General features: G+C 38.8%; 1 protein-coding gene across 4 annotated transcripts; it reads right to left on the bottom strand.

Annotated features, from left to right (window-relative positions):
* Nucleotides 1–19,653: 19,653 nt before the first annotated feature.
* Nucleotides 19,654–59,684, bottom strand: TC2N (tandem C2 domains, nuclear). 4 transcript variants are annotated; one of them, XM_054692814.1, is made up of 13 exons: nucleotides 59,622–59,684; nucleotides 53,554–53,672; nucleotides 50,407–50,527; nucleotides 48,566–48,799; nucleotides 42,980–43,147; nucleotides 41,707–41,798; nucleotides 40,046–40,121; nucleotides 37,557–37,657; nucleotides 36,465–36,581; nucleotides 32,730–32,921; nucleotides 27,994–28,108; nucleotides 24,165–24,364; nucleotides 19,654–23,881 (listed from the first exon to the last, which is right to left on the bottom strand). In XM_054692814.1, the coding sequence occupies exons 3-13, from the start codon at nucleotides 50,471–50,473 to the stop codon at nucleotides 23,771–23,773; spliced, it is 1,473 nt and encodes a 490-aa protein (XP_054548789.1). In that variant the 5' UTR covers nucleotides 50,474–50,527; nucleotides 53,554–53,672; nucleotides 59,622–59,684; the 3' UTR covers nucleotides 19,654–23,770. The 4 variants fall into 4 exon arrangements, with proteins under 4 accessions (XP_054548789.1, XP_037359932.1, XP_054548791.1 ...); XM_037504035.2 differs by having other exon boundaries at nucleotides 53,554–53,667; XM_054692816.1 differs by lacking the exon at nucleotides 59,622–59,684 and adding an exon at nucleotides 59,330–59,353 and having other exon boundaries at nucleotides 53,554–53,667.
* Between the last annotated feature and the right edge of the window lie 504 nt (nucleotides 59,685–60,188).

Here is a 60,188-nt window from a genome sequence, read left to right as displayed (position 1 = left end):
GAAGTAATGGTCCAAAAAACATTTTTTTCAGATGGATTCTCAGCTGTCGCAACACCATTTACAAAGCAATTCCTTTTTTCTCCACTGTTTTGAAACAAGACCGCTATTTAATTATTGTATATGCTTGAGTTTTCTACTATGTTCCTTTGGATTGTGGATTCACTCGTGCCTGTAGATCATTTTCATTATTGCAGGATTAGTTTTTAAACTTAATACAGTTCGAACCCTTTCATTTGTTTTCTCTTTTCACAGCTGTCCCGGCAATTGTTACTTCTTTGTATACATGATTTTTAGGATCATTTTGTCCAATTCCTCACAAAAAGTAAAAGCAAGAGGTGGTTGGTGCCAGCCAGATTTAAGTCATGGAGACTCGAAGCTGTGATGATGTTGGAGTCTCCTATCTAAGTGTGGCAATGCCTTATTTTTCTCTAAGTTTTCTTTTTTTGTTCTCTCCATGATGCTTTACAATTTTTCACAGAGTTCAAGTCCCATGCCAAGCCTATTCCTTTCATCTTTTTCAAATGCAGTAGGACCATTTCTTCCATCACTTCTTCTGATTGTTACTAGACTATCTGAGCTCTATTTCTGTGCTTTTTGTCTTCGTGACCTTACTACCCAGACTCTTAGCCTTTTGGATGACTCCTGGGGTCAGCAAATACTGGTTTAATCTCCTTTTAATTTTTTTCTAGTTTACATTTATGTATTTATTTCTACTTCACTCTAACTGCACCAGCACATACATAATTAGGGTAGATTCATCTTTCACCCATTACTGACTTCAATGGAAGTGCTTCAAGTGCTTTTTTCTTATGCCTGATGAATTCCTTCGTGTTCTGCAGCTTACAGTTGATTCTAGAGTTACTGATCTGATAATCTTTTGTTTGAATAGGCTCAATTCATGTTCTCTCATGACACCCAGCCCTACTGATTTTAAATCTAGACCCTCAGAGAGGGAAAGGGCTTAATGGAGAGTCAGCAGCTATAGGGGATGGTGGTGGCAGAATTTTTGAGAGTAGCTAGAAATGCAGATAACTGTAAACTGAGAACTGGAATACAAAAAAGGCACCAGGGTGAAGGAATGACAGACTCATAGTAAAAGAAAAACTGAACCAGTTTTGCAGGTTCAGCTGGGGCAGGATTCTTGATTCTTAGGCTTCATATTCAGCCCAAACAAGATGGTTATTGGGAAAACTGGGCAATACAGTTCTAGCAGTTTCTAGATGCCAGTCAGTTTTATCTTCAAAACTTAAAACTAGCTGGGGGGAAAATGACAGGGCATCCACAAAGAAATAATCAGAAAGACAAATGACTTTTCTTTAGCAATAATTAAGGTCAGGAGGCAATGGAAAAATACTTTCAAAGTGTTCAGAAAGGACCTCCCCTGGTGGCGCAGCGGTTGAGTACTTGGCTGCGAAGCCGCCCACAGCCTCTGCAGCACTGGTTCAATCCCCAGCCACGGGTGAGGGTCCCACATGGCGCGCAGACCTCACCTGCCGCCCGCTGCTCCCCTCAGCAGTGTACTTCGTCACGCTGCCTGCTCTGCTCCCCGCTCTGGCTCTGGTGAATTCTCTCACCCTCCCGCGCTTCTGACTGCACCCAGTGCTTATATAAATAAATAAATCTTAAAAAAAAAAGTGTTGAGGAAAAGAATCTATCAATGTATAATTGTGTGCTTAGGAAAACTATCTTCAAAGAATGAGGGTGAAACAAAATCATTTACAGATAAAAACAGGGTGTGTTTACTATCAAGACTTCTATGCTAAGGCAACGTCTAAAGCATGCTCATCTAAAAAGAACTTTTTTTTCCAGAAAGATGACCATAAGTACAAAAGGAATGACGATGTAAGGGGAAATAAAAAAGTAAGTTTCTTAGATGCAGCTAACCGGCTGGTTTCTAAGTAAGAACCAACCAGAAGGACATTTTGACTCACAGAATCAGTGGAAAGGCTAGCAGAAACCAAGAACAAGAACACAGCCAAACAGCACCCCGTGAAATAGCATGTAAGTGCATTATTGCTGTTGCAACCTGCCGTGGACCAGCACAGCGATGGACGATGAGGCCGTCTCAGGGTTGAGAGATTGCGCAGGGTGGTCAGGGATTCGATGAATAAATGACACACAGACACACCTGAAGAGAGTGAAAATCTGAGTGCGTCTTTATTAAGCTAGTGGTCAGTATATATATGTTTTTCTAAAAGCATAGGAACAGTGAACATCAAAGAGATCAGTTTGCTCATAGACTTAGCTTAATTGACAGGGCAGTGATTTATGTCCGAAGTTACATCTGGACCTAGCCTCATTCCTAATTGGACAGGCTATAAATTCTTTCTACTGTTTTATATAATTATTTTCTAGTTGCACTAACTATCATTTTTACTCATAATTAATTGTCATGGGTGAATTTATTTTATAATGCAGTTACTATCAAAGGTACTAAAGTTAAGCACATAATAGAAAGATTATTAAACCAACAATTCTATTATAACACAGTGTTTAGTAATGTTTCATTTGCATTAACCTAATTATTAAATTAGGTATGTTTTTTAATTAGCAATCAATGACCAGAAAAAAGGAAAGATTTTAGAGAGACAGTTGTAGCAGAATAAAGTTTGTGGGCCTTGAGAAAGCGAGATAAGGTTCCAGGTGGTCAGCATTTCTTTTAATCATCTTTGTGGCAGCTTCTGGTGGTCATTATTTCTTGGCAGGCATTCGGCTTCTCTGCATCTTAGGGAGTTTGCTGTTCTCCCCCTGCGCGCATGGTTCCTTGCCCACGCCGGACCTCAGGGACCATGGCAACAGCCATTAGCCCTGAGGGTCACTGCAAGGGGGGGGGTGCAGCAGCAACCCAAACCACAAACATCTACAGCTTGCCGCAAGGTCTTCACCGCAACAGAAACCTAGAGGCTGCCTGGGAAACAATATTGCTGCTTCCCCACTGCGCTGTTCTTCAGATTGAAAGTCTGAGTAGGTGTACCTGACTAGTGGAAGCTAGGGCACATGCGAACAGGAGGATGTCCAAGCTACAAGGAAGACGGAGGCATCAGCTATGTGGCATTTTGGGGTCTAGTCCAAGCCAAGACTTCTATGGCAAGGACTTCCCAAACACAGGATTAGGGGTTACTGGGCAACATGACCCACCAGACAAATGTCTACTCCAGGCAGAAACTTTAGAAAATCAAATGATACTTTAATAATAAGAAATGAACTGACAGGATAAAACAATAACTAAGGCAGAATGTTTTATTTAATATTTCAAAAATAACTAAGATTATAGTGAGCAGAGTCCAAGACATAATTCAAGCAAAATGTCTTTTTGGTAAAAGTGCAACTGAAACTCCTCTGAAAAGAAAGCCCTGGGAGACATGAACAGAGCAGAGAAGATTCAGGGCAAATGTGTTTATGCCAAAGTATGTGCCTCCAAGAAAAGCAGGGGGGAATTATTTGTGGGACAGAACTGACATATTGACCAAGCCATAGTTAATCATTCCATCACCAGTCATTGCTCGGATCAGCTCTCAATCCTCCTTCACATGCTCTTCCAATGAATATAGTGCCCGGGGGGCCCCAACGAGAGCATAGCCCTGAAATGTACCTGGTTATTGGAAGTCAATGTGGTGTCTGTAATGCAGAACAAGGCGGATGGACCAGAGGGCCAGAGATCAGCTGCACACAAACACTGGAAATATAAAGTAAAAAGCTGAAATTAAGCAAGCAGGAGGCTGGGAGAACATGGTTAATAAAGGTTAAGGGTGTTTAAAAAAGATGAGGGGACCTCCCTGCTGGCACAAGGGATTGAGTTTCAGCACTATGAAGCTATTGACAGCCACCGCAGCCCAAGTTCGATATCTGACCAGGGAGCTGACCCACATGGCTTAGCAGACCTCTCCTGTCTCGCCTGCTGCTCCCCTCAGCAGTGTATTTCAGCAGATCTGCCTATTTTGCTCCCCACTTTGTCTCTAGTGAATCTTCTCACCCCCACACCTCTGGCCTACACCCCAGCTCTTGTATGCATATATAAATTTTTTTAAAAATTAAAAAGGTGAGGATTGAGCACAAAACTATAGGTGAGGGAAAGCAGAAAGGACTGTGTGCTGAAGAGTGGGCAGATAGAGTAGGAAACATAAGAAATTAACAGAAGTTGAGAGAAGTTGGAGGTGGGGTTGAGTTTTATCACATACCTAGATAGCAAAAATAATGAACATAAATTATATTTGGTAAGACACTGACATTTGTCTACTGAGAGGGGACAATAACTCTTTATGTCACTTATGCTAATTTTCAGTTTTTTCATAATCACTTTATGCATTCATTCAAAAATATGCATGAAATATATTCAGACTGGAGTAAATACTGACATGTCCTTGCATTCTAGAGTTTATAATCCCATGAGGGAGGAAGACAAAAATCAGTAAATGATTCAGTAAATTACTAAGAGATCATGAGTAGTATGATGCTATGATAGAGATAAGGTGGTAAAGGGGTATGTGCTATTGAGGGACTATCTCTTTGAGATGACGTCCATTCCATCCACATCTTGTTCACATGAAGGAGGCCTTCAGGTGAAGAGTTGTGTACTTAGTGGGTGGGTATGGAGGGCAGAGGGAATAGCAGGTTAACTCCTAATGGTTCTTCCTATCATATGAGTCTTTATAGTAGTGTGGTTATGATAAGGGTATGACAGTACATAGAAGAACATAAATCTGGTCTTGCTGGCATAGGGATGGTTTCCCGGAATGCACAAATTTTTGTCCCTGTTTCCATGAAAATCTTGGAATCCCTCTCTCTTTTAATCACATGGATGATTCTATATAACTGAGTACGGCCACATAATTCTGTTGCCCTAGTATGTATTCATGATCTTTCTGTTTGTTTTAACTTCACTATCATTTCACAGCTGGATAGAAAGAACAACTCATCATATTCCTTTTGCTTCTGAATCCCAGAACCATTAACCAAAAGCACAGAGGATAACCCATTATGTGAAAGAGTATCTTTTCCTGGTTCCTCCTAATCTCTCTAACCTCTTCATATTGGAGAACCTCAAGACTGAGTTCCTGGTACTCCTTTCTGTCACACGTGTTCCCTTGGCAAACCTATCCAGGCTCTTAGCTTTAAAAACCACATGTATTCAGATGACAGCAATGATTACATTTCCAGCCCTGGCCTCATCTCTGCACTTCCAACTAATACATGTTCAGCTGCTCTCTCCCATCTCTATGTACATGGTTCATATTTCAAATTTGACAAATTTTTATCTTGTCTACCCACTTAAAAAAAAGCCATCTCCTCCCGAATTTCCCCTACTTCAACACCTATGGAGTAGTGTAAGTTGAAAGTTGGGGGTCATGCTTAGTTTTTTTCTCTTTCTCCCCTCCATGATGTTGGTTGACTTCTCCAGTGGACTGTGCTTCCAAAATTGAACTTAACTCTCTCACTTAGAATGCCATCACCCTGTCCAAAGTCATCACCTCTCTCACATAGACGGAGACATTAATTTCCTGACTCACAGCTCCCATTCTAAGCCTCTCTCCATGCAGGAACAACAGTCAACCTTCCGAAACCCAAATCAGTAGTTTCCTATTGTACGTTGGATGAAATAAGAATTCCTAAGCAGGGTCAAGAGGTCACTTCTTACGCTCTGGCCCCTACTGTATCCTGTGCTTCTCTAACACTCTCCCCTCCTTCACTGCTTCAGCCACCCAAATTAGCCTTCTTTCAGTTTTTCAAACATATCCGGCTCTTCTCCATATGAGTGATTTTTCCATACTCTGTCTCTGCCTAGAATGTTCTTCCCCTTGGTCTTCACTGACTCCCTTTCTCAGTGTTCAGACCTCAGCTTAAATATCACTTTCTTGGACAGGTCTTTTTGATCATTCTAATAATCCAAAGTACGCAACATCTCCCTTAAATCTGCTTTTTCTTCAGACCACTTATGTACACTTTAGACAAATTTTATACTTTACAATATGGGTTGAAGAGAGGCTTGGCTGGGGAGAGAAAATTTGCAAGCAAAAAGCCAAGACTAATGACAGAATCGAATATATGGTCATTCCCTCCTCTTCCTACTACTTCCACACTACTGGGCTTCGCTGATACTAGACAAAAATGACCCCTGCTGTACTCCCTGTGTGTCACGCTGTCTCCTGAGAGGAATGCACAGCCACTTATTACCAGGCAGTCTGACTCTGGCAGCCAGACAGGTTATTTACTGGAGTTGTCTAAGAATGCAGCTTGCCTGTGAAGTTACAAATAAAAATTCTTTCAGGGGAGAAAAGGACTCCCAAGTTCTCATGCCTGAGAGACATGATCATTTACTTCTTGTCTTTCTCCCCCACTAGGCCAAAAGCTCCATGTAGGCAGGGGTCCTATCTCTTTTGTCTCTTGTATTCCTAGCATCTAGCAAAGGGCTGCGTATGTATCAGGCACTCAGTCAACAAATGTTGAATAAATGAATGGATGGACAGGAGGGAGAGCAGAGAGAAAACAGGTCCAAAAGTAGAAAAATGCTGCCAAAATATAGTGATTGTCTGTGATAGAGTAAAACTAAAACTAGAGACTCTAGTCTTACAGGAGTGGTTCCAAGTTGTTCAATTCTTTCTCAAATCAGGTTTCTGATCAAAACAATTGTACAGAGATTAAAAAGAGTCCCAGTGGAGAAGTAGTCAGGGGTATGGTGGTGATGGTAGGATGATCCAGGTACTGCTGCAGTGGTGCTCACGCCAGGCTGGGTCAAGCCACGCAAGCCCTTAAAGGAAAACTGCCTCCCTATCAGATCCTTCCCACGGCTCACACAGCTCAAGTTCAGAAATGGAGTAAGTTCATGTCATGCAGCAGGTGATGTCAGAGCTCTACCCATCTCCAGGGGGATTCATTAGCAATTCCTGCATACTGGCTCCTCCCTTCTGAGAGTGGTTCTCAGGCTGCCAAAGACCACTTAGCCTGATAACCTAAAGTTCCTAGGAATTCACACCTCCCCAGGGGCAACCCTTAAACCAGTGGTTCTCAACTTGGGGAATTTTTGACCTCCAACAGTCAAAATGTCTAGAGGCATTCTTGATTCTTGCAACTGGGTAGGAGAGAGGGTTGGGATGCCACTGGCATCTAGCAGGTGGCAGCCAGGACTGCTGCTAAATGCCCCACAAGGTACAGGGTAGACTCCTGCAGCAAAAACTATCTCCAAAGTGTCAATAGTGTCCAGGTTAAAACTCCACCTAAACAATGACTGGAAAGTGTAAATACTCTGGTTATCTTACCCCTCATCAGGACAATTCTGACATATAATCTCTGTCCCTGGGGCTTTCCTGTAACTAAGTTAAAATTGCCTCCTTGAAAGTTTGCCTGATAGTGTATCCTTGCTTGGTTCCTCCTCGGCTCCATCTGCTTTCCTTTTGCCCTACTAATTTGCCTGAGAAGACTTCCTCATAAATAAGTCACTTTTACACAGATCCTCATCTCAGGGTTGCTTCTCGGGGAAACAACCCAGAAGAATATACAAGTGGCTATTTAAGGAGAGCTACAGAATTTTCCATACATCACAGGAACTAGGTTGCTGAATGCTTAGCTATGCCCCCATGGACCCAATGTAACTGCACAAGCTCACAGCAGGAGGTCAGGGCAGGAAAGAAACTAACTGAAAAGAAACTAACCCAAGTCATCTCTGTGACTAAGAAGTCATGAGATCTTGCATAAATCACTGCCATATGGAAGATGAGAAAATAAAAATTAGATAATTGCTAAGGTCTTTTCCTTAACATTTTGTCCTAGAGAAGTGGTTCCCCACAAGGCTAGTTTGCCCCCCAGCAGACAGTTTTGGCTGTCTAACTGGGGGCCGGGGGAGGGGGTGGCATCTAGGGCTAGGGATGCTGCTGAGCATCCTACAATGTCCCCTCCCCCCAGCAAGAATTATCCTGCTCAAAATATCAGAGTCCTGAGGTGGAAAAATAGCTACATTAGCTATTAACTTAAGGAATTCCTAATGGTCTGAATTATTATAGGAGGCAATGTGCTACAGAAGGGCACTACGGTGTCTCCAAACACGTCCTTAAAGACAGCACAAACTGTAGATGCTTTTCTGTATAAAATTTGGAACGGTTTATTCCAAACTGACCTTGAAATGTTACATGGCAGAATCCAAGTACCTAGCGATAGAAGACAGCAGCGAATCTCAACAAATTGGACATTATTTAAGGAATCAGCTTTCAGTCACATACTGGAATTTAAATATTCTGTGAGCACACATACCTCTCCCCTGCAATGGCTGAAGAGCCCTCCCTCACATGTCCATTAACCAGTACGTACAAAGTTGGGGGCTGTTTTCGCCTCTAAACATTTTTTTTTCTCCTCTAAACATTTTCTTGGCACAAAAAGAAAGTTTCCCCAAATCATATGCTGGTAAGAGTTAGAGAAATCTAATTATTTTATAGCTGGCTTCTCTGAGTTGATAAAAACACTTAAATGCAACGTGTCTGCTTATGAATGTGGGTGTATTCGTGTGACAGGTGGTAAGATGACGCCACACTTAACTTTGAGTTCACGTTCCTGTTGGCCCACAGTTGTTACACCCTCTTTAAACAAAGAGCTGGCAGTCAAATACAGCATACTTGCCGAACTAGCCCATGTTCCCTATTGCTCAGAAAACTCCACACCCCCAACAGGAACTTCCAGGAATCAAAGAGTTTCTCAGTTTCGTTTTCTGACAGGTGCCCCATTCCAGCAGGCGCTGCAGGGAGGCTAACATGCACAATTCACTCCCGAATTGTTGATTTTTGTGAAAGTGATTTAAGAACAAACTTACAAAAAGAGGGAAAAAACTGATAATTTTTAAAGGTGGTCTAAGGAATTCCCTTTCATCTTTGTGATTGACATAGTGAATCGTGTTTCAGAAAATCTTTTAAGGTGCTGAAAATTTTGCAAGACTACTTTGAAAGGTGGGGTGACAGCTTGAGATGGATTTCATCTCAAGGTTTTCATTTGGTTCCTGGCCTGCACTTGACCACGTGGACTCATGCTGGCTCAGGCAAGGAGAGGCACATGGTTATCTCTCATATCTTTGGTCAACAGGCCCACCGGGAGAAGGGCCTCGATACCATCCGCATCAACTGCAGTTGCTCCTTCCAGGCACTTCCACTACCTGCTGACCATTGTAAAGCCAATACAAACTTAACCAAAACGCAGAGATTTGACTTTGCAGAAACAAGGTCTCAAAGCTAAGTATTTAATCTCAATAACACAAGTACCCACATTTTGGGTCAGCAGCAAAACAAACACTATAAGCTATGAATCACATTACTTGCTGTTACTAAACGCAAAACTTAAAAAATTAAGTGGCAATGATTTTTTTAACCTATATTATCATGTCCTTATCATAAAGACACTGTATATTACCAAAGGGAGTGGAGCTAACATTTACTGACATCCAACTCCAAATTTTCCAACATATTTAAGTAAAGTGTAGTTGAGGCAACCGAGGGTACTAATTCAAATGAAGGTTACTAACTGCCACTTGTGGTATTTTTTAAAATAAATCTAAAACCAAATTTTCCTTTATTTTTTCACGGAAACTGTGAAAAAAAAAAAAAAAAACCTCTGTCAATCTTTATTTGATTTAGGAAAAGGCCAAGGCATCCTCATAGTAAGATATACTTTCTTCCCAGGGATAAAGAAATAACCTCATTTCATTACTCGAAAAGAAGGGAACCAATGTAATTCACCTAGGAAGACCACTACTTGGTTCAATAGTGTTTAAATAAATGACATCTAAAACATAGCTATTAAAGGAAAAGCTCCTAGCAGCACACAGTAGAGCAAAGTTCCTACTTTGGCTGCTTAAGAACTTTATCAATAACAATAAATATAACAAATAAGTAAATTCTGAATTACACAAAAACATAGGTCTATTATCTGGGTAATATTTGATATCTCAACATTTCCTTCTTCAACTGAAATGGGCAGTGACTTCTGTCATATAGTCACTACATATTGTAAATGATTTAAACCAAAATATTACATTTAACATATGACTTGGAAATATAACAGGTAAGTGATGCTAGATCACTAGATTAGACATCAGGAAACAAATCCTTGATTCAGACTTGTCACTAATTAGCAATAAAGCTATTGTAATAAAATGTTTAATTTACTGCTAAGGTTCTATGATCAATCAGATGGGCAAAGTAACTATTGATATTTTATTTCTTATATAACCAATCAGAATTAAGATTAGAGTATAATAGGTTAATTTCACCAGCCATGGCTTCAATCACATGGTCCTGGTAGCTTACAGTGTAATATACTTTTTGGCAGTGATGGGGAAGAGTAAGCTGTTAATATTTTCTTCATTAACAGGAAAAATTATACCTTGAAGACTACTGGAATTCCATGCTTTAACACTTAGAGGAAATAATGGCAGGCATGATAGTCTCCCAGCTTATAAAATAGAAAAGAAGGCAAAATTATTAACAAATGGAATATGGAGTATATAGTCTTAACTAGTGGTGTTTTAAAATAAGAATCACGTGAGAAGTCTACAAATAGACTTAAATAAATGTTAGGTAAATGTTAAATAAATTACTGAAAAACCAGATTGAAACAGGAAGGAAATTACCCTAACTGTAGTTCATGTAGAGACAATATCTAATGGTTTAATTCAAATTAAAACAGTGATGGTATAGGGTAAAATGAATTAAATCCTGAACCACATTAGTGGCAATATAGAAGTCAGACCACTGAAAACAATCTTGTTAAAAATGCTATGAGCTGGTCAGATCACAGCTAGAACATTCAGTATAACTGCAAACCAGAATGGTGCAGTTTCTTAATTTTATAAAAATAAGTTATTCCCAATGCTTCCTTAAAAACAAAAGTGGCAGAGCACTAATAACATTCATTCAGGCATCCAGAGCCCTAAACCCAAACAAATTAGGATAAGAAGGAAGCTGTGATGGTGAATTATATGTCTCAACTTCAAAGGCATTTTTGTTTTGTTTTGTTTTTTAACATCATTGTTCATTTTTAAACAATATTTGCTTCACCCCCACCCACTCAGGTACAGTCCCCATAGAGTTTCCTTCCCAGTGCGCCATCACCTCAGTCCCCAGGGCTCCTCCCTCCCTCCCTCTGCTACCTCTTCCTCCTCTTCCCCTGCAGGATGTCTCTGACTTATAATTGTCCATTTTTTGCTTTCAAAGGCATTTTTGGGGCCTCCCTGGTGGCGCAGCGGTTGAGCGCTGGGCTGCGAAGCTGCCCACGGCCTCTGCAGCACCGGTTTGATCCCCAGCTGCCGGGCGAGGGTCCCACATGGCGTGCAGCCCTCTCCTGCTGCCCGCTGCTCCCCTCAGCAGTGTACTTGGGTCCTTCTGCCTGCTCTGCTCCCTGCTCTGGCTCTGGTGAATTCTCTCACCTTCCCGCGCTTCTGACTGTGCCCAGTGCTTGCATAAATAAATAAATCTTTTTTTAAAAAAAGGCATTTTTGGATAAGATTAATGTTCACATTGATGAACTTGGGGAAAGCAAATTACCCGACTTAATGTGGTGGCTCATCCAATCAGCTGAAGGAAGACGGAATAGAAGGAAAAGACAGGCCTCTAAACAAGGAAACTGAATCCTTGACTTAGCACTGTCATTCATTAACTGATTAAGCTATTGTTATAAAATGTTTATTTTCCCTCTAAGGTTCTGTGGTTCTCAGATCAATCAGATAGCCTGAGCAGCAGGGTATTTTCCAGCCATCTGCCTTCAGACTTCACCTGTAGCCTCCGCTCCCCTGAGTCTCTGGGCACTGGTCTTTATGCTGGAACTGCAGCAGCTGCTCTGCTGGCCTCAGCCCGCCAGCCCACGCCGCAGATCCCGGGCTTCTCAGTGGCCAGGACCATCAGAGCCAGTTCACAGTCATGTGAGTCAAGCAATATCCAGAACATAGAGATTCATAAAACTCAAGAATAACAACAAAAAGCTCAGTTCATGAAAGGGCAAATATAAAATAAAAAATTCAGTATTACATACGTATGTGGATAAATGCCCATCCTACTGACTCTGTTTCTCGAGAGAACCCTGGTTATTATGTTTCCTGGAGAAAATTATTTTAAGATGACACTCTCAAAATACATAGACATTCTGTGCAGGGGGGGAAAGGGGAAGAGGGGAGAAAGAGGAAGGCGCTAATAAAAGTGTTTTAGGCCGAGGAAAACCACGTGAGCATAACCCTGCAGACAAGACCTTGGGCGCCTACCAGGGTCCCAGCTTAGGGTACCAGTCGCCGAGGTTTTATCAGTTTGTCTCTTATTTTGTGTCCTGAGAAAAGGAAAAACAAGCTTTCCCAAAGAACAAGATTTACATATCATCAAATTGCTTCTCTTTTTCTCAGAACAGACTATTTCAAGAGACTTCTGGTGTATAATTAATCTCTCTTAGTTAATATTAACCATACTCAGCTCGACTCAGATGCGGTTTGGAATCCGTCCAGCCGTTAGCGGTCAGTCGGTGACACAAAAACCCCGCATTTCTCATAAACATGCCTGTGAGGCAGCATGTTCACACATGCTGAATATATGAAAAATTAAAAAATGTACATGGTTGGCACACAGGTGTAATTATACCACAGAAAGAAATACAGAAACAGTCTTCTCTGGATCCGACACAAAATACCCCATACGCACTGGGTGATCTGAAATTTCCATTTAACCTGAATTAATTTTAAGTCACTTATTTATAGAAGATCGAGGATTTCTCATGTGCTTATCACTTTCCTTGGGTATGGATCTTAAAGGAACCTTTTCAAAGGGACATGATTACACTTTGGCCAGTTGGCTTGGTGATGCTAAAGTCTTATTTTACTCTTGCTTTTTTTGTCCACGCCTGGAAACTAGAATTTTGTTATGTGTTTGTTTCCATATCATTACTCCACCTACGAGATAAAAGTATTTGAAATCTTAACAAATACGGTCTTTTACATAAATTTAAACTTCTAGTTTTTAAAGTACACTATAGTAACCTTCCTCTCCCTCACAACATTTTTAGTTTCTGTAATTTTGACTTTATCCTGGAGATGGTAAGCAGAAAAGTTAATCTCAGACTAAGTAAATAACTCAACAGCTTCAGCTCTAAGAACTTGTAACTTCTTTAGCAAAAATACTGTTGGGATACATTAAACTGATGATGATCACCCTGCCACATGAATTAATAATGCAGGTGATTAATTGCTTTCAAGTAACTGTCAGTACCACCACCCCATAAAAGGGAGAAAGACAGCACTGAGTGAAGGAATCTCTTTCCTCAAAGTTTAGGTTAATGAACTAATGTTCTCCTAATGAGGAAACTCTATCTCTGAAACCTGCAGGGAATCTAGTATATCTTTAAGACATAAAACAAATACAAGATCACATTTATTTCAAAAGAACTGTCAGATGCCATATGTGCAATGAAAAATAATTTTTTTCTCATCATTTTTTCCCTAAGGCAGAAAAAAGATAGACCACCACTGCTTTCAAATAAGTAAACTCAGATGCTGGTGATGATGACCTGAGATCTTCGACAAGCTAGAGGAATTCTGCCCTGATAATTTCTCTTACCTCCATTTTACTATGAAGCACCCCCCATCCAACACAAACCAGCCTCAGTATAAACCCTGTCTAGTCTCCCAACTCTTTGAATGGGAGTGCCATATTTTCCTTCCTCTCTCATACAGTGCTTAGAGCTACTCCAGCTAGTGCAGTAATGAAAGAATCAAAGAAAAAAGTTTCTCAAAAGTAATGAAGTGTTTTAAAAGAAGAGGGCAAACAAAGAAAAAAATCAAAATCAACAGTAACTATAAACCAGAGACACACTACAGGGGGGAGTGGTGGGCAGGAGAGGAGGGATTAGGGCCAAAATAAGGGAGGGAGGAGTTGTATGGGGAATATAACCAAAATGAAAATGCGTACATTGTGCAAAAATGAAAAATGATTTAAAAATTATATAAAATATTTTTTAAAAGAACAAAATAAAATATTTTTTAAAAGCACAAATAGTTTTCTAGGGAAAGTGAGTGTTGTGGTCAGTTCTGCCTGTTTATTACACATCATCTGGCATGTCTAAATTTCATCTCAGGTCCACATGGAGCCTTTTCTGATATATGGATTTTGGGTCAAGAAGAAGCATATATCAGTATATTGTGCCCAGTTAAGCCTCTTCTCAAACCTATGAATAAAAAGTATAAAGGAAAAAAAAAAGAGGACCAACAATTATATGGAATACTTCAAATGATACTGACAGATCAAAAATCACAAACCTAGAGACTCCAGACAAACATTTATATATTACCTAATGGTGGAGAAAATTCCTAAGACTGCACTCAAGATGACCTGGATATAGTATCTGTGAGGCATCATAAAATATGATAACTTAGCAAGCTGAAACATCATAAATTAAGTAACTTGCCTGCCCACAGACTCTGTAAATACGTGAAGGTGATTAGAATGAAATATAGCAAAAGGGAAGGTCAAAGAGGCAGAGTAAACTGTGTGAGTCCTGCAATCTCAGGAGAAAGACACTAAATATGGGCATCAGATGGTAAGGATCTTCAGCAGTCTCCTGCTTGGGACAGGATGTTAAAGCCATCACACCAGAGTCGGGATAATACCTCTGTCTACAATGCCTTCTGCTTTGATTTCAGGCTCTCCAAACTCTTATCTGGCTTCTTTTTTTTTTTTTTTTTTTTATAGAGGCATGTTTTATTTATTTATTTGTTTGTTTGTTTTGTTTATACATGCACTGGGTACAGTCAGAAGAGCGGGAGGGTGAGAGAATTCACCAGAGCCAGAGCGGGGAGCAGAGCAGGCAGAAGGACCGAAGTACACTGCTGAGGGGAGCAGCGGGCGGCAGGAGAGGTCTGCGCACCATGTGGGACCCTCCTCCGGTGGCCGGGGAGCAGCCGGGGATCGAACCGGCGCCGCAGAGGCCGCGGGCAGCTTCGCAACCCAGCGCCCAACCGCTGCGCCACCAGGGAGGCCCTTATCTGGCTTCTTATATGAAATTCTGTAGTTACCTTAATACAAAACAGAGGTTGATTATGAAGGCAAATGTAAAATATTTCTGCCACTGGAAGGGACTAGCCTCCCTTTATAAATTAGTAAACTAATAATATTGTGGTTTGCACAACAGACTTTGAAAAGTTCTGCTAGCTAAGCTAATCCCCCTCATTTATTTGTATTCTGAGAGAATGAAAACTCAAGCCGTGCAAAACTATGTGCCAAGATGCTGCACTCAGAGACTTTAGTCAAGCAAAGCTGTCCTGAGTCTTTCTCCCTACATGATGCTCCCTTCTCAGAAACAACCAAGTTTATCTACTGTCTTATGGTCAGGAGCAGCAATCACACAAGGTCCTGAAAAAAAGTAGTTTCTACTTCACAAACACATAATTTGAGTGATTAAATCAATGTTTTCCATACGTAGCTCAAAGACCAAAAGATTAACACCTTTCAGTATCCTAATTTTAAAGATAAAATATATGTAGTTTCTTTTTCTCGCTCCTGAGACATGAAAAATATCTATGAAATAATATGAATAAGGAGAACGTTTTTGAGAAATACAAAAGAGTAAATTGCATTTTAACGCGTGAACTACCTGAGATTAAAACCACACAGTCTAGCAGTCTAGGATTTGGTAGCGTTTCTTGGATATGACACCAAAGGGCATAGGAAACAAAAGTTAAAAAAAAAGACAAATAGGGCATCCCCGGTGGCGCAGCGGTTGAGCACTGGGTTGCGAAGCTGCCCGCAGCCTCTGCGGCGCCGGTTCGATTCCCGGCTGCTCCCGGCCACCGGAGGAGGGTCCCACATGGTGCGCAGACCTCTCCTGCCGCCCGCTGCTCCCCTCAGCAGTGTACTTCGGTCCTTCTGCCTGCTCTGCTCCCTGCTCTGGCTCTGGTGAATTCTCTAACCCTCCCGCGCTTCTGACTGTACCCAGTGCATGTATAAATAAACAAACAAACAAACAAATAAATAAATAAACATGCCTCTATTAAAAAAAAAAAAAAAGACAAATTGGACTTCAGGGAAATTTCAGAATTTTATGCATCAATAGACTGTACCTAAAGGGTAAAAATCCAGTCCACTGAATGGAAGAAATATTTGCAAAGCACACATCAGTAGATTAATATCCAGAACATAGGTGTCACTTACATGTAATATAGAGGAACAAAAGGGTCAGATAAAGCCAAATTCAAAAACTGGCCCTTGAAAGCAGACTATAGAACTGAGACTGTCAGAGGGGGAGAGGAATGGAGAGGGACAAGCACAAAGTAGAGAGCAAGCACGATGGATTCTGGGTGCTTTGGTGGTGGGAGCAATGTAACAGTGCCAGAAGGGGGCATCCTATGCTTCCAAAAAAAAAAAAACCAAAAAAAAAGACAATAATGTAAACCAACATTACCTCAAAAAATATATTTTTGAAAAATATTCAGGACATACAGAGAACTCCTAAAATTCAGTAACAAATTCAAAATGGGCAAAGGACTTGAATACATTTCTGCAAAGAAGACAAATGGCCAATAAGCTCATGGAAAAATAGTCACATCACTAATCTCTAGGGAAATGCAAATCAAAACTACAATGAGACATCACCTATCCCTTCTCACTGACTAGAATGGCTGCTACTATGAATAAAATAGAAAATAACAAGTGTTGATGAAAATATGAAGAAACTAGAACATTTGTTGCCCCTACCCTATTGGTGGGAATTGTAAAATGGCTCAGCAGCTATGGAAAACAGTATGTTGATTACACAAAAAATTAAAAAGGGAAATTCTGTATCATCTAGCAACTACACTTCTGAATATACACCCGAAAGAACTCAAGCACAGTCTCAAATAGCTATTTTTAGGCCACATTATTCACAATAGCTAAAAAACAGAAGCATCCCAAGTGTCTACTGCAGGATGAGCAAAATGTGGTGAATACACACACATTTTGGAATATTATCCAGCCTTATAAAGGCAGTTAGTTCTGGTATGCTACAACATGGATGATCTGACGACATTATGCTAAGTGAAGTAAGGCAGTTACAAAAAGACTTATTTTGTATATTCTCACATAAGAGACTTAAAGTAGTCAAATTCATAGAGACAAATGTGAATGGTGGTTGCTGGGGTCTGGGGGGAAATGGGGCTTATTATTTAATGGATATAGAATCTGGATATTATAAGATGGAAAAAGTTATGGAGATGGATGGTGGTGATGGCTGCATAAAATTATGAATATATTTAATACTACTAAACTGTACACTTAAAATGGTTAGATGATAAATTTGCTATGCCTATCCTACCACAATAAAAAAAATTGGGGAAAAACACCCACAAAGCAGAACAGCCCAAGCATGTTGATGAATTTCACTGCGGCCTACCTACTTCAATAATTCTGCAAGGGGTGTAACAAAATCACCTAAGGCTCTGGATTTTTTGGTATTATCTTTTGAGGTAATGGTTTACAACACTCTATTATGATTTAGGGGTATAGATTCACACCTCTTCAGATATGTTACCACACCATTCCCACCACCAAAGCACCCATAAACCTCCACCCACAGCCCATTGCCCCCCTCCGCCCCACCTTGCCTTTGGATTTCTATCCCCCATCCTCCCACTCTGGAAGTCTCAATTCTAGTCAGATTTCTAGGATTTGTTTAGCAATTCCACACCTATGTATCAACCTGAAGGAAGCAAAAACACAAATTCAAAGGGATATGTGCACTGCTCTGTGCATTGCAGCTCTCTTTACAACAGCCAACCTATGAAAACCACCTAAGTGCCCCCAAGCAGATGAGCAGATAAAGACATAGTACATATACATGATGGGATACCACACAGATACAAAAACAGATGAAACCTTGCCATTTGTGACAACATGGGTGGAGCTGGAGATGAAATGCTAAGGGACATAAAAAAGAAAAAGACAAATGCCAGTTGGTTTCACTCATCTGTGGAATATAGAGAAACAAAATAAGGAAACAGACAACTAAAACCAACCAACCCTAGAGGTCTTTTTTTAAAGATTCACAACCTGGGTTTAAATTATTGCCACTATGACTCACTGTTAGTGATGGAAATGTGTCATGGCCTTCAGGTATGAAGGGGAAGAGGAAACAGACAAAAATTATTAACTTGTTACCTAAACCCATTTTTTTCCTTAACGAAAAAAAAATTTTTTTTAAATGATTTATTTTTATAGAGGAGCTGGGGTACAGGCCAGAGATGTGGGAGGGTGAGAGGATTCAGCAGAGGCAGAGCAGGGAACAGAACAGGCAGACAACCAAAACACACTGCTTGGGGAGCAGCAGGCGCGACAGGAGAGGTCTGCTGCGCCATGTGGGTTTCTCCTTGGCTGGCTGGGAATCGAACCTGCGCTGCAGAGGCTGCAGACAGCTTCATAGTGCTGCGCTCAACCCGCTGCACCACCAGGGAGCCCCGAAAAAAATTCTTAAGAAAAAATTTTAACTCCCTCAGCATTCAAAAATGAACAAGGAATAGGAACCCCTCATGCACTTATTGTTGAGGCCTATTTTTTGTAGGTCCTAAACTCAGAAAATGAATTAAAGAGATATAAGGCAGGCTCTCTCATATTTCTCTTTTCTATAATGAGAAATGCAATATTTTTTTTTTAAAGAATCATTTATCTATGTATACAAGCACTGGGTACAGTCAGAAGCGCAGGAGAGTGAGAGAATTCACTAGAGCCAGAGCGGGGAACAGAACAGGCAGACTGACGAAATACACTGCTGAGAAGAGCAGCAGGCATAGCAAGAGAGGTCTGCGTGCCATGTGGGACCCTCGCCAGAGGCCGGGGATCGAACCGGCGCTGCAGAGGCTGCGGGCAGCTTCACAGCCTAGCGCTCAACCGCTGCACCACCAGGGGAGGCCCTGCAATAATTTTTAAACTTTGTACTAATTATGTATAATCTAGTATTATCTCTTCCTCAAGAAGATTCTGGCTCTTACCACTTGACTCCCAATTTAAAATTTAAAGATCACAAAGATGAACAGAGACAAAATAGCTAAAAAAATTCAAGTTAAAATAAAAAGCAAAGGCTACAAAGACAGTAAGGCAATAAGCTATTGTTAAGAAAGAGCTATTGTTGGGCCTCCCTGGTGGCACAGCGGTTGAGCGCTGGGTTGCGAAGCTGCCCGCAGCCTCTGCAGCACCGGTTCGATCCCCGGCTGCTCCCCGGCCATCGGAGGAGGGTCCCACATGGCGTGCAGACCTCTCCTGCAGAGCCCGCTGCTCCCCTCAGCAGTGTACCTCGGTCCTTCTGCCTGTTCTGCTCCCCGCTCTGGCTCTGGTGGATTCTCTCACCCTCTCACACTTCTGACTGTACCCAGTGCCTGTATAAATAAATAAATAAATCTTAAAAAAAAAAATTGAAAAAAACAAACAAAAAAAAAGATGTGGGTTTAAAAAAACAAGTCTGTGGATGTGACAGTGGGAAGTTGAAGAAAGTAGCATTGAATGTTTTTCACAGAGTCAGCTGACCAAAGAAATGAAGTAATTCTGCTAGCTAGACAGAGTCCAGTGATCATGAGGCAACAGTGGCTCCTTTCTACCCAGATCTGTGACTTTCAGGTCAGGGACGTAGCACACTTTGCCTATTTTCTTCAGCTGCATTTAATTATTTGAGCCTCTAAAGGCTTTGTCCACATCTCAAAAACTGTGTTTACTATAATTTGGCATTATATTTTTTCCCTACTAGGACATAAAACCCCTCAGTAAAGTGATGGCTTCTTCACACTGAAAGTACCTAGTTTTTGAATGAAGTACCACACAAATATTTTTGCATTTATTAAATATATCAAGTGACTCACTGAAAAATTGACTTGTTTCAAGAATAAGACAGCATACATTGTATAATCAAGACATTGAACACCCAGAAATTAAAGGACAATTAAGAACCACAACCACCCAAATTTATCTGTTACATAAATTTAGTCCTATCATGAAGGCTAGGTATTTCTGGTCATCCTACTTAAAAACTAAAGAATGGTGGCCCTGAAAATTGATGAGAAAAAGGAAATGAATACTTAGTAATCATCATCATCTGCAAGACATACCTCATTTCAGTGATGTAGCTCAGAACTGAATCATACCATCAGGCCATCTGAGAAGACACACAACTTTCTTTCTAGACCTCTATTGCTGTTGTCAGGGTCCTATAATTTAATGTAGTCAATCTAGTTATATATGTTAGTTGTATTAAATAATAGCTATTTTATAGATATTTTATAGGTGAAAATATTTAAAAATCCTAAGTACCAAGTGAAAATAACTCTCTACTAGGAAATTACTGAAAATCTAGGCAGCAGTCATTTTCAGACAATTCATCACCCACGAAACAAATTTTGGAGGACTACATTAACTTTTACTATACATTTAATCTTAATTTTCTATTTCAACATAGTACTTGATATGCATCTACTTTTCCTTTAACTCACTGTTTCAGCCAAAACCACAAGTATTTGAAATTAAATTTGAACAAGAATTATAGCTTACGCCTGTCCCAATGTGTCTATCTAGACAGAAGAAAAGGCAAAGAAAAGAGGAATTCACCTTTTTTCATATATCACTGATGACCTCGGATATCCCATCTTATCTTCTGCCCTCAAACTAGGATTTATGCTATCAGCTCCCTTGGTTGTCAGGCCTGCAGATTCAGACTGAATTACACTACCAGCTTTCCTTCATCTCCAGCTTGTACAGTGGGTGGTGAGATTTCTCAGCCTCTGTAATCAAATGAGCCAATTCCTCTTGTCAAGTGTGTATGTGTATGAGAGAGAGAGAAAGAGATCTCCTGTTGGTTCTGTTTCACTGATGAACCTGGGCTTATATAGTGTTCTCATAACTATTATAGATAGACATTTTACTGGCACTTCCCTTATAACACCCTACTAAAAACCTAAAGGAAATATACTTTTTTGAAATCTTAGTATTACATAAAAAGTTGAAATTTATTGCAATAGTTCTGAAATCCTTCATAAAAAATTATTTGATTAAACACACAGTGGAATTTTCAGTTTCTATCTGGCTGTTAAGGACATTAGTATCAGAGAAATTCACATTACTGTATTTAAACAGTTCAGGTTATTTTCAGATTACAGTTTTATAACATATGTTCAAAATCCCACTGGTTCCTCCTTGGCAGTCTGATAAGAGCTGGAACTGATATATTTCAAAGGTAATTTCTCTAGGAGTTCTCCTAACAAAAATCATGCAAAACCAACTGAAAGTCAAATAATTATATTTTAATGTGGGCAACAGTTATTTAATTATATTAGTATTAATTCAAAAGCTTATAAATAGGCTGCTAGGGATTGGCGGATTGGCACTATGTCAACTATCAACATGAATCTTTCCATTGCTTTCTCTGGCCACCCAGCAACATTTTGATTTCCTTCTCCCATTACAGGTAGATAAAGGTCAAAAATGCCTAAGCAAATACAAAGAAGTGATGTTTGCACAGTATTTCATTTTTATTAACAGCTTCTAATGTTTTTCTCAAATATGAGTGTTTCTTTTTATATTTCCATGTAAAGTAAAAATCATTTGTATTAAGTACTTCTTCACCTGAAAAAGACTTAAGTAAACAATAATTAAAATATTTGGTATTTTAGTTGTATCTATACTTCTCTAACTGAAAGGTCTTTTCATGACAAGGTTTTCCTTTTATTGCTTTATTTACTTGGGATTCTAAGACATAACAAACCAAGAGGTCATAGCTTTCCCTCAAATTACACATATTACACATATTGTAAAAGTACTATTAAATAAAATAGTTAAAAATTGAATTAAATATGACTACATATATTTAAGAACTGAAAGGATTAATAGAACACAAAGAAACCAAGTAAGTTTCTAGAGTTTGAAAACCAATAAAGCCTATTATTTATTCTCTAAAAGCCAACAGACTTATTTCTTTGGTAGCTATTAAAGTAGGCATGGCATTTGCGGAGGATTTTTAGGACAGTAATACTGGTCTGTATATTACAATGGTCACTACGTGTCAGCATGTATTTGTTAAAACTCATACAAAACAGAACATCGAGAATGAATCCTAATATGAACTACAGACTTTGGGTGATAATGATATGTCAAAGTCAGTTCACTGACTTTAACAAAAGTACCACATTGGTACAGGATGTTGACTGCAGGGAAAGACAGGCATATGCGGAGGTGGGGTGGATATGGGAAATCTCTGTACTTTTCCCTTCAATTTTGCTATAAACCTAAAACTGCTCTAAAAATAAGCAGTTATTGACTTAAAGATTCAAAACATTACTACACAAAGTGATTTCTCAAAAAGTCCATGCAAGTACTGACCAATACGCCATTTTCCACAACCCCAATAGGTGCGTGCGTATTTTTCAAAATGCGCAGTGCCAGAGTATACCTGTCAGTACCATCAGTATACTATAAAATCCAGGCAGCAGAAGTAAAGGAGATGTAAAGGACATGTTGTCACTTGAGAAGGTTGTAGCTAGGAAAAGGGGAACAAAGTGTTTAATTGGGAAAATTATAATGAGATACACAGGACATAGGAACTAGAATGGAGAGGGTATGCTTAAGCTACAGCAAGGCACCTGTGAACTAAAATATCACCATCTATTTCTTGGCATGTGTGGGACAAATGAAGAGAGAAAAAACATGGAAGTCTATGAACACAGAGTGCATGGTCTACACTTAGTCACAAAAAATAAAGACATATTTTCCAAGGGATAGCATTTTTTGTTTCTTAAAAAAAAAAAAAAACCTATTCATTTTGGTCATCATTTTTATGACAAATTAAACTGAAATTATGCGCAAATACTGAGTCCTAATGAGTACCTAAAAAAAACTGCAACGGAAAATATTTATTTGCCACACAATGATACCACGTAACACCATAGGAAGTGATATTGTGGCTTATAGCGCAATAAAATATAAAAGCCTTAAAAACAAGGCAGTGATTATCATGAAACATTCAATCTGCCATTAAGGCTCATTTAATTCTGCTAATTAGGATGGGCCATATGGGTGATAAATATTATTTCAAATCCAAATGAAATAAGAAGTGAAATATTTGAGGGAGGAAAACAGCAAAATGTGTGCATACTGGTATCAATTACACTTCAGCATCTGGCGTTCTCCTTTATTCTTGCCAAAATACAGTTTTCTATTTCCAAGGTTTCTTGGAGGTAAATAACTTAGAAAGTGCCAATGTGATGCTTTATGTATAAGAAATGATAATCACTGGGCACAAATTTTCCCCAAATATAAAAGAATTGCAGTTGTTGAATTTTTGCCTTCTGAGAATATGGAGTAAGAGGTAAAGAGTGGAGTCGAGATCTAATCAATATTGACTAGCATTGAATCAGTCAATAGTAAAGTCTTCTTAATGTCTGATAGTAATAACAGACTCGGAATACTAGCTTTTGAATATCTAGGAAAAGCTCACAAATAAACCACAACATAGCAATCAACTACGTATGACTGATATTCTCACTAATTTAATTTTATAATTTATTTGCCCGAGTAATACTACCCCTTTATTTGATTGCCTGTTTTCGCAGTTTCTTTACTTTGGATCCCAGACATAATTCATCCCATTTTTTTTAAATCAGGTTTAATTTTCTATCAGATGGATTGTATACTACAATTATGGTCTCCATAAATGAACTGATAAATATATTGACTTGTCACTTCTCATGGTAGCAAACTGAAATCATAAGTCTTCTAAAAGAAAGTCAAGGTCTTCACCAAATTAATGTGTGAAGTCTTCATGATGGATTTAATTTGTGCCATTTGACAACAACTTTTTCTGGATTTGTAATTGTCTCTTTCCACTGGTTCACTGCTTCCATGTTATTACTGTGTTCACTTATCCAAATCTGCAAAGAAACAGTACAAATATTTAACTTGACACATGATGATAACTGAATTCTGTTTATTACTTTTGTCTTTCATCAATAAAGAAGTTCCAACCAGTTCTATTAAAACAAAACATCATACATAGGAGATGTGATTTTTGTAGCAACACTAAATTTTAATTTATAATGAAGAATTTTACTCTATTAAACTTTAATTCTATTCTATATTTCCACTGTTAAACCAACTGTTAATATGCATAGAAAAGCACAAAGAAAGAATTCAAGATAAAAATTCCCTACTTACCTGGCCCACAGACTGTTTTCTTCTTACAGAGCTTCGACTATAAAGCTTAATGAGAAAAATAATTTCTTTTTCATTCTGTGTAAGTGGAAAAATCATAGTCTCTCCCCACTTTACTCTTCCACTGGAGGCCTTCAGTAAGCGAGTCTTCTTCTTATAAATCAACTCTCCTGAGCTAAACATTGCCACTTTCACAAAAAAACCTTAAAAAAAAGAAGAAATTTACATATAAGATTTTATTTAAGACACCATATATTGTATTTTATCTATCTATTGTTTGTTGTAAAAATATAAATAAGGCACTTCTAAAGATCTGATGAGTGGGACCTCCCTTGTGGTGCAAGGAATTAAGGTGCAGCACTATGAAGCTATATGCAGCCCCTGCAATATGAGTTCAATCCCCGGCCAGGGAGGTGACCCACATGGCACAGCAGACCTCTCCTGTCTCGCCTGCTGCTCCCCTCAGCAGTGGATTTAAGTCAATCTGCCTATTCTGTCCCCACAGTGTCTTTGGTGAATCCTCTCACCACTGCCCCTACTCCGCCAGCCTATACCCCAGTTCTTGTATGCATAAATCTTTTAAAACATTAAAAAAAAACTTAAAAAAAAGATATGATGAGCTATTGTCATAACAGTAAACATCTCTAGTAAACTTTTTGATTTTTATTACACTTTACAAATGTCTACTGTAAGTGCAAGTGAATTTAATTTTCCTCTATCCTATAATGCCAATAAAGTCTGGAAATGTATGATAAATAACAATGAGCAGCAAAGAAGTACACACTAAAAATGACCACACAAAAGAGAGGTACCAACACTTCAGGCAGCAGGAAGAATTTATTTCACAGTTTTATATAGGTAAAATTCTTTGCCTGAGACTTCAGTAGTAAAACATATACCTGCCAGAGAAAATCTGTTCTTTAAAAAAACTTGAGATGTGGAACTTCCAGTAATGGTAACTGGTACAACAGTTTACATAAATGAACCCTCCTATAGATAACAATGACGAAGCATAGAAAAAATTATTAAAAACAATTGGTGAAGACACTAAAGCGTGACAAAAAAGCAGGAAGAATTTGGAGAAGGGTCAACTCTTAAAAGATGGACACTACACCAGATTTATACAGCTTTATCAGATTTATACAGCTTTTAACATAAGCTCATCCCCCATTTTATTGACACACAGTGCCTACCGTCAAGTAGAATGCACAAATTAATTTGAGCAGTCAGAGGATTGAGCTGGGACTACTAACAATTGTCAGAATGTAAGGAGGGAACTCCCAGGAAGGAAGCATCCACAAAGTGTGAGGACTAAGTCTGAATGTTAAAAATATAAATGGAGATCACTAGTAAACCTGATTAGTTTTTGTTACAGGAAGACATGTAATATAATCAACTGCATCCAGCAGTCTCTACTGTTGTCCTTATTTCTTAGAATTAACTCTGCGCACTCTTAGTAATTTACTCGTCAAGTTGGCCCCTATTTGCATATTTGTTATCTTAGGATTATTCCATCTGTCTACATAAGTGCTAAGTAGTCCACAGGCATTTTCTGTATGTGCTATCCTTTCTATTTTGATATCAAGAGTAAGTTAACCTCATAGATTACATTTTACATGCTCTGGGACAGCTTATATAAAAATTGTATGTGCCTTTAAAGTTTGGTAGAACATGGCACTAAATCATCTCAGCCTGCTGTTTGTCTTTTCTTTTTTCTTTTTTTTTTTTTTTTGTTTAAAGATTTATTTATTTATTTGTTTGTTTATACATACAAGCACTGGGTACAGTCAGAAGCACGGGAGGGTGAGAGAATTCACCAGAGCCAGAGCGGGGAGCAGAGCAGGCAGAAGGACTGAAGTACACTGCTGAGGGGAGCAGCGGGCGGCAGGGAAGGTCTGCGCGCCATGTGGGACCCTCCTCTGGTGGCCGGGGAGCAACCGGGGATGGAACTGGCGCCGCGTAGACTGCGGGCAGCTTCGCAACCCAGCGCTCAACCGCTGCGCCACCGGGGAGGCCCTTCTTTTTTCTTTTTTTTAAAGATTTATCCATCCATACACACAAGAACTGCGGTACAGGCCAGAGGCGTGGGGGTGAGAGGAATCACCAGAGACAGAGTGGGGAACAGAATAGGCAGACTGACTGAAACATACTGCTGAGGGGAGCAGCGGGCGAGTCAGGAGAGGTCTGCTGTGCCATGTGGGCAGCTCCCTGGCTGGGGATCCAACTCGTGCTGCTGAGGCCGCGGATAGCCCCATAGGCTGTGTCTTAACCCCTTGCACCACCAGGAAGGCCCCCCTGCTGCTTTTCTTAGAGGCAATTCTTTTTTTTTTTTTTAAAGATTTATTTATTTATGCATACGAGAGCTGGGGTACAGGTGGATTGAATGAAATACACTGCTGAGGGGAGCAGCGGGCAAGACAGGAGAGGTCTGCTGCGCCATATGGGTTGCTCCCTGGCCAGCTGGGGATCAAACTAGTACTGCAGAGGCTGCAGATTGCTTCATAGTGCTGTGCTTAACCCCTTGCACCACCAGGGAGGCCCTCTTAGAGGCAGTTCTTTAATTACTTTTACCTGGTTATTGTTTTATTTAATTTTCTCTGTCTTTTGGAGTGAATTTTAATAATTTTTTCCAGAAAAAATAAATTATTTTATACAGATGTCCAAATGATTGGTATAGTTATAAATGGTATTATTTTGTCCCTTATTAAATCTCTTCCGAATTTGAAACTAGATTCTCTTCCTTGTTCAGAATATCATTCATATCTTATTTTTTGCTTGAACTAACCTACTATAGGTTTGTCTATTTTAATGATCCAAAGACTAATTTTTATTATGTCTTTTGTTGTCTGTTTATCAACTTCAACTTTAGCTTTAATTCCTTATTTTTACTTTCCTTTATGTTTCTTGTTTTTCTAGTTTCTTGACCTGAATGTTCCATTGCATTTATTTGCTGCAAATGGCATTAGTTTATCTTTTTTGATTGCTGACTAGCATTCCATTCTGTACATATACACCATATCTTCTTTAGGAACACTCTTGTCCCACTCTTACTTCCTGAGGTAGAACTGACCTCCAACCTCTAGCTCTAGGGGCGGCCATGTGAGTCAGGTCTAGACAAGCAAATTATCAGAACCCTGAATATGCCAGGGTACAGGGAAGGGGGGAAAAGTGTTTCAAGGTTCATGTTTGACATGTTTGGTTTTTAAAAACTAAATTTCTAGTTACCAGAGTATACGAAGAAGGACATAGACCTAGAGAAACAATAAATTATCTGGGCTGTGACAAACATATTCACAGTCCTCTGGACAATCTATCTATATTAAATAAGTTAGACAAGGAATAGCATCAAATGCAGAGAGCATATAACTGGATAAGAATCAAAAGACCAGTGAATTCAGGTACATATATGATAGCTAAAATCAGAAGTCCAACATGGTCTTTTAAGTTAAAAATATTTAATTGTCGGGGCCTCCCTGGTGGTGCAGGTGGTTGAGCGCAGCGCTGTGAAGCTGTCCGCAGCCTCTGCAATTCTGGTTCAATCCCCACCAGCCTCAGAGCAACCCACATGGCAAGCAGACCTCTCCTGTCTCTCCCGCTGCTCCCCTCAGCAGTGTATTTCGTCAGTCTGCCTGTTCTGTTCCCCGCTCTGTCTCTGGTGAATCCTCTCACCCTCCCATGCATCTGGCCTATACCCTGGCTCTTGGATAAACAAATCTTTAAAAAAATATTTAATTGTCATTGTTAATCACCACTGTCATAAAATGTAGGGAGAAGAAAGTATCCTTCACTAATATTTTGTTAAGACTCCACTTTGAATTACTGATATACTTACTCAAAGTCAGAGGTGTTGATGAACTTGGAAGATATTGTGCCTCAAGAATTTGTAACTGAATCCGGCTATTTACTGCTTGAAAACAGGTCCCCAACTCAAGTTCTGCATGGCAGACCTGAATATTAAAAAAGTGTCATTTGATAAAGAATAAGGTTTGAGATATTTCAAAAATTCAAAAATAAAGAACTATGGTTATGGAGTGTTTTCAGACGCAACTGGGAAGAGAAGGAGGAAGGAAAGGAAATAAAGGAGGAAGAAAAGGAAACATCATACTATAAGTACCTGGATATGGGGGTGGGGAGAGAAAGCAAAGTTAGAAATTTTGAAAGCACTGCTTTTTATTGACATATGAAATTATATTAGAAGGTTAAGAAGATAAGTATCATGAATTCTGTAAATATGAGGTATTCACTTTGACAGATTCCGAAAACACAAATTACACTTACATAATGATCCTTCTTCAAAATCAGTAAAATAAAAAAATTGAAACTTGAGGGCCTCCCCTGGTGGCACAGCGGTTGAGCGCTGGGCTGCGAGGCTGCCTGCAGCCTCTGCAGCACCGGTTCGTTCCCCGGCCACCGGCGAGGGTCCCACAAAAAAAAAAAAAAAAAATTGAAACTTGAAAAAAAAAATTCCTAAGTAGTTTTATTGGAGAAAGTATCAGTGAAATAAACACCAAAATAGTATATTTTCAAAATTTTGTATCTGTAAGTCATTTGAGCTACTTAAAAACATAAAATATGATCAAAAATCATATATATGAGAATTCTTTTTTTCTAATTGCAGAAATCAGAGTGGGTGCTACCACAATCAGAAGACAAAGTATTATTACAGTGAACAGATGTGTGAATTCTGAGCTAAACCACTGTACCAAATGCATAAAGTCAAGGAAGAAAGCTGGCAAGAAGGTAGCTAGTGAAAGTGATGATGCACTAAGTAATAAGGAATAATAAAAAACCTGAGGCAAACAATAAAATGAAGGAGACTGGGCTCTTCAGCATTGCTGACTAACAGCAAAAGAAAACTGGCAATTTGTCTGTGAGACAGAACATAAACCAGACTATTTATGTGAATTCCAAAGTCCTTAGAGTGAATAAAACAGAGAAACATGAAGTTGTCCAAACACAAGAATGTTACTATTCACATGTTGAAGACAGTAAGGGAATAAAGCAAGAACATAATGTTAACAGATCTTACTAGGGCTCAGCACGGACAGACATAAAAGTCTTTGTGAGTACTGATTCCAACAAAGCTACATAATAGTTGGATGACACTTTGTTTGATAATTGCCCAGTATTCTCCAATAATTGGCTCATGGCTCACTGAAAAATAATCTTTCTATAAGTAAGTATGTCATTGACTGAATCTTGGGTATTTTAAATACAAAATGGCACATAAAATATAAGTCTGTGCTTTGTAATTGGTCATGCCATAATAAATTTAAAGAAAGTAAAAAGTGAACCACTTGAAAGTATAAACTCAACTACTATGGTTAGCCTCCCTCTTGAAAGGTCTAAAAGGATGACAAAACTAGTTTGTCAACAATTGCTGAATAATGATAAATAAGTCAATATACTGTTTTTGCTTTCCATCAGATTGAAAATGGAATAAAAAATCTTTTCATATGAACTAATTTAGCGCCATATACAAATACGTTAAAAAATGATGCTGTTCTTGGCATTTCACAAATATGTTTGAAAATAGTCATATTGTTTACAAACACAAAGGAAGCCATAGATAAAAAATTTTCATTATGGTTTGCACCCACAATGTAATAAATTATGAAAATGCCCAGAGGTGGCAAAACTTTTTTTTTTTTTTTTTGAGTCAGTCATGTGTTTTATTTTTTTTTTTAAGATTTATTTATTTATACAAGCACTGGGTACAGTCAGAAGCGCGGGAGGGTGAGAGAATTCACCAGAGCCAGAGCAGGGAGCAGAACAGGCAGAAGGACCGAAGTACACTGCTGAGGGGAGCAGCGGGCGGCAGGAGAGGTCTGCGCGCCATGTGGGACCCTCCTCCGGTGGCCGGGGAGCAGCCGGGCATCGAACCCGCGCTGCAGAGGCTGCAGGCAGCTTTGCAACCCAGCGCTCAACCGCTGCACCACTGGGGAGGCCCGGTGGCAAAACTTTTGCTAGTGTTACACACTAAAGAGTTAACTCTCATAAAACAGAAAAGTATTTGGGAATGATTTCTTATTTGCCAAGGTTATTTTACAAATTCAGTTTATGTTCCAGGATATTATTTTTCAGACCATGAAAACTATTCAAAAGCTATTCAAAGAAGTTTTCAATTTCATAACTAAAAAAAAAAATTAAAATTCCAATCAATGAACAGGTATATATTAAGTATATTTAACAAGCACAAAATGGTGGGAGATACAAAATATGATCTCTGCTCCTGAATAATCTTTTTCCAAAAAAGAAAATTTTATTATCCTCCTGGAATGGTGGAAAATAAAATAAATGTTAAGCATAATGAGAGAAAGTCATAATCTGGGACATCTGAGAATATCTTCTAAGAAGGCCATTACATGGTAAAGATAAAAGAACTGGCTCTGGACTCAGATGGCCTCCATCAAATCCTGGTTCCCCCAAAACATGAACTCAGGCAAGTGCTTAAATGTTTTAGTCACCACAACAGGGATAATAAGAACTGCAAACCTGTAAGTTTGGTGCAAGCACAAGTCACTGAGAACCAAGGCAGTCATGTAGTAAGTCTCTGTAATTGTCCAGCAAACATTATTTAAGACAGAAATTTCAGATTCTAAGTAAGTATTGATTTGTCAAGGTCAAGAACTCTTTACTGATGAAAATACAGCTCTCAATAAAAGTCCTGCTATTCGCGGTGAAATAGTTGTCTGTGTGGAGGATGAGTTTGTAAGTCTGGTTCTTTCAGTGTCACAATTAAAACATTAATTTTCCTAACACAAGAAACAAAGCATACTATTTTTGCTTAAGGCAATAATATGAAAACATTCTCTCAGTATATAAATTCATTGTTCCAGTATAGTCCAAATGCTCTTCTTACAGGCCATCAATCTTTGTAACCCTAACATCTGGCATACAAGAGCTGTATAAGTGTTTATAAGACCACTGATATATGAAATATAATTTAAGAACTTAGCCAAAATCATTCAGAGTTTCCACTGCAGGAAGGATTACAATGTCTCAGTTCCCCAGAAAATGGCTTTGCTTAGTTATCTTCTGATATACTCTACTGGTCTTTAAAGATTTAATACAGGAAATCAAATTATCCATTTGAATAGTGTATCTGTACCTTCTATAAACTATGGCTGCAGATTACTGTCTACTAAGTTAGTTTTGAAGATGCAAATGGAAAACCGATCATTGTTACAAAACAAAACAATATTTTAACAAACAATAGCAACAATTTAACAGACTTTCATTCAGAATTTATTCTTTTATACCTACTTACACCTACAAATACAATGCCAAGAATATGACAAGCCCTTAATAAAAGTGCACAATAAAATATGAAGAAAAAAAGATGGAAGTGAGCCTAGTTCTGTTTTGTTTAAAACAAGTAACTTAAATAATTCTAAGTTGTAATAAATACTACACAGAAAACACCCTGGGGATATATACAGAAAATAATAGACAAGAAATTTCCATCCTCTTTAATCAATTACAGTCATCCTTTGGGTTTTTTTATTACTCAATTCCTAATTTTCCCTCCAATTCAGTGGTTCTCAGACCAGGCTACCCAATAGAATTACACGGGGTGATACAGATGCCTTTGCCCTCATAAAAGCTAATTTATTACTGATTTCTATAAATGTCATCCTGTCATAGAAACTATATTAAATTACGAGGAATTTTTTTTTTTAACACTTTAAACACAGTATTCAGTTGACTTATTGTGAGAAGCAAATATCCAGTCTCAAAAACCATTCAGGACTACAGATAACAAAGCTCTTGAAAAAAGAAACCAGCTGTAAGAACCTTTATTTTACTCAATTTATTGGATGATATGCAGCTTATTTATGATTAAAACAACTTTCCTAATCTACTTTAGCCATCTTTGAATTTGGAGTTTATAACTGTTTCTTGCTTTTCCTAAGTTATCAACAATCGAAAAATATTTTTTAAAATGTTAAATAATCCTCATTTAAATAATCTTAAATTATTTAATAACTTTAAACTATTTGAACTTCAGGTTTATTTCCCAGGTGTCATTTTCCCATGAAGTATGAAACATTTTTAAAAATGTACTAGAAGATAACTTAAAGCTATTTACTAGTGCAGAATCAAAATGGATTCTATATGCTTTTATTAACCATTTTAAAAATTATTTGAACAGTAACATTATTACTGCTATTGCTTCTTAAGGGTCTTCTACACTATTCAAGTTAAACTCCAACAAACAAAAACCAATCACCTAGATAATTCTATGTACGAAATACTTTTTTTTTTTTTTAAAGATTTATTTATTTATTCATACAAGCACTGGGTGCAGTCAGAAGCGCGGGAGGGTGAGAGAATTCACCAGAGCCAGAGCGGAGAGCAGAACAGGCAGAAGGACCCAAGTACAATGCTGAGGGGAGCAGCAGGCGGCAGAAGAGGTCTGCGCGCCATGTGGGACCCTCGCCCGGTGGCCGGGGATCAAACCGGTGCTGCTGTGGCTGCGGGCAGCTTCGCAGCCCAGCGCTCAACCACTGCACCACCAGGGGAGGCCCTGAAATACTTTTAATAATACATACTACTATCACTTACAGAAATTTTTGAAGGTGGTGTTATATCCAAAGAGTAATCCATTTCCTGTGTACTAAGATTTCTGAGTGATAGTGAACATTCTCCAATCGTCTTCTTTCTGGGAGTCTGGATTTGAACCTTAAATACAAGCCTGACAGTCTGCAGGCTTTGGAGTTTAATAGCAAATACAAAAGTTTCCATAAATTCAATAGTCTAAAAAGAAAAAAAACAAGAAAATATAAAATAATTAAAAGGACTAAAGGAACCGATGATATGCCAATACAAAACAAACAAAAATAACATTTTATATTCTAGGAAAAGTAGAATTTAATTTTTTTTACAACAAAAAATACTTTTTTTTCTTTATAAAACCAGGTGCATTTAAAAAAATTTATATATTTTTTACATCATTGTTCATTTTTGTACAATATCTGATTTCTCCTTTCAGATGTAGTCCCTATAAAATTCCCACCACCAAGTCACCCATGAACCATCACCATAGTTCCTTGTGCTCTTCCTGCCTGCTGTTTTAATCCCTCCCCTCCCCCTCTCCCGCAGAATGCGTCTGATTTATACTTGCCTGCTAGTTTTGTCTTTTTATTTTTTCCTGACACCTTATTTGGTTCAACAAAAAATACTATTTAAGGTAAATGAAAATGAGAATGGCCATGACTTGTTTTTCCAGAGTTTACCCAGGATACTGCCTTTCTTAATTTCAAAAATTACTCTTTTAATTACTTAGACAAGAATTCAGGTCAATATGAACACCAAGTTCATCAAATATGGATTGTTCCCTTTTAGAAAATGAGGTAGTTTGGGCCTCCCCTGGTGGCGCAGCGGTTGAGCGCTGGGCTGCGAAGCTGCCTGCAGCCTCTGCGGCCGGTTCGATCCGTGGCCAATGGGTGAGGGTCCCACATGGCACACGGACCTCTCCTGCCGCCCGCTGCTTCCCTCAGCAGTGTCCTTCAGTCCTTCTGCCTACTCTGCTCCCCGCTCTGGCTCTGGTGGATTTTCTCACCCTCCCGTGCTTCTGACTGTACCCAATGCTTGTATAAATTAATAAATAAATAAATCTTAAAAAAAAAAAGAAAATGAGGTAGTTTCCCATCTTTGGTTCTGGGGCATCTTTTCTGTGATTCACCACAATTATTCGACAGTGTGGATTTATTATTGTAAGCGTGGTTCAAGAATCGAATGTGAGCTCTCTTAGTACCTAAATCTAACTTCTTCATGTTAAGACACGAATCATTTCTTTAAAGGAGCTATTCCTTGTCTAACGTTCTTTCCATCTATCTTGGGCTGCAATCTCTCTTTTGGTGTTGTTTGTTCTACTCGTGCTAATCTGAAAATCAACCTCTTTGACAGAGAAGACTAAGCAAAATATTAAAGTTACACCTTCTCTCAAAATCATCCCTAGCAGGCAGCAAGTCAGTGTTTACCATGTTTAGAATATTTTCAAATGTTCTTTCTGTTCTCAACATTTTTAGAACACTTTGGCCTACCACAGGCTAACATTTTCTTGACTCTTTCATTCTTTGGTTCAAACTTTCTTCTTTCCATCTTCAGCACATCTGTTTGAAATTGAACATTTTTTGATACTTGGGCAACTAACATCAGTATTTTCGATATTGTGCCCAAAATGTTACTATTATTACAATTGTTTATATCTGTGTGAATCAGAATTGTTTCAAAGAGCCCCCAACTAGCTTTTTCTTTCAGAATCTCAAGACACAGTATTGCAGAATTAATACAGGACACAAAAAATGGTTAATTTTTAAACTCAGATGCAATGAGTTTACAAATGAAGTAAATGTGCTGGTTTTCTTCACATTTTTCCATAAAAGGGGTCTCCCAAATAACTTCACAAATAATAGTAAATTTAAAAAGATTCCAAGCAAGTTTTAAAGAGAATGCTTTTTCACTAACATTTGCACTTTTACTTAATTTTACCTGAAAATCAAAAAGTGAAATTATTTGGGCCTCCCTGGTGGCGCAGGGGGGCCCAAATACAGCACTATCAAGCTATCGCCAGCCACTGCAGCACAACCACGAGTTCGACCCCCGGCCAGTCAGGGAGCAGCCCACATGGTGCAGCAGACCTCTCCTGCCTCGCCTGCTGCTCCCCCTCAGCAGTGTATTTCAGTAGATCTGCCTGTTCTGTTCTCCTCTCTCTCTGGTGAATCCTTTCACCCCCTGCAATTCTGGCTCACACCCCAGTTCTTGTATGCATATATAAATCTTTTAAAAAAAGTGAAATTATTTAATTCAAGAAGTAATCATCTGTCAGGATTATAACTAGAGTAAGGATTCATTTCTACTAGACATTCCATAATGTATATTTTCAAAAAGTAAGATGTATATATAATTACTATCTTACATTTACTAATAACATTTCACCTTTCCATGTCTTTAAAAACTTTTCCTAATTATTCATTCTCATAGCTGCCTAGTTTCTATCACATGGTATTCTTTCCTCATAAGAAGATGGCCGTGTAAAGACACAAACACAGAAAGAACACCATGTGAGGCTCAAAGTCGACATTAGGGTGAACTAAGGGGTGTCAGGGACTGCTGGCCATCACCAGAAGCCAGGACAGAGGCATGGGACAGATTTTTCCTCAGAGAAGGAACCAGCACTGCTGATAACTTGATTTAGACGTCCTTCAAAATCATGAGAGATAAATTTCTGTTGTTCCATGCCACCAAGTTTGTGGTCCTTTGTTTCAGAACCCAGGAAATGGATACGCAGTGGCGCACCCCTATATGAGACATTCAGATTATATCCAACTTTTCTGCTATGAATAAAACTGCCAAGAATATTTTACCGATTATGTTTCTATCTTAGATTATTTCCAAGAAGCAGATTACAAGTAGAATTACTTTGTTACCAGTATAAATATTTTAAGATTTTGATGTACAGTATCAAAATAATTTTCAGAAAGTTGTGCCAGGTTACTTGTAAAATTTCTCCCCATTTTAAGTGTACAAAAAAAAAATAGAAAAGAGAAAGAAATGTGTAATTTAAATTTATATTTCTGTGGTTACTAAATAATTTTTTTCATGTTTATTAGTCATTTGAATTACCTTATTTGTAAATGGTATGTTCTTCTAGATGATACAGTTCACTAATACACAATTATTTCTCAAAGTCAATGTGGAGTGTGGGGAAAGGATGAATATAGACATTTCTTTTCCTTCCACAAAAGAAAAGTTAATAGTTTTCTTAGCTATTGTTCATCTATTAGAGAGATTTTCTTTAAAATGCATCTTAGTATTGCAAGGTAAAAATCAAAATCAACAAGCAACTATAAACCAGAGACACACTGGAGGCGGGGGGGTGCGGGGAGGGAAGGGGAGAGGAAGGACTAGGGTCAAAATAAGGGGGGGTGCAATTGTACGGGGACTATAACAAAATGATAATGCATACATTGTGCAAAAATGAAAAATGATGTAAGAATTATATAAAATAAAATATTAATTTTAAAAAATTAATGGATCTTAGTATTGGACAATGATACAGCAAATATTTTAAACCTTGATATGCATACATGCCTAACCACACCCAGTGCCCTTCAGATGGACAAAATGACCCCTGTTCTTCTTTCCTCCCACCCCCCGTCCTCTTTCCCTCTGGTAACCATCACACTTTTCAGAGCCTAAGACTTATTTTTGTTGAAAAATAACACTTTCTTACATGGCTTAAAGGAACAAATGAGAACAACATAAAAAGAAATTCAAACACAAATAGCCACTTACACTGGAGCCTTCCTTGGCTGAAGATTTAAAACTGACTGGTTTGGGCAATGTTAGCATTCCTTTTATAGAAATAGCAGGCGTGTCTCCGTAGCTAGACGGCCAAGTTAAATCTCTGCACTAAAAAATTTAAAAACAGTTCGAATATTACAAAAAACTCTGATGATGCAAGTATTTAATGTACCTCTTGAACTGATGCAAATAAAAACTTTATAAAAGCAAACTGTAGTCCACTAAAGCCTCCTATTTCACCTATATCAAAATAAGATGACATCTAATAGTCTGGCATCATATCAATTTCCTTCTTGACGTTAAAAACCAAACACGTCTCTTGCAGTTATTAGTAATGATGGCAGCAGTGATTTTGGTGCTAAGTGGAGGAATTTAGCAAACTTAATTCTGGTTGTTGGAAAGACTATCTACATATACATTGAAATAAACAAGAATTAATTTTGGAATTACATTGTACTTTGTGTAAACATTCAAATAGAAATTCATGCAGTGACCAGGTATTGATAGAGAGTATAGATGACAGTAATGTGCTGTCTAATGTGGTGATAAACTGAAAATGTGGGCAAAAGGAAAATGATCTGAAAGGACTAACGAGAAGCTAGAAGAAAGCCTATATCCAGCTACGTTCCAGTGTGGCAGAAAAAAAGCCATTGGGAAGAGGGGCTATGGCAAGGAACAAGAAACCCAGGTGTTTATTTTCAGTTAATTAGAAATGGTATTTCAAAAATATTTTAAATTTAATCTGTTGCAGAATATGTGTGTATATATGAATTTGTGGGGGCAAATTGGGTAGATATGGAATGGAATTTAGAAACCTTTAAATCTCATCCCATGTTACAAACAAATAAACTAAGCTTCAGAAAATGTAAAAAACTAAAACAAAAACATGCCTCAATCACATCTACAGGTTTATTACCTTTAGATTCTTTATTAAATATTATTTTCTTCAAAAACACTATAGGACCCTAAATTTCAAAGAAAGCATTGGCCCATTCTTGAAAAGAAAACAAGAGTAGATGCTTATGGTGTCTATAATCAATTTTGTACAAAAAGTTGGTATTAACTATTGATATGTTAACGTACCTGTAAAAGTGTGATCCAGATTTGCTCTACTGAAGAATTATAAAACACTTTCACATTCAGTCTCCCAAAATCTCTTTCATCTCCTGATAGAGTAATTGTATCTGAATTGTAAAAGGACAAAGATTTTTGAAATGCTATACAAGTCTTCTAACCCAATTAAACTTCAACATAATCCAATTTTCAGCGAACAATTTTTAAACGTTAAAACTATTTTTGTAAGTTGCCAGTTTAATGAGACAAAAATCAAACTTCAATGTTTTTTTTACTGAAGTGCTAGGGGTAAGATACACTTATAAAGTACTTGGCTTATACTACTCAATTATAAAAAAAGAATGAAATCTTGCCACTAGCAACAAAAGACAAATACTGTATGATCTCACTTGTATGTAGAACCTGAAACATTCGTAGACACCAAGAACAGATTGGTGACTGCAGAAATGAGGAGCAGCACCAGAATGAAATGGGTTAAGAAGATCATATGCTATAAATTTCCAGTACAAAATCTACATATAAGGAGAACATGTATTATTTGTCTTTCTGTCTGACATGTTACTTAGCATATGCCTTCAAGGTCCATCCATGTTGTTGCTAATGGTAGGAGTCATTCTTTTTTCAGGTGCTAAAAGAAAGCTCAGCACAAGGAAAATTTTTGCACCCATGTATGGGGATCCATGTTAACTAGACTTACTGTGGTGATCACTTTGCCATTTGTACAAATGTTAAGTCATTATGTTGTATACCTGAAACTAACATAGTGCTATATGTGAATTAAACCTCAACTTTTTTTTTTCAAAGGTACATGGCTTGAAACTTCAACCCAATCACGGACTGAGGGATTAAAGTTAAAACAAAGAAAAACTTTCCCAAATAGCATTAATATAGTGTTCACACTATGTGCTCCTGGAAGTTCCTTTACTGATATATCTTAAAACAAACAAAAGATATTCAACTGCTAAACTTTTTCAAAAGACACATTCATGCCTGGATGCTAAAATACGGGCCATCTCATCCAGAGAGAGCGGGGCAGGATGAGAAAGGGGGCGGGGGATGGAAAGGCACAAGGGTGGATGGTGAGGGACTACGACGGGTGACTTACTGGTGGGAGGGCTACAATGACTGACTGCACCTGAGGAGGGAAATCTTACACTGCCAGAACACTAGTAAGGTTGTAGAACAATGATACCTCCAAAAAATTAATTAAGGACCCTCTGACCTGAGTATTCATATGTAGGTAACAATGCTGACATAGATAAAATCAAGTAGGATTTGGGTTTATTTTTTTTTTTAACCTTAGACTTCTCAAGCATAGACGTTAATGCAAATGGCCAACAGGTATACGAAATAATGTTCAACATCACTTATTATCAGGGAAATGCAATTCAAAATCACAATGAGGGCCTCCCTGGTCACGCAGCAAGTTGAGCACCATGCTGCGAAACTGTCTGCAGCCTCTGCATGCGGGTTCGATTCTCCACCAGCCAGGGAGCAACCCACATGGCGCGGCAGACTTCTCCTGTCTCGCCTGCTGCTCCCCTCAGCAGCGTCTTCGGTCTGTCTGCCTGTTCTGCTCCCCACTCTATTTCTGGTGAATCCTCTCACCCTCCCGCGCTTCTGGCCTGTACCCCAGTTCTTGCATAAATAAATCTTAAAAAAAAAAAAAAAACAGAATGAGATACCACCTCACACCTGTGAGAATGGCCAATACTTAAAAAAAAAAAAAAAAACAAAACCCAGAAACAAATGCTGGCAAGGATGAAAAGGGAACCCTCTTCCAATGCTGCTGGAAATGCAAACTAGTCCAGCCACTATGGAAAGCCGTGTGGAGGTTCCTCAAAACACTAAAAATGGATCTAGCATAGGACGCAGCCATTCCACTCTGAGAAATCTACCCAAAGGACACAAGAACACTAATTTGAAAGGAAACCTGCACACCTGTGTTTACTGCAATACTATTTACAATAGTCAAGATATGGAAACAAGCTAAATGCCCCAAAACAGACCAAGGGATCAAAAAGATGTGAGATATATACACAATGGAATACTACTCAGTGATCAAAACAGATAAACTTACACCATCTGTGGCAACACAGATGGAGCCGGAAGGGATTACGCTAGGCAAAATAAGTCAGAAGGAAAAAGAAAAATACAGATGGTTTCACTTACATGTGGAATATAGAGAAACCAAACAAAATGTCAAGAAACAAAGACAAAAATTGCAAGCTGACCACAGATCTGAGGCATCCAGCAGGGGAGGGAACAGGTTAGAGGGAAGAGCACAAGGGACTGTAGTGACAGATCATCGGGGCTATGATGGTGGAAGAATTACAGGGGCTACATGAGGGGAGAAATCAAATACAATCTAAAAAATTAGTAAAGATGCAAGAAAAAAATTATTAATAAAAAATAATGAAAATAAAATATATTTTAAATTACTATTGGGTAGAAATAATCCCTCTAAGAATATAAAAACAGGATACTTTATTCCTTACCAAGGCTTCTGTTGCTCCCCTGAGAATTTTTCCTTGAGGAAGAACTACTGGGCACACTGGACAATGAATCATGTCTCTACAAATAGAAGTTTTCTTTAGTTAGAAATTACATATGATGCTTTAAGGGTTCTGAAACTTATGTCCCAACACCCACCTTAGTGTCAAACTGCATGCTAACCATTCTGACAGCATTACTGATTGATTGGCTTATCCTACTTTCACAAAGTAAAGAAGAAAAAAGCTTTTTATATATGTTATCAGGAAATTCTTAAATATCTTAGTAGATAATGTAGGGGAGTCCTTGTTCTTTTGGGTCTAGTATTCTAAGGGAGAAAGATTATTGCTCCTGTGTCAGACTTGGAAGTACTAATAAAAATCAATATATTTGAAGTACCCTATCACATAAAAACCTATGAAGCAGCAGTCATCAAATCATGCTCCCTCTGGACCAGCAGTACCAGCATCATCTGGGAACTTATTAAGAATACAAAAACAGGTTCCAATGAAGAGCAACTGAATCCCCGAAAGCTCTGGGGGATACTTTAACAAGCTCTCCAAACAATTCTGATGTATGTTAAAGAGCTGGTGCTATAAAGAATTAAGTCTATAAAAAATTAACTGAGGATTATTAAGGATTATTTAGAATACATTTCCATTTAAATAAAATATACATATATATGATCAAATGGAAAAAAGTCCACAAGTATATATAATAGTATTTCCAATAGTGCTTCTACTCCCAGCAATAGGAACAAATGATTTGTCTTTTTATTTTGTTATTTTCTAACCATTAAAATACTAAGTAATAAAAGCTTATTTGTATGGGCCTCCCTGCTGGCACAGCGGGTTGAGTGCAGCGCTGTGGAGCTGTCTGAAGCCTCTGTGGCACCGGTTCGATTCCCGGCCGGCCAGGGAGATTCCCATATGGAGAGGCAGACCTCTCCTGTCTTTCCCGCTGCTCCCCTCAGCAGTGTACTTTGGTCTTTCTGCCTGTTCTGCGCCCTTCTCTGTCTCTGATGAATTCCCTCACCCTTCCGAGCCTCTAGCCTGTACCCCAGTGCTTGTATAAATAAATAAATCTCTAAAAAAAAAGTTTATTTATATTAATTTTTAAAATTTTTTAAATATTTTTAAATATATTATGTGTTATGTACATTGTTATAAATATTTTAAATTAAAAAATTTCAATTATATTTCAAAAATAGAATGTTATATTAATAGTAATGAATAATTAAAGTCCTATGTCTCAATAGAAACACTGTTTTTTACTAATAAGGAAATTATGTTCAATAAGGAAAGTTAAATCAATAAGCATTTTAATTATACCATTTTAAATTCCAACTGTTTCAAGACTGCCTAAGTACATACCAACTGAGAGATGTAAGAGCCATAAAAACACAAGGAAAACTACTGCCTTTTAGTATTTAATTGAAAGCTTCCTAAGATAATGCATGTGGAAAATGACAAGTGTTTTTTAAAAATTTATTTATATATATTTTACATCATTGTTCCTTTTCCAGCAATGTTTAATTTTATTTTTCAGCTATTATTGATAGAATACATAGATCACAGAAGAGCTATAACATGTTATTCTAATATAATTCTGAATGTTCAGCTTACATAAATAATTGTATGCAATTAAATTTAGATGAGTAATTTACCTGGATGAACCGCTGAGATGAACTTGTAAGATCAAACATAGACTTGCTTAGCCCAGGGGAACTGGGAAGTTTGCTGGTCCTTAAATCACAAACTACAAAGGGACATGAAATTGCTTATTTTTATAGCAAGAAAAAACACTGAAATTCTACTTAATTACCATCAACAAAATCTCTATAGGAATATATCATGAATCTTAATGCAAATCTATTTGAGAGAGAAAACCTTCCAATGACAATATTAACTTTTCAATTATTTTACTTTGGTTTGAATCAGAAACAACATATTTTCACATCCATATCAAATTATCAAGTAGGAGAAAATCATTTTTTCTGTTTATATTACCCAATTTTTCATCACAGAAGAACAGGTAGGTGTAAGTTCTCTAAATACAATTCCACTATTTAATGGGTTATGTTAACATTGAAAAAAAAAATCAATACTGAATTCCATGTGTCAAGATAGTTCTAGTTTCCCTCCTAAATTGTAAGATCCTTGAAGAATGGAACTCTGCATACTAATTGTGGATTCTAGCACAGTGCTAAAAAATATGTATTAAATAATATTAAATAAAATAAATACTTCAGCTTTACTTTCAGTACCTCAGCCTGAGTTCAGTGTTTGAGATAGCCATATGTATCTAAATTGAGAGATATATATAGAGAGAGGCAGGACACTCAAAAAACTAGTGAGAATTCTGTCTGTCAGATATGTGAATATAGGCTGTGGGCGTCTTGGTGGTTGTGCGGTTGTGACATGCAGCAGAGGAGGTGTGATCCTGTGCCTCTGAACCTCGTAGTGTTGTAAACCAAAGTTACCTCAATTTAAAAAAAGAACAAAAAGAGACAGACTATAACTGATGTAGTCTCAAATATTAAACTAAGAAAAGTTCTATAACATTTAATTATTCTCTATTTGCTTGCATTTCTAATCACGTCGTACAGAGAAAAAAATCTACTGTAGCATTTATTACTACATCGATGTTACATAAAATGTAAACAAAATAATCTGAAAATAAAATTTCTTTCAGAAAGAAGACAAAGTGGAATTTGGAACTATGACTACATATAACTCATTATCTTTCCATTTTTATGTTAGATAAACTCCTACAGAGAAGTCATAGTGTTTATCACGTCACTTCTGAAGCCTGCTTTTCTCATATTTAAATTGCTTTCCTGCTAAAAATCATTTCTTCCAGGATCTGAGATTTAATTTGATTTCTACATTTGTTAAAGAGAAACACAAGAGGAAAATTACAAAATAAACTTTCCATACCTGATCCATATAATCTCATTGCTCCTGAACGTGGAGAAAGGCGCCGATTCAAATCAGGTGAAGCATGCTGGTACATATAGAATGGGTTATACACATCATAGCTGGGTCCATGCTGTGACAAACTAGAAAGTTCTGCCTTTCGATCGCCAAAAGATGCTCTGGCAGATCCTGAAAGCAAGTGTTTCTAAAGTTTTACAATATCACTTTGTGGAGACATTTATAATCAGCCAATAGCTAGTGCACCCAAGGCAAAGGGGAAAAAACTGTTTCAAGCAATGCTAAATTACATGCATTTGATATATATTTTTTTAAAAATCAGCTCACATTTATTGAGCTCTAACTGTAGAGAGTATTCTGCCAGGGCTCAGTCATAAACCCTGACTTCAGTTTAGCAAATTTCTGACATTTTTCTTTGTCTCACAGACAATTCTGTTATTTCCTTTTATTTCTCTATTTATACAAAGGACATTTATTAAGTATAAAGATTATCTTTTCGGAGATGTACTCTTTTCGCAAACAACAAGTACAGAACATTTCTAAAAATTGATCACATGTTGAAAGATGAATAGAAAATATTAAGATGGAAACAAAGAACTAAGAAAAAGAAAAAGATAACATTTAGGGGAAAAACAAGATTCAAAGATTTGTTTTACTGGGTATTTTTCTTTTAAGATTTATTTATTCATAGAAGAACTGGGGTGTAGGCCAGAGGTGTGGGGACACAGCGCACAATGTAGGGAGCAAAACAGGCAGATCTACTGAAATACACTGCTGAGGGGAGCAGCAGGCGAGACAGGAGAGGTCTGCTGCGCCATGTGGGTCAGCTCCCTGGTAGAGACTGACCTCAGGCCACAGCAGTGATCGCACTGAGACATAACCCCTAGGCCACCAGGGGTTGGTACCCCTTTCTGGGTACCAAGGACACAAAATCATCACAATCATAGATCAATGGAACAGAAGGTCCAGAAAGAGACACCCATCTTATGGACATTTGATTTATAATCAACGTGGAACTGCATAACTGGGGAAGGAATGCTCCTCTCACTAAAAGATGATAAGACAACTGGATATTGATAAGGGTAGGGGGAAAAACCCTCATCCCAACTAAACATAATCAAGAAAAATTAATTTCATGTGGATTGTAGATCTTAATTATTAAAGGCAAACCATAAAATGTTTTTACTTAATTTGTAAGAAAGCTTTTATGACATTAGCACTGGGAAGCATTTCCTAAGAAGAATTTTAAGAAACTGACCTACATCAAAATAGAAAATTCCCATTTCTCAAAAGACTACTTAACAGAGTGAAAAGGGAACAGGCAGAGCTGGAGAAGATATGTGCAATAACTATAAGTGACAAAGGGCTCATATACAGAATACATGAGGAATTCCCACATATCAATAAGAAAAAGGCAAGTCTCTAAATAAGTTGGCTTTAGCCTCAGCAGGAACTTTCCGAGGTTATCCAAACAACCAATAGACATGACCTTGCACTACATCTCAAAAGTCACAAGGGAATTGTAAATTAAAATTCCAATGAGATACCACTACATCCTCAACAGAATGGTTAAAATTAAGAACCCTGGGATTAGCAAATGTTGACAAGGAAACAGCAATTTGAGCTATCATATTCTGCTGATAGGAATGTAAGTTGATACATTTATCACAAAACAGTTTGGCAATTTCTACTAAAGGTGAATATATTTATACACTATGAACCAACAATGCTATTCTGGAATGAACTGAAATTTCACACACGTATACCAAGAGACAAGTACAAGAATGTTTATAATCATCATCATTATAATAATAGCCAAAAACTGGAAAAAATTCAAATGTCTAACAACAGTAAAATTGTTAAAATTCAATATACACTTATTACATAAAAATACCTTATAGTATATGCCACACACCGAAACACTAATTTATATGATGCTATTTAGAATACAAGAGTAAATAATTTACTACAGAGGTATGAAAATAATTTGAATGAATCTCACAAACACAATGTTGAATGAAAAAAAAAACCCATAAACAAAAAGATATATATTGAGTATGTAATTTCATTTACATAAAGGTCAGAAAGCAGAAAAAACAGAAACAACATTTAGGGATATGTTCTGAGTGGCAAAAGTAAGGAGACCATGAAAGCAACGATTGTCGCAATTGGGACACTGATTACTGTGTAATGAAGGATGACAGGAGCGGAGGAAGACAGAAGCTTTTGGGTCGCTAATAAGACTCATTTCTCTACTTGTGTGGTGACCATATACATGATTTGCTTTGTAATAAATTACTGTACATTTGTTTTATTTTTTCTATGTCTATATTTCCCAATTTGAAAAGGGTAAAACAATACATGAGATTCCTTTAAAAGTTAAGAATCACTTTGGAAATAATATGTAGTCCCAAAATTGAGTTTTTATAATTTTCTAATTATTGTCATCTTTTCATTCTTTTTATCCAATTTAAAGTAAAACCCATAAACTTAAAAAAAAAAAAAAAGGAAATAGCGCCCACAGTATAACTAATATTTTCTGAATTAAGCTAAATAATAAGGCAGGTGGCCTCACATGAGTCCAGAAAAGAAAAACAACATATGGGCTTATGAGGCGAGATTTTATCCTCACCTGGTTCAAATAACTATAGGTACTATCAAAGCCCAATCTACAGGCAGAGGGCTGACAAGAGGGAGTTATGATGCTAACAAGCATTATGAGGAGCCTATACATCTAATAAAATAAAATTTAAATCATGGCACAAAATACCACATCAAAAGTCTGTTTATATCGAGGGCATCACCGCCAAAAGTGCGAGTATAATACACACGTATTTAACTTTTATAATTAGGCATCATGAATATTTTCCTGACTCTAAATAATTTTCTCTTCCATATGCTAAAAGTCAGATGGCTTACACTCAGTGTGTAACAGTAGCCCCCAGGGAAGGGAGGGTCCAGGTTCCTTGCCCCACCGAGGAAGGGTGGAGCTGAGCAGAGAGAAGGGAGAGAAGACAGGGAGAGAAGGATCAGGAGAGCAATGGAGAAGAGGACTTGGAAGAGGCACACGGAGCAGAGAGACATGGGAAGAAGCCACTCTTGTTTCTCAGCCTTGGACTGTGCCAGAGACTTGGGGGACATGGAAGGAGACACTTGAAACACATGTGGGTGTGAGACCTTTGGGGAGGTTGACAACAGCAGCCTTTATCTTGATTCTGATTTTGTTTTTTTCCTTCCAGACTTATCTGACCCTTCTGTTCCTTTCCTATGGGACCCCACCAGAAGCTGCCTTAGCCAATTCTACACACAAATGTGTTGTACTGTGATCAAGCTTTCAGGCCTTGGTGGTCCTGCTTTGGGCCAACCCTGCTGGGCTGGACATTTATCTACAAGGGGATGGGAAACTCTGAGTGTTTGATTTGGAAACTACTTTAACTATATTCTTTCTCTTCTCTTCTCTCTACTGCACACTAATTGTGCAAAGTTCTTTCCACTGAAGGTCTTAATGCACCTACAGTATGCTTTGTCTTGGTGTGGTAGATGTCAGAAACTGTTTAGAGCAGGCAGGTTTAGGGGTCCTAGGGCACCCCTCACCCTGCCCGGTAACAAGAATAATTTAAACGTGAACCAATTTCTCACTCATTCAACTCAAAAGCAATGTTCTCTACTAACACAATGAACAAAAAAGAAGACAAAAAATCATATTGTCAGGTAAGTATTTCTTCCTTATTTTCTGATTGTGAAAATAATGCAACTGGCCTAAGTGTCCAACAATAGCGAATTTATTAACTAAATTATGGTATTTCCACATGATTTAATATTATGGGACTATTAAAAAGTATATGAAAATATGCACAAGATATGATGTGAGTAAAAGAGATACAAGACTATACAATTTAAACCCAATGTTAAATAGTAGAGAAAGAGAAAGATCAACTCATCAGTGCATCCTGTGAACCAGAACTTCTAAAAACTATTTTTGTGACACTATTGATATGTGCAAAGTAAGCTGGTAGGAAAGGCAAAAGGTTCATCTTTCTTTGCTTCTTTTAAAAAAAAATTACTCCTACAAGACACAACTCTTCTATAGATAAAAACACAATAAACTCTAACTCTAAACCAAAAGAAAACAAAGATCCCTGAAGGCATTGGAGAGTTAACAAAAGGAGCACAGGCTGTGGAGAGGACCTGAATGGCACAAACTCAGTTACCTGTTTTTAATGACTTTTAGCCTGAGAGAGGCCAAAGTTAGCACCATGCAGGGTGGATAAAGTACCAAAAGAAAACCCAAAGTCTTTCTGGTGTGAAGATGCGGAGGGCAGAGGTCAAAGCAACCACAGCTGTAGAAAGGTGAGAATCTTGGAAAGGAGAAAGCTCCAAATTCTGTCAATAAAGTCTGCTCAGCTATCTGGCTGGTCCATGAACTACACACAGATGTGTGTAACAGACTCCAACTAAGGATTAAGAAAAACTAAGTTGAGGTAAGAGCTGCCATCGAAAACACAAATTTGCAGCAGAGTCCAACCAAGTCAACTGTCTAGTGAAATACAAAAAGGAAAACGGGGGTAGGGGCGAGAGGGAAGAGTAAATAAAGAATAATTCCTCTATTTTTTCTTTATAGAGAACAGAGGTATTACAATTGTGGAAACAAGCGTAAGTATTCTTAGCCATCGCTTTGTCATTTTGTGTATAACTGCCATTTTAGAATTTTAGGTTTTGCCGTCCCGGGAATGACGACAGCATTCCAGAGATAGTTTGGACAGTTTCGACCCTCACTCCACCCTTACCCTCCAGTCACTAATGAGGGCGAACTTGCCACAATTGGAGCTGCATCTCGGCCGGACCAATCAGCTTAGAATTATAGCCGCACAAAGATGGAGAACACATCCTTGTAGCCAATGAGTAACTGCCAGCATGATTTAATTTATTAAACCTGCTTGTAACCCTATAAAAAACCCCTGCTTCCTTTGTTCGGGGCTCTCTCGCTATCTGCCACTGTGTCAGTAGGTGCCATGAGCCCGGACCCCAGTCTGTAATGAACTCCCTTTTGTGTTTGCATCGGCTGTCTTTGGGTTCTTGGAGGCTATGCTCACCGAGTCCGCCGATCTTTGGCACAACAACAATTATATTATTTTTTTTAAAAGCCAAATCTATACATAAATGTGTTATACTGTGATCAGATTTTATAATGGGATCTTTCAAAAATACTGTACATTAAACTCCTCTACATAAAAAGCCAACAGTGCAACTATCTCTCATGTCTGGTCTCCTGCTTCTCAGCAGAGTATTTCAATAAATCCGTTTGGTCTGTTCTCCACTTTGTCTCCAGTGAATTCTTTTACTCCCAAGCCTCTTTTACCTGATTCTCCCCCATGACAATTAACTTTACAATTTGGAACCAAACAAAGCTTATAATTCACACAACCAAACACTACAAAAAAAGAAACAAAACAAAATATATGAAACAAAAATGTAAAATTTTTATATAAAATATATACTTTATATCTTTATATCAAACATATAAAAGAACAAAATAATAGTATTTAAATGCTGCATGCTGATTTTTAATCCTGACATTTTATTGCTTACCTTCAAGTTCTTCCAGATGTGAAAGAGTTCCTTGTGTCCTGGGCTGGATATAAGATAACTTAAACCTGGGCACCACAAATGGTACTTCCTTGCCATCAGATGGTAATTTAGAAAGTAAATAATCCTCAGTACAGCCAACCTGAGGCTTTATGGAAACAGAAGTCAATGGAGGTATACAGATAGTAGTACTTTGACCATTTGAGACTGCAGCTTTAATGTCTCTTTCCATGGAAACTGCATATAAAACAAGAAGAAAAAAAGAAGAAAAATTACAATATACATACAGAATTTTAATAACAATTAGTTATTTATAACTAAATAAATGAAACTCATAAATTAAAATTATTTATAGCTAAATAAATTTAATTAAAATAACTAAACCTAGGGCCTCCCTGGTGGTGCCAGGGGTTGAGACACAACCTACAAGGCTGTTCGCAGCCACTGCAGCACAGGTTCAATCCCCAGCCCCCTTCCGGCCAGAGAGCAGTCCACCTGGCACAGAAGATCTCTCCTGACTCGCCCACTGCTCCCCTCAGCAATGTGCTTCAGTCAGTCTGCCTGTTCTGTTCCCCACTCTGTCCCTGGTGGATCCTCTCACCTCCCACACCTCTGGCCTGTACCCTAGCTCTTGTGTGCGTAAATAAATGATCTTTAAAAAAAAATAACTAAACCTAGCATGTTTTTTAGTACTTAATCATCTTAAAAGAAACTGCTGATACATAAAATGCTCTTGGGCCCTATCAAGAACTTCTGGAACCTACATTCTATTCAGCCAATATTTGATGAGTTAATATACTGTTACTAAAGTATATTAACTTACCATAGTGGTAAAAGCAGTTTTGCAGAGTGTCATTCCCACAAAAGAGTGCACAGATGAAAAACAAGTTTATTTTGTAGTTAATTCCCACAACACTTTCAAGTAAAATTTAGTCATTGTAAAATACTATCAACAAAGCAATCCTCACAAGCGAAAGTCTCACAAAATAAAATGTACACTGACTCTCCTGTAATAATAAATCTCCCTGTGCTAGCTTCTATGACCTAAGTTTTTCCATTCTCTAGAACAGTGCCTGATTCCTAAGCTGTGACTTAGGATGGGGAGGTAAGGGACACCCAGAGTTAATTATTATGTATAATTAGTATTATCTGTAGAGTGAAAGTACAACCACTATGCATAGCAATTTATGAATTGTTCAAATGTATAAAGAAGGCTTATTATATATACACATATATAATAGGAAGTCATGTTCTAGAATAAAAAAATACAAGGAAAGGTCAGAGAAAAATAGTTTGAGTCATCATTTTTGAACAGATGAGGAAACCATGTAATAGAAACCAGGGGTTATAGATTAAGTGTGGGTCTTGATAATGTTACAGGTCTCTTCCCCACTGATCATTCATTCATGAAAGGCATTTTAACACATTATTCATTAAGTAGACATTTTCTTTACTTAAAACATCTGTCAGAATATGTTGTGCCCCAAACACGCCCAAAATTTCTCTCCTGCCTGTCTGTACTATTTTATACAGCACTAACACTCATCTCTCATTCTCACCATGTCTGACTTCCTTCTTCCCACTCAACTTGCTAAAATCTTCTTCAGACTTTCATACCAAATGCCATTTGTGGTGATGTCCCAAGGTGCCGCCTGGACTGAATTAATCTCTCTCCCCCTATGCTCTAAGGCACTTTAATACTCACCTACTGTGCTTTCTATTTCTGTTTCTGCCTCCCCCATGAAGTTAGGCACTATGCTTCATTTATCTTTACATTACAAAATGCCACAAATAAATAAGAATTAAATAAGTGTTTGCTGAAGTAAAAAAAAAAAAAAACTCACAGTTATTTTTCTCCTTTTCACCATAGAAACATCCTCTACAACAACTCTTTACAAATTCTGCTGCCATTACATTCAATTTCCAATATCCAGCAAGATATAAACTTTCAATTTTAATATTAACCTGTTGGTAGAACAGAAAACAAGTTAATGATCACACATAAAATAATGCCATTAGATATCTCTAGATCATATTATCTGCCTGAGATGTAATGAGGGCTCCAAAGCAAAAATGGTATAGTAAGTTAGATTTCTGTTCCTATATGCATTTTGTATAACCTAGACTCCTTATAAGTCATTAAAACGACAACTTAAAACTCTGAAAAAAATAGAAAAATTCCACTCTGAATTTTCTTTCACTTGGTATACCTAAATTAATGCCTAAAAACTAAAAGAAAATATGGCATTTTGAAGAGTGTGAGAAAAATTTCACTTCTTCAAATCAATTATTCTGATAATCCAAAGGTCTCATACTACAGACCAACAAACAAATAACTTCATACTTCATGAGTTAGCTTAATCTTTAGAATTACACTAACAGGAAAACATTATCTTAAACACTGACACACACACACACACCAGCTAACACCAGCTAACTAAGCCAGAAATAAGATACAGTAGCAATAAAGGGAGTCTTTTAAATTTACCTGGAACATAAAATTGTCTGAGAACTTCATGGCCACTTCCCAGATTGGCTTCACTAACTACCCCATGCAACAACTAACTCAAAACTTACCACAAATCTATACCTAAGACCTAACACTACAAAACTCCTAGAAGAAAACACAGGAGTAATTCTCTGTAAACTTAGGTTGGGCAATTTCTTAGATATGATACCAAAAGCCCAAGCAATAAATTAAAGTTTTGATATATTACACAATCAAAATTAAAAAGTTTATGTTTCAGAAGACACCATTAAGAAAGTGAAAAGACAATTTAAAGATAGGAGAAAATATGTACAAACCATTAATCCAATAACGTGCTTATATCCAAATATATAAAGGAGTATTGTAATTCAATAATAAGAAAAATTAGACAATTTAAAAAGAGGCAAGATCTATGATATGACACTTCTTCAGAGAAATATTCAAGTGGCCAAAAAAGCACATGGGAACATGTTCAACCCGACCAGTCATTAGGAAAATGCAATTTAAAACTATATAATACTACACAATTAGGAAGAATAAAATTGCAAAGACTAACCATTTCGAGTGTTTACAAGCTTATAGAACAGAGAGAACTCTCCTATTTGACTGGTGTGACTATAAAATGGTTTGACCATTTCTTAAGTTAAACCTACACCTATCATATAATCCAGACATTCTGTTCCTAGGTATTTATTCAAGGTACAAAGTCACACACATGTCTATGCAAAGACGTGTACACTAGTGTTCACAGCAGGTCTATTTGAAATAGCCCAAACCAGGAAACTATGGAATGCTCAACTCCGTATAAAAATTGTGGTGTAGCTATAAAATGGAAAAGTATTCAGTAATAAAGGAATAACCATTGTATAAATTGGTAACTTTCCTCCACTACTGGTAGATTTTCCAGTACTGAAAATTTTTTCATTATCTCTTTAAATAATGCTTTTGCCCAGTCTCTATTTATTTTCTTTCAGAAATTCCTATTTACTATACTTTCTCACCATAACTTCTCACCCTGATCATTCTAATGTCTATGTCTCTTAATCTTTATATTTTCCATTTCTGTTTCTTTGGATCACATGCTGGAATGATTTATTCTAATATAGTCCAGTTCATTCATTCCTCTAGGGGCTTACCTAATTGTCTAAAATGTGGTAAACTCAACTAGTGAGTTTTGAGTTTTATTACTGCATTTTTCATTAACAAGAATTACATTTAGTTCTTTTTTTACAACCAGTTCTGGCTCTCTGGCACCATTTTCAGACTCCTGCTCCCTCCATGTATTTTCAAGCTTTTTCATATATACCGAAATATAGACCATCATAGTTATTTTAATAATCTATGACTGATAATTCCAATATGCAATGATTTGGTAAATTCACTTGTAATTATTGTTTCTGCTGATTCTTGCTTAGATTGTCTTCTTTCTGTATGCACTTGGTTATCTTTGAAAACAAATTATTCACTGATCTTGAAACTTTATCAGTAGGACATTTTTTTAAGCCAATAATAAAAGTATCCTCCTACAGAGAATAGTTATACACCATGCCATTTTAAATTCATGCCTTGACAAATAACCAAATTTAAAAACGGGCAAAGGATATAAACAGATGTTTCTCTACAGGTAGATAAATTGCCAATAAAAAGATGAAATCTAGGAAGGCATTTAAGTGAGTTTTCATCCTTCCCTTGATAGAACTTTGGGATCCTGGATTTGGGAAATGCAAATCAAGCCCACAACGAGATTCTGCTTCACGCACAGTAAGATGGCTATAATCAAGAAAGCAGACAAAACTAAATGTTGGAAAGGATGTAGAGAAACTGGAACCCTCACGCATTAACGGTGGGAATGAAAATGGCACAGCTGCTTTGGGAAAACTTCAACAGAGAATTACCATACAATCCAGGTATCTCTCTCAGGTAAATATACCTAGGAGAATGGAAAATACATTTTCACACAGATGTTCATAGCAGCATTATTCATGATAGGTAAAAAGTAGGCACACCTCAGTAGGCCTCTTTCGTCCATTAACTAATGAATGGAAAAACAAAGTGTTGTACACCAACATCGTGATAAAAAGGAAAGTACAGACTTGTGCTACAATATGTATAAACCTTGAAAACATAATTCTAAGTGAAAGAAGCGAGGCACAAAAGACCACCTATCGTATGATCTCATTCATATGAAATGTCCAGAATAAGCAAATCCATACACAGAGAAAGGAGATCAGTCGTTTTCAGGGGTTGGGAGGAAAGCAGAAATTAGTAACTGCTAAAGGATACAAAATTTCTTGTGGGGGTGATGAAAATGTTTTAGAATAGTAATAATGTTTGCAAAACCTCATAAATATATGAAAAAAAAACACCAAACTTTACACTCTAAAAGGCTAAATCTTATGGTGTGTAGATTATATCTGAAAAAAAATATTATTCATATGATGACATATTTTGAGACCATGAAGGTGATGTGAAGTTCCCCCATGGCCAGGTGATTACCACTTACCAAAGATAAGGCTTCTTTCCCTCCTCTGCTTTACTTGGCATTAAGGCAACTTTCCATGCAGATCTTAGAAGGCGTTTAGGTGAGTTTTCATCCTTCCCATTGACCTTTGGGATCCTGGACTTATAGGCAGAAAGTTTCTTCTTAGTTTAATGTGCATGAGACATGAGCTGACTTCTAATCATGCCCACCCCCACATGCAAATCCACAAGTTCTTATTCAAGTCTCCCTAGTTTAGCATATACTCTCAGAGCAAAGACTTGAAAGTTCCCTTTGTCCCAAATTTTCAGCTTTCTTAGATTGTGACATGTCAATTTCTAAATACCTTTTAAAAATGCTTTTTAACTACAGCTTCCTCAGTTATTTTTAGGGTGAAAAGTTTTCCAAAAACCTTAACTACATTTTCATAATGAAAATCATATAATTAATTTTCAAATTAAAATTAACTCTGAGTTAGGACAGGGTCTACAAAAAATACAGACAGCATGATAAAGTCTGTATGAAAGCAATTTTAGTATTACTTGTGACCTCAGGTGATCACAGTAGATAATTAAGACTTAAATAACACGTTATACTCCAGTGAAGAGTTTATTATTGAAAAAAATTAAACATCAATTTGGGGCTTCCCCAGTGGGGTTAAGACACAAACTATGAAGCTGTCCACAGCCACTGCAGCTCGAGTTTGATCCCCGGCCGGCCAGGGAGCTACCCACATGGCACAGCAGACCTCTCCTGATTTGCCTGCTGCTCCCCTCAGCAGTGTACTTCTGTCAATCTGCCTGTTCTATACCCCTCTGTCTCTGGTGAATCCTCGCACCTTCCCACACCTCTGGCCTGTACCCCAGTTCTTGTATGAATAAATAAATCCTTTTTAAAAAATTATATAAACATCAATTTGAAGGGGAGTCTAGCTTTAAAGGAAACATGGGCAGTTCACTTGCTCTCTTAGGTGTCAAAGGTCTTTATATAACTACATTTTAAAAGGGCTGTGGGAAGGAAACAGACACCACAGAGAGAACAGTACAGAAACATGCACACATATGTGAAAACCTGATGTATAACACTAGAAGACCACTAGAGAAAAAAACAGAATACTCATACATAAATGATGCTGAGAAAAACTGATTACCCATATGGAAAACAATGAAACTGGATTCCCACTTCACATCATGCAAAAATCAAATTTCACATGGATTACGAATATAAATATGAAGGGTGATTTTTAAAATGTTTAAAAGAAAATATCAGACTATATCTTTATGACCTCAGAGAAAAGAAAGATTTGTTAACCAGATGCTAAAGGCATAAATATAAGAAAAAGGCTGACATATTCAACTACATTACTATAGTAGTATCCATCAAAAACTAATACAAAGAAAGTAAAGAGACAAACTAATTCCTGGGAGAAAAGGCATCTGTCACATATGTAACTGACAAGAGATTAACACAAGCAAGGAAACTGAAAGGTGTGCAAGTCTCTCCAAAAACAACAGCCTGGGACCAGATGGTTTTACTAGTGAGTTCTAGCAAACCTTCAAAAAGGAACATCTATCCTTCTCAAACCTTCAAAAACTCAGGGAGGGAATGCTTTCAAACACATTTTATGAAGCCGACGTTACTCTGATACCAAAAGCAAACAAGGACATCACAAAAAAAGAAAACTACAGACCAGTATCACTCATGAACACAGACGCAAAAATCCTCAAGAAAATCTTAGCAAATTGAATTCAATAACACAGATTTATTCCAGGGATGCAAGGATGGTTAACACATGCAAAGCAATCAATGTCATTCACAGTATCATCAAAAGACAAAAATCGTATTGTATCAATAGATAAACAGAAGGCATGTGATAAGATTCAACACCCATTTATGACAAAAACTCTTAGTAAAATGGCAATAGAAGGAACATAGCTAAACATGATAAAGGTCATATATGCCAAGCCCATAGCTAGCATTACACTCAACAATGACAGACTGAAACTTTTTCCTTGAAGATCAGGTACACAAGGATGTCCACTCTCACCACTACTGTTTGACACAGTATCAGGAGCCCTGGCTAGAGCAATCAGGCAAGAGAAAGATATAAAAGGAATCCAAATTGGAAAAGTAAAACTATCACTACTTGAGAATACATGATAATATTATAACATAGAAAACCCTAGACTTATTAGAAACTATTAGAAACAATAAGTCAGAATAGCAAAGTGGCAGGCTACAAAATCAACATACCAAAGGCTACTGCAGTTCTATATGCAATTAATGAAATAGAAGAGAATGAAATCAAGAAAACAATCCTATTTACAGTATCATCAAATGTATTAAATACCTAGGAATAAATCAAACAAAGAAGTTGAAAGACCTATTCAATGAAAACCATAAGACACTTAAAAGAGACAGAAAAAGACACTAATGGAAATATTCTATACTTATGGATAGAAGAATTAACTTTTCAAGATGCCCCTATGTATAGAATCAATGAAATGTATAGAATCAATGAAATCCCTACCAAAATTTGAATGGAATTCTTCAAAGAAATAGAGGAAATGTTACAGAATTTATACAGAACCACAAATAGCCAAAGTAATAGCCACTGAATAGCCAAAGTAATCTTGACAATAAAGAAGAGGAATGGTGGTATCACACTCCTAGACTACAAGGCTATAATAATCAAAAAAATATGGTATTGGAATAAAAATAGAAACACAGATCAATGGAATAGAATCGAATGCCCAGATATAAAATCACTTTTATATGGACAGTTAACCCATGACAAAGGAGCCCAAGGTATATAATGGAAAAAGGAAACTCTCTTCAACAAATGGTGATGGGAACACTGGACCACCACATGCAGAGGAAGGAAACTAGACCACTCCCTCACACCGTGCACAAAAATTAACTCAAATGGATTAAAAGACTTGAAGACTGGAAACCACGGAACACACAGAAGAAAAAAAAGGTGAAACACTCCATGACATTGGCTTCAGGGATATCGCTGGGGACTCATCTCCAATGGCAAAAAGAAAAGCAAAAATGTGAATGGGGCTACATCAAACTAAAAAGCTTCAGTACATCAAGAGAAACTACCATTAAAACCTAAAGACACCCCACGGTTTTGAGAAAATATTTGCATATCACAGATATGTTGAGAGGCTAATAAGCAAGATCTACAAAGAATTCATTTAACTCAACAAAAAGAAAACAAAGAACCCAATCAAAAAATGGGCAGGGCCTCCCCCGTGGCGGGCTGTACGCAGCGCTGTGAAGCTGTCCACAGCCTCTGCAGTGCCCGCTGCAGAGATGCCCACATGGCGAGGCAGACCTCTCCTGTCTCGCCCGCTGCTCCCCTCAGCAGTATGTTTCGTCAGTCTGCCTGTTCTGTTCCCCGCTCTGTCTCTGGTGAATCCTCTCACCCTCCTGCACATCTGGCCTGTACCCGGGTTCTTGTATAAATAAATCAATCTTTAAAAAAAAAAAGGGCAGAAGAGCTAAATGGGGAGACCTTCTCCAAAGGCACGTGGAAAATGTTCAACATCACTTATCAATGAGATGCAAATCAAAACCACAATGAGACACCACCTCACTCCCGTGAGAACGGCCCACATCAAAAACAAACAAACAAATGTTGGCAAGAATGTGGAGAAAAAGAAATACAGTTCAAACAAAACCAAAGACTACCAAAAAAAAAGCAAATTGTGGAATAGACAAACCTGAATAATGCATTATCTAGGAATATAAGAGTATAATAAAACTGTACAGAAAATCAAGGAGTATGGAAAGTGTGCAACACAATCAAGGCTGCAAAAATACTGATTAGTATTTGTAAAGCATGACAGGGGCATTTATTTTACGTGTATTCTCTAATCTGTAAATGTGTCAAAAGTAGTACTTTGCATATCTGAAACAACTTTTAATTTAAAAATTAAGTAAATACATGACTGTGATGAAAAATACAGGAGAAAATGATAAAAAAATAAGAATTATCAATAATACCGGAGATAACTACAGTATTTAAATTAAAAATATATTTAAATAGTGTATTTTCTTTACATCTTTATTGAAGTATATTTGCATTATGGTCAATTGCATATATTTAAAATATGTACTTGAGTTAGACATATGTTTACACTGGGGAAAGAATCTTCACAACCAAGACAACAAACACATCCATCATCCCCCAGAATTTCCTCATACCTATTTTTTAATCCATTTCTCCTCACTTTCCTTTGCCCCCACCCCTGTGTAACCACTGGTCTGTTTTCTGTTACTCTTGACTAAGTTTGCATTTTCTAGAATTTTGTGAGGCACAGCTTCGGCTCCTCCGGCGGCCTTGGGGCCAGCTCTACCTCTCAAATTCTGTTCCCCGTCCCAGGCCTTCCTGTCTTCATACTCCACTCAAATAATTTCTTCCACTCTCACAGGATGAACCACCACAAATCCACAGACGCTTCCAGTATCTCCCACCCTGATCCCGACTTCAGAAAAACCTGCTATAACAGACCCAAGTGCCCACGAGACAGCTCGGGCCAGGTGTCCTCCAAGGAGCGGGAGCTCATTTTCTCTTAACCTGAATTAGACTCTCAACCTGTTGGTTTGACTTGTGAATACACAATTACAATTCAAGTGGAGGCAATAAAATACACACCCCGCAAATATTTTTTCTTGAAAGATTAAAAAAAGGAAATTTTCATGAGGACTTTCTGTCCACTAATGAGGGAACTCATAACCATAAGCAAAAACAACAAAAAAACCCCACAAAATACGAGGACAAAAAGCAAGTCCCCTGGAATCCCAGTTCTCACAAGCAAGCAGAGTCAGTTTGGGGGTGGGGGGGGAGCTTTTCAAGCCCGGCAGAGGCAGGATCACACACGGCGTGGGTACCGGGGGTGCTGCTGTTAAGTCTCCGTGTTTCCCAGACTTTCCCACCGTATGAATCAGGAAAAACACGACTCTGTTAACTGCCTACCCGGAGTGAGAATGAGCAAATCATTTTAAATAAAAAAACAAGCTTTCACAGCTGCATTTCACATATTATAAAGGTTCTGATCCTGCACCTGGCGGACGCCGACCCGACCCGGGGCGCGGCGCCCACAAGCGCGCAGAGGCCCCCCCGCAGCTGCAGCAGCCCCGGGGGTCACGCAACTGGGGGACGAATCTGAATGGGGGGTGGAGGGATCAGGGACAGAACACGGGGGTGGGAGCTGTGTGGGGCCGATAACCAAGGTGAAAGCGCAAGTATTGTGCAAAAATGAGAAATGATGTAAAAACATGGAAAAGAAAAGAAAAAGAAAAAGAAAACCGAGCTGGGGGTCACTCGTGTTTTGCAGACACCACAGGGGAGCGACCTCCTGGCAGCTCCCCGCCCCTTCCAAAAGTTTCGGAAACAAAAGCGCAACCTGCGGGGTCCGCCGCCCCCCCAAGCCCGGCCCCCGCCCCCAGTCCCCGGAGCCCCGCCCCGCCCCACGGCGCCCGACCGCGAGCCCGGCGAGCACCGCGGGGACCTGCGCCCCCTGCGCCCCCACCCGGCGCCCCCGCCCGCGCGCGCCCCCCGGCGCCCCCGCCCCGCGCGCCCCCCCCGGCGCCCCCGCCCCGCGCGCCCCCCCCGGCGCCCCCGCCCCGCGCGTCCCCCCGGCGCCCCCGCCCCGCCCCCGCGCGTCACGGCGCTCCAGGCCCGGCGGGCGCGGCGGCCGTCGGGGCTCGGGGCTCGGGGCTCGGCGCGGGGGGTGCGGGGGCCGCGGGGGGCCGCGGGGAGCCGGCTCCGCAGCCGCCGCGACGTTACCACCACAGCGAAGTTCCCGACACGGAGACGAGGACGGCGCAGGGCAGCCCCCCGCGCCCGCCCGCCTCGCGCCCCCCCTCCGCCTCGCGCTCCCCCCCCCCGCCTCACACCCCGCCTCACCCCCGCCGGCCCCGCACCCCGCCCCCCCCGCCGGAGCCCGGCAGCGGCCGCTCGAGGCCCACGCCGCGCCGCACGCGGGGCCAGCACCCCGGCCGCGCCCCGCCCCGCCCCGCCCCGCCGCGGCCCGGGTCCCCGCCCCACGGCGCGCTGAGGAGAAGACGCGGCCGGTTACCTGCTCGGGGCCGCGGGCTCTGCCGTCGCGGGAGGCGCGACGGGTCACCTCGAAGCCCCGCGCGCGAGGCCCCGCCCCTCGGGCCGCCCCGCCCCGCCCCGCGGCAGGTTCGCCCCGCCCCCTCGGGCACGCCCCGCCCCACGGAAGGTTCGCCCCGCCCTGCGGCAGGTTCACCCCGCCCCCCGGTAGGTTTTTCCCGCCCCGCGGCAGGTTCGCCCCGCCCCCCGGTAGGTTTTTCCCGCCCCGCGGCAGGTTCGCCCCGCCCCTCGGGGGGAGCGCGCGGAGGGCGGGGCGGGGTCCTCCGCCCGCACCCGACGCCGCGCGCCTGCGCCCTGGGCTCCCGCCGCCCGCCCGCCCGGCAGGTCGCACCCGGCTCCGCGCGCCCCGAGCGCCAGGCAGAGTGGGCGGCCCGGGGGGCGGGGCGGGGGAGGGAGCCGAGCTGGGCGCCGCCGGCCGCGGGCGTGGCGTGGCGGGCAGCTCCCCGCGAGGGGTTGCCACCCCGGGCCGCGGAGTCCCCGCCGCCGCCTTTGTGGCCCCGCGAGCGCGTGTCCCCGCGGCCCGGGGCGC

This window comes from Talpa occidentalis, unplaced genomic scaffold, assembly GCF_014898055.3.
Source record: "Talpa occidentalis isolate TD23 unplaced genomic scaffold, MPIMG_talOcc4v2.1 talOcc4.11, whole genome shotgun sequence".
NCBI classification, from domain to species: domain Eukaryota; kingdom Metazoa; phylum Chordata; class Mammalia; order Eulipotyphla; family Talpidae; genus Talpa; species Talpa occidentalis.
This window is presented reverse-complemented; position numbering and strand designations above follow the sequence as displayed.

Excerpts from the sequence above, each read along its gene's own strand:
- TC2N (XM_054692814.1), bottom strand. The coding sequence starts at position 50,473 with ATGGCAGCAGAATTTGTAAAGAGTTGTTGTAGAGGATGTTTCTATGGT. Across the intron at positions 43,148-48,565 it reads ACATCTGGAAGAACTTGAAG|GATCTGCCAGAGCATCTTTT; the intron begins GTAAGCAATAAA and ends ACTTGCTTTCAG. Across the intron at positions 37,658-40,045 it reads GGGGAGCAACAGAAGCCTTG|ATACAATTACTCTATCAGGA; the intron begins GTAAGGAATAAA and ends TTTACAATTCAG.